The sequence below is a fragment of the Pleurodeles waltl genome, chromosome 11 (assembly GCF_031143425.1).
Source record: "Pleurodeles waltl isolate 20211129_DDA chromosome 11, aPleWal1.hap1.20221129, whole genome shotgun sequence".
Taxonomy (NCBI): Eukaryota; Metazoa; Chordata; class Amphibia; order Caudata; family Salamandridae; genus Pleurodeles; species Pleurodeles waltl.
The window spans coordinates 558,365,229-558,437,317 of NC_090450.1; positions in this window are offsets into that span (position 1 = coordinate 558,365,229).

Consider the following 72,089-nt stretch of genomic DNA (forward strand, 5'->3'; position numbering starts at 1 on the left):
GGCCGACCACCATAGACATCAGTGGAGTGGTCCAGAAGTTGGGGATACAGGCAAAAGATGATCAAAGGATCTCCGGTTGAGTTGCAGTCAACAGGGATGTTTTTGTGGTTGTCCCTTTATCAGTCAGTAATGTGGGGCAACTTTGACCACAAATCTCAGGGTCCCTTGAAGTCCTCTACGTTGCAGTAGCAGGCCAGCTGATGCTGGGCTACCGGTCTCTTTGCACCGGGGTTGGAACAAAATTCTTAGGTGGAGGTTTGTGTTCCTTTTAGTCTGATAAATCCAAACTCCGATAGCACTCTTTGGTCTGGCAAATGTGGGTGCAACTTTTTGCTATCTTTGATTTGTCCTTTTGTGTACCTAGCGACTGGTAGCAGCAAAATGTCTGCGGGGTCTGCCAACTTGTTAGTTTGGGCTTCGTCACCTCTGGTGTCCCTGGAGCTGGTCCCAGCGGATCAGCTGACTGATCCTAGGAGTCACAGCTTTGAGATGAGGCTGGGAATCATCTTTTTCCCAAGCCAGAAGGGGCAGGCACCCTCCAAATTTTACTAGCCCAAAGTGTAGCAGGTGCAGACTTTAACACAGTGCGGCTTCTCTTCATGCAGTTTCAAGGACAGGAAGGCAGTTCTTCTTTGGTCCTCTTCCAAATTCAGCGTGATCTGAGGGGCATGGTGCCAAGGGTGCTATATTTATTCCAGGAAAGAGCCGCGAGGGGACCATTCAGTCAGTAGCCACTGGGCTACTGGGTCTCCTCCCTCCTAGTGATGTGTTTCCTACAATGTGTGGTAGCTGGCTATACAAAACACAAGCTGGAAAGGGGGAGGTAAAAAGCCACAGTACCTTCTCTCTAGCTAAATTGCATGAACACACAAGGGTATGGTCACATCCATGCTACAAAAGCTTACATCCCGTACATTGAGGTATGTGTATCAGTCCTACTTGGGTAATCTAGTATTCATGTGAGGTCAGGTGAGAAAAGAAATACTTTTGGGAAAAGAAGCCTCACACACTAATCATGTCACGCTTCATCCTCAGCAACCTCTTCCCACCCTGGTAGGACAATGCTACCAGAGTGGGCTCAACCTCCCGTAAGATGGAAAGGACAGAGTTGTTATATAACGTTGTACTGGACAAATGGCGGGATCCATAAAAAAAATTAAAAAATACCTTGTGAAATTTAAAAGTATATATTTTAAAAATAATTATAACGTGGCAACAGAGACTATAGAAAGTGTATGAATGTTTATGGGAGGTGTGCACTGTCTGCTGGAGCAGGTGAGAAAGGAAGACTGAGCCTTCCTAGTAAATCCACAGAAAAAAAGATGAATTGCTGCACTCCAGGGAAGTAGAATTGCAAGTTTTATTTTCTTTGTAACAGCTTCATCAATGTGTTTTGACCTCCTTGGTCTTTATCACGGTATTGGGCTCTTTCATTATATCCAAATATTCCCATGTTGCCTCAAAAGTGGCATAATGGGAGTTGTAGTTCATCCTAAAACAATGTCAAGTACAGTGAAACATAATATTGTGTGATTTGAGAAGAATGGAAGAAAGCATGAGAGACCTATGCATCAATTGTACATTTCCATAAAACATTGATTTGCCAATCATCAATTCATTAACCAGATTGATGGCAGTCAATTTGTTCATATGGATAAATAAAAGTATTGAGTTGTTTTGCGTGCCATTGTGTCCTCATTTTATAAAGAGTCTCATGTTCAATCAGTATGTCAATCGTAGAACGCAATCTGGGCCTCAGTGGCCATATTTCCAAATAGACTGTCTCAAAACTTTAAATAGTTGTCTCATCAGTTGTCTGATCAGAATTTATAATCTTATAAACTACTTATAAGAATATCATCAAGTTATTATCAATTTCTTTTCCTAAATGTACAAATAATTTCTCATCGTTGTTCAGTCCCATGAGTTGTTTAGTTCTCAGTCTAATAATTTAACATGGTTCCAACTCTCTGAGGTTTTTGATTCCATTTCAACCTCTTTTGTGTTCGGTCACTTTATCAATTGCATAATATGCCAATGTTTTCTAATTACTTTCATGATTGGCCAATTAATGCTTTGCCACAACATAACTTGCATCCTTTGTCTGTACTGCTCTGATGTGTTCCAAAATATGCTTCTTAAGTGCACAAGTGCTATTGCTAATATATGTGAGCCCACATTCAATTATGTAAACTACATATTTTGATTGGAGGGTTATCTAATGCTTTATAGGTATCGGTTAATGTTATCTGCTAACATTTGGAGTATTTTTTTTCCAATCTTGCAGGCTTTGCAGCTATGGCATTGAACACATCTTTTTTGAGAGTCATCTAGCCAATGTTTTTTGGTGTTTTTGAAAAGTGACTTTTTACTAACATGTCTTTTAAAGAAGATGCTCTCTTATAGATTACTTCTGGTTTGTCACCAATAGTATCTCCTACGTCAGGATCCTCTTTGTTTAGAGGCCCATGTTTCTTGAAGATTCTTATGAAATCAGACCTTTCTCTGCTACAACCTATTACCAATCAAGTGGGACTATTATCTGTTTCTGTAGGGTCGGATTGCTATTTTGTAACTAAAGTTTGATCCGTGTTTTTTGTTTTCCAACCTATCTAGTGCCTTGTTAACATCATTCCATTTGTAACCTCTTTTGGCAAATCAATTTTATCATATTCTCTAGCTTGGAGAGTATACCTGCCACAGATTCTTCTCATTCTCAGTAATACCATATATCAAATTATTTTTATTAGTGGTTTTGGATGAAAACTATCTCTGCGTAAGATACTGCTGGTAGAAATAAGTCTTCTGAATACAGTTGTTTCAATCATATTGTCTTGTATATACACAGTGACATTTAGAAAGTACTTTTTCTCTACTATCTCAAACCTAAATTGTTATTGTTTAAGATGATGTAATAATCCGTGAATTCTTGATGTGTTCCATGCCATATAATGAATACATTCTCAATATACCTTGACCATAAAATAAACTTATTAAGATGTCCTTCATTATGTTGTCCCCATGCAATTTCCTTCTCCCACCAGCTCATCATGAGGTTCACATAGCTTGAGGAAAAGGAAATGCCCATGGCAGTTCCTCACTTTCGTCGGAATAATGTTTTATTTAACAGAAAAATGTTATTGTTTCAAAATGTTTTTATCATCTGCAACAGTGTTTAAGAGTGTTCAAGTTCACCCATATCTCTGTTTGAAGAAATTGGCCCAGGCATAGGTTTGAGATAGATTAACCTGTACCACCAGCAGAGAAAAAAACAGACTTTCTAAATGTCATTGTGATGATGTAATATTTCACTTGGTTAAAAAAAATAAAAAATATATATATATATATATATATATATATATATATATATATATATATATATATATATATATATATATGTTAGAAATGGGTTTTTTGGTTGGCAGTCAGGTTACCCTCTGTCCAAGCAAGAACCCTCACTCTGGTCAGGGTAAGTCACACACAATCCAAATTATCCTGTGCCCACCCTCTGGTAGCTTGGCACGAGCAGTCAGGCTTAACTTAGAAGGCAATGTGTAAAGCATTTGTGCAATAAATCATACAATAACATAATATAGCACCACAAAAAAATACACCACACAGTGTTTAGAAAAATATATAATATTTATCTGGGTATTTGCAGGTCAAAACGATCAAAGATGCAATATGAATTTGTAAAGATATCACTGAAAAGTGATATGAAGTGTCTTAAGTCTTTAAAAAGTGAACAAAGTCTCTTTCAAGTGAAAAAGTACCTGGTTTGGAGTGGAAAATCTCCGCAGAGGGCCGCTGAAGAGGAGATGCGTGGAAAAATGGTGTGTGCGTCGGTTACGCCCCTTCACACACGGACGTGCGTCGTTATTTTTCACGCGGGGAGACGTGTGTCGTTCTATGGGAGGAAAAATGGTGTGTGAGTCGGTTGTGCCCCTTCACACACAGACTTGCTTCGTTATTTTTCACTCAGGGAAGACGTGCGTTGTTTTCTGGCACGCGGACCGCCTCCTTCTATGGATCGCGGGATTACCAGATGTCCCAGGGTCTGTGCGTGGATTCCTTGGCTTGTTATCCGGCTGCGTGTCGTTCCAGGAGGCTGTGCGTGGAATTTTCTTTCTCACGGCAGGCGTCGTGTCGATTTCCCCTCTGGAAGTCAGGCGGCATTGTCCATGCGCGGCCGTGCGTCGAAGTTCCAGTCGCACCGCAGGCGTCGCGTCAAGCGGCGTCTTTCTGGATTGGCGTACAGTGAATTTTTCACTGCGGAACAAGCTGTGCGTCGAAAATTTCGGCGCACGAAGAGTCCAAATTAAAAAGAGAAGTCTTTTTGGTCCTGAGACTTCAGGGAACAGGAGGCAAGCTCTATCCAAGCCCTTGGAGAGCACTTTTACAGCCAGACAAGAGTTCAGCAAGGCAGCAGGCCAACAGCAAGGCAGCAATCCTTGTTAGAAAGCAGACAGGTGAGTCCTTTGAGCAGCCAGGCAGTTCTTCTTGGCAGGATGTAGGTTCTGGTTCAGGTTTCTTCTCCAGCAAGTGGCTGATGAGGTAGGGCAGAGGCCCTGCTTTATACTAAATTGTGCCTTTGAAGTGGGGGTGACTTCAAAGAGTGGCTAAGAAATGCACCAGGTCCCCTTTCAGTTCAATCCTGTCTGCCAGGGTCCCAGTAGGGGGTGTGGCAGTCCTTTGTGTGAGGGCAGACCCTCCACCCTCCCAGCCCAGGAAGACCCATTCAAAATGCAGATGTATGCAAGTGAGGCTGAGTACCCTGTGTTTGGGGTGTGTCTGAGTGAATGCACAAGGAGCTGTCAACTAAACCTAGCCAGACGTGGATTGTAAGGCACAGAAAGATTTAAGTGCAAAGAAATGCTCACTTTCTAAAAGTGCCATTTCTAGAATAGTAATATTAAATCCTACTTCACCAGTCAGCAGGATTTTGTATTACCATTCTGGCCATACTAAATATGACCTTCCTGCTCCTTTCAGATCAGCAGCTGCCACTTCAACAATGTATGAGGGCAGCCCCAATGTTAGCCTATGGAGGGAGCAGGCCCCACAGTAGTGTAAAAACGAATTTAGGAGTTTTACACTACCAGGACATATAAACTACACAGGTACATGTCCTGCCTTTTACCCACACAGCACCCTGCTCTAGGGGTTACCTAGGGCACACATTAGGGGTGACTTATATGTAGAAAAAGGGGAGTTTTAGGTTTGGCAAGTACTTTTAAATGCCAAGTCGAAGTGGCAGTGAAACTGCACACACAGGCCTTGCAACGGCAGGCCTGAGACAAGGTTAAGGGGCAACTGAAGTGGTTGGCACAACCAGTGCTGCAGGCCCACTAGTAGCATTTAATCTACAGGCCCTAGGCACATATAGTGCACTCTACTAGGGTGTTACAAGTAAATCAAATAGCCAATCATGGATAAACTAATCAACAGTACAATTTACACAGAGAGCATATGCACTTTAGCACTGGTTAGCAGTGCCCAGAGTTCGAAAAGCCAACAACAACAGGTCAGAAATAATAGGAAAGTTTAGGGATGACCCTGTCAAAAAGCCAGGTCCAACAAGATATATATATATATATATATATATATATATATATATATATATATTTATATATATATATAATGTAATTACATAATTTCAAGCTTTTTTTGCAAATGCAAAACCTTTTTTTGAAATACACCTAACTGTATAAAAACATTTATAATGAATTGAAAAATTAACTTTTAATATTAAATCCTTAATTGACAATAAGGGGCAGATTTAAGAGCCTCTAGTGACTCCTTGTGCCACATTAGCGTAATTTTTGTAGCCCGATTAGGCCAACATCTTGCATTGCGCCACTTTGTAACCCTTTCCGCTACATTACACATGCACAAGGCATAATGTATGCAAAGGGTATGTTCTCCCAATATGGGGGCCAAAAAAATTACATAAAGAAAAGACATTTATTTTCCTCATTTTTATTGCCACTTTTTTTTTTTTTTTTAAATCTGTTTATTAGTTTAACAACATTTACATTTTGCTGAATATGTTTCCGCTTTTTTCGACATTTTATCTTTACATTTAACGTTTTGTTGTCATTTACATTTAATGTCGACATAGCGTTCAGTATAGCTGTCACTACCAAGTGATGTAGCAGCATTTAAAGACAATTGCAGACTGAAATAAGAAAAAAACAGAAAGAAATCTAACCAGCAAGTGGAACATACTACTAAACTTAGTAGTCGGTGATGTCTTATATTAATTGTTATGTTTGTGTTTGTTACCTGTTTGTGTGCCATGTTACTTTAGGAAGGGGGGAGAGGAGTATTGTTTAGAGGGTGGAAGGAGTAGGTGTGTAATCCAAAGTAGCTATATTTTGAGGCTATTATTTGCCTGTTGATTGACCTCCACTTGTAGATGATGTGTAAGCATATTTATCTCTAGGTTTGTCATTTATCCATCTCAGGGAGGTCGGGTGTCGTTTTTTTGTTCCAGCTGCTCTATAATAGAGTCCCATATATCTGTGCCTTTGATTTCCACCCCATATTCACGTAGTGTCTGTAGCACTTGCTTTTCAGCTTTGGACCAGTGTAGCATCTCTTGTGTCCAGCGTTGTATGCTAGGTGTACTAGGTGATTTCCATTGTATTGCAATTAGGTGCTTATATAGGATAAACGCAAGGTCTGCACTTCGATGTTTTTGTTTATCTGTTCCTGTACGTGTGCGTATTCCCAACAGACAAGACTCTGGAGTGGGGGTAAGAGGTAGTCTCGCCCATGTGGCTGTTTGTGTTGTTACTTCTTGCCACATGTGATGCAACGGTGAGCAGCTCCATGTCATGTGTAAAAAGTACACTTCCGGTGTCCCACATCTTGGGCATTCTAGGTTGGATTGTGGAAACATGCGTTTGATTCTTGCTGGGGTAAGGTAGGTCTGATGCAGGTAGTTGAGCTGTGTATATCGGAAGCAGGCATTGCGTGATATGTCTTTTGTAGTTAGTAGTGCCATGTTCCATTGTTTTGTTTGTATAGGTATGTTTAATGCTGTCTCCCATTTATGTTTTGCTTGTGTTTGGGGTATTTCCGGTAGACCCTGTAGGGTATTGTATATCCAGGATATATCCGCTGTCGTGTGCCTAGTCCTGTTAATAATTTGTGTAAGATTGGGGTTGTGATAGGTTCATTGCTGCCATTTCCCCATGTATTGCTCACCACGTGTTGTAGTGTTTTATATGTGAGAAATTCGCCTTTACCCAGGTTGTGTCTGTTCGTTAGTTCTTCATATGTCAGGAAATGTCCTTCTTCGAATATGTTGCCTAGTGTGTTAACCCCTTTTTCTACCCATTTGTTTAGTTTAAATCGTCGTATTATGTTATTCAGTCCCGGGATTGCTAGTAATGGGATTTTGGGTGAATATGGTGGCTTACGTCCTGTTGTCATTACATATCGTTGCCATATCCAGTCTGCCATCTCCAATAATAAGTTATCAGCCTTCATCGATTTGTCGTGACTAATGAGCCAATGCATTATATCTATGTGTCCTGTTAGTGTATTTACCATCTGGCTTTCTGGGCCATTTGGGTTATATGACCAATCCATGATCCATGATCCAGTGTATTTGTGCTGCTGCATAGTACAGTTCAAATTGGGGTGCTCCCATCCCTCCTTTTTCTAATGGTAAATAAGCTTTGGCTAGCGCTATGCGGCGGCTTGTAGCCCATATCAAGTCTGTTATTAAGCTCGTTAAAGGCTCGAAGTAGCTCTTGGGGAGCTTAAGTGGTAGTGCTGTAAAACAATATACGATACGTGGTAGTATGATCATTTTGGCTATGGCTACTCTCCCCATGGGTGAAAGTGGGAGCGAACACCAGAAGGGCATTGAGTTTCTTGTCGCCCTGATCATCCGATCTAGGTTACCTTCTCTTAGGTCTTTTTCACTGTGGTAAATGTTTACCCCTAAGTACTTGAGGGTGGTATGGCACCATTGCAATTTATGTGTGGGGATTGTTTCCCTATGTATCTCTGGTATTGGTTGCATCGGGAACAGGCATTACTTTGCCCAGCTCACTCGTAATCCCGATATGTCACCAAATGTATCTAATAGGTGTGGTATATCTGTTAGGGATTCCGTGTTATTACGCATGTATATCAGTGCGTCGTCTGCGTATAATGAGATAACCTTGTAGTCTCCTCTGTCCGGGATGCCCTATCTTGGGGCCTCTTGTCGTAGGCGCGCTGCTAATGGTTCTATTGCTATTGCAAACAGTAATGGTGACAGTGGGCATCCCTGTCTGGTGCCTCTACATATTTCGAATTTTTCCGATACAGTTTTACCTGTTTTAACTCTCGCTTTCGGGTCTGTATACAGTATTGTTATCCATTTTATAAATGTGTTACCAAAGCCCATGTTTTTAAGGGAACTCAACAGGTGTGTCCAACTCAGTGTGTCGAATGCCTTTTCTATATCCAGTGATATTGCCGTCCTTGCGTAATCTGGCTCTGGTGTTTCGGCTATTAGTCGCGACAGGCATCTAGGCCCATATTTATACTTTTTGACGCAAAACTGCGCTAACGCAGTTTTGCGTCAAAAAAATTTGCGCCGTCTAACGCCATTTGGATGCGCCGTGCGGGCGTCAAATTTATACTTTGACGTACGGCGGCGCAACCAACAGGTGGGCGTCAGGATATTGTGACGCACACAGCGGCGTCAAGTCGTAAGGAAAAACCACGTAAAGGCGACGCACATCACCGTGGGCCGATTTACGACAGCGCAATCGTGAAAGCGCTGGTTTTTCTCACGCAATTGCGTCAAATTCTAGCGCGAAAACTGCAGTGTTACCAGAGAGCCAACATGGATCCCAGTGGACACAACAGAGCCCAGGATGATGACAGCAGACCAGGAACCAGCCAAGAGGTCCCACAAACAAACCAGGATAACCCAAAAAAGAAAAGAAAGTGTCGCTTCAGTGAAGAGGAGCAGGAAATCCTGGTGAGAGAGGTGACGGAACACCAGCACCAACTTTTCATAACATCCAAATTGCCACTCAGTAGGAGAGAGGCCATATGGAAGCAAATAGTGGACAAGATCAACAGTGTGGCTGAAGAACGCCGCACAGTCACTGAGTGTAAGAAACGCTGGCATGACTGTAAATGCAGGACCAAAGAGAAAATGGCCAGGAACAGGAAGGCAGCAATGCAGACTGGAGGTGGGAGTCCAGCACAACAGGAGGCCCTGGACCACATGGAGGAGATGGTTGCAGCCGTCATCCCCGAGGAGATCGTCACAGGGATTCAAGGGCAGGACAGTGCAGACTACCAAGACACAATGCACATGCAGGGTAAGTCGCATGGGGAATTATAATGCACTAATGTTAACTGCAACCAGGGGGGGAATACCTACTACACAATGCATGTAAGTCAGCATATACATAGAGTGGCATGGGTAAAGGAGCACAGTAGGGGGGCATGCCTAACACACACTGAAGCTGGGGCACCACCAAACACAGCAACAAGTACAGCCCCATGGGGACATCCTGTAAGTACAACAATAGAGCCAAGGGAAAGCAGCGACAGGTAGGAAGGCCACTACAGCAAACTCACATCCAGGCACTTGTTTTGTAAAATCTATCCTACAGCAACTAGGTCCCTATCAGTAACCCAGTAGGCAAAGCAACAACTGCAATGTAACTGCCACAACACCTTACAATAACGCCTCTCATCTCTGTGCAGCTACAGTACCAAATGGCAGCAACCTCCCCATGGAATATACATACACAAATTAGGGGGTGACATTGACATCCGCAACAAGTCAGTGTAAAAATACAAACGCTCCAGTACACTCAAATGCCCAATGTCCATACCTGACACATACATAAGCCAAAGTAAACAGCAATAGGACCCACACAGCACCAACCACACACACATGCTGCATACGTCAGGGTCCCTCACATGCCTGGATAACAAGGCTACATCACTAATGTCATACTGCTCAGACAACACCTGAGGAGGAGACATAGGCAACTGGTCACTCCAACACACCTGCAAAGTCTGACAAACAAATCGGACCTTCATACGATAAACAGGCTTATACAATCAAACACACATGACCCACCTTCATCTTCAAACATCAACAATGTTTACATCCACACCACATCCAAACATGAACATGCATAGGAAATGGCACGGAACATGTACACTGCATGCAATGTGAATCAAAAGTGAATGGGGCAGGTCCTGAGAGGCAAGTGTGTTGGCAGGGCACTCACAACACCCACAGTCAGTCAATGTGTATTCTGGCAAGTGTAATGTATACTTTGCGCATTAGCCTCAGGCTGTAGGCCTTTCTGCACCTTACCCTGAATGTACTCTTACGCATATGCTCACATCTAAGAGCCTCTGAGCACTTTGCACTACATGCTTCTCATTGGCCTTCCTATCAGGAAATATACCAAATACCCAGTCCTAGGGTGTTGTTAATAAGTCCAATCACACTGTTTTGCCTACATCTGCACTGGAGTGTGCCAGAACAGATACACTCTGTGCCCCAGTCAAGGATACAGTCTGGTACTTTGCGGATAGATGGGGTAGGGGTTCTGATTTGCCATTCCTGCGTAGGGAAACTATCTCATCACCATGACTTATAAAATCACTTCCTTGTCCCAAGACACACAAGAGGGAGTCTCCAAACAGAGAAACACCAGACGCTGCCTGCCTTGCTGCAGATGCAAAACCAGATCACAGGCCATTGCTCAGATATGACGGATGAAGTCTCCCCAGTGATTCAGACAGGCAGGCTAGAAGCTTAACATGCTGTGCTATAAATAGAACAAGCAGAGGGAGAGTACAAACTGTTAGGCACCATGATAGCTTTCGACCAATGTCTTACTCTCCTGCTGACTATTTCAAGTCTACCATGTTGAAGTATTTGGGTTATTGTGGCTCACACCTAAATATAGACAAGTCAGTTGTTCAAAGAGATCATCATATGAAACAAATACTGTCTTTGACTTTTGTGTATGAGTTCATACTGGAAAAGAGTGAAGATGTTGGGATCTGAGTGACCACAACTTCCCTGAAAAGTTCCAAAGATGTCATGCGCTCGGATGTATAATCATTCCTTTGCTGTGGGAGACATGAGCCAATGCTAGTTAGCTAGAGCAAAATGAAAGAATCAGGGTGACAGAGTCAATTAAAAGTGGGTCAGACTCAGTCCATCACACCATTAGCTATCCTGCTGCCTCGTAAGCAAGTCAGCTCAGGTCGGATAATGAGAACACACCCTCGAAAATGTCTCTACATAAGAATAGTTAATCACGGAGGGACTAGTAGGACACAAAGATGCCTATTCACAAAATGTTACAAAGCAACACCTAGCGGCAATTAGGCAGACAAGTCTGGTAGCTCCACATCACACATGTGACACACAGGTGGGCCATAGGCCTACAACAATGCCCATATGAAGGACAGCAGATACCCAGAAAAAAACAGACACCAAAGATAAGGCATCCAAACGCCTGTAACTGTTTGCAAACTTGTTACAACACAGACACACTAATTGTACCCTGTTTCATTGCAGAGGAACATGGATCTCCTGCCGATATGCCTGACCCTGATTTCCCTGATGACATCGATGACGACCCCATCAACCTCTCCCCACAAACCCTCAACATGGTCTTAGGAAGCCTCCAAACCCCACCTTCAGTCCCAAGGAGGAGCCCAGAAGAAGCAGCCACCCCAGTAGACCCACCTGCCACCCCAAATGTAATACCTGCCAGCTCCAACACAGCTGAGGACTCCGACGACACTGGAACCAGCTTTGAAAGAACCGTCGTTGGGGTCCAGCGGGAGCTGGCCAAGGAGGTGCGGGTGGGGATGCAAACTATGGCAGCCAGCCTTGAGAGGGTGCGTTCGTGCATGATCCCTCCTGCTGATCAGACAGCTGTGATGCAAGCACTAACATCGCACATGCAGGAACTTGTCGAAACTCAAAAGCAAATCGCCACAGCTGTCATCCAGTTGACGGAACAACTAAGAATGCAAGCCAGTCAACGGGTGCACGAATGCAACATCGAACCCCTCAGGGCTGACCTGGCTGCCTACCATCGGGATGTGGCTGCCATTCTGAGAAACCAGCAGGCCCTCCTTGCTGCAGTATTGCCCTTCCTAAGTCCACAGGGACTAGCCCCCGGGATGTCTGCCTCCATGTCTTCTAACACTGAGGTGTGTGTTGCCCCTTCACAACCAACAACAACAAGGACAGAGGAGGCAACACACACATCAGAAGAAGAAGACGTGGAACAGATAACCTTCACACGGAGGAGTACCCGGAAGCCCTAGTCCCTGCACCATGGCCTACTCTGACCAAGGTCCTGCGTTTAGTCAAAGCCCAGTTTCTGAACACCTACACTCAATGACTGTTTGGCAATCCACTGTTTGACTTGTCCACATTGCCAGTGAATGTCTCTCTCCTACAATTTGGTAATCCTGTCCCTCTGCACTGACACCTTCTATAGGCTCACCAAGAAATGATGCCCCAGAACGGACTCTGCCAAAATGTTGAATGGACAATTTGCACTACAACATCTGTAAATAAATCGCACTTGCTCACCTATTGTGTCTCTGTGTCATTTCACACTTCAACTGTGCAGTACCTAACTCCAAAGTGGCTGTGTGGCACCCCTGTTGAATCTCTATACTACTGTCCTGATGTCATATATTCAGATCCATCTGTGCATTGGCCAGGATTGCATCATAGCCCTACCATACTGAGGGAAATAACTGAGGAAGGAACTAAGCACACACAATCATGCTGTGTTGGTCAGAATGATGCACCATCTATCGCTATTCCAGAGAGCAAATGGTGTCTGGGAAATGTAGGCTCCATGCAAGACTTAAATAAGAATGGATGCCGCTTAATGTAATGAATCGTGTACAAATCACACTGCATTAACTTCCCTTACAGAGTAGGCTTCCATGAAGGAAATTCATGCTGCTTCAGTACACACATGATGTAGCTCAGCAATGAAAGCAGCAATACATGAGTGTGAACAACTCCTCATCTACAAAGATCTCCCTGAGCTTCACACTGCTGTCCGACCTAACAATTAACCCACATTGACATGTAATGAAGCACTCTTTGTGAAGTTGGACACATATCATAACAAAAGCTTGGTGTACAATGCACACTACCAATGGGGAGTCTCCCAATTTGAGGATACTTAACAAGTGAGCACACGGGTAGATGGGATGTTAAACATCCATTCCCAGGGGATGCTGAGCATAGGACACAAATGTCACACTAAATCATTCTGCAACATGGATGTCAAGGCCATGATAAAGTAGCACCTAACGCATCAAGTAAAGGGTTAACAAAATATTTATTTATATCTAGTACTACAAGAGGCAACTAAGGGAAAGGTACACCTACACTAATCTAACCTGACTACTAATAACCCACAACTGTCCCTATCTAACCTAAGCTAAACTTACTCTACACATGTAACGAAACGATCTAAACATCAACCCCCCACCCACCATTATGAGACAGGACACATGCAGGACAAAACATACTAACCTACACACATACTACACTATCCTAAACAAGCAGATAATATTTTTTTTTATTTTTTTTACATTTTTTTTGTTTTTTTGTTTTATTAAACATGAATCCCAACATTGCCCCCCACCCACCCACCCACACACAAATATTTGAGAAAAATAACAAGGACCCCCCACCCTCTTCCCTAACACTAACTAAGCTACATACCTATCCTAATCCTAATACTAATCCCCAAAGCCCAACTAACAGGAGAAAAAAAGGAAAGAGGTGAGAGGGGAGGGATAAAAGTTTAAGAGGGCAAACGAACTAGACGTTTGCACTCCTTAGTGTGCGCCTGATGTCGCGGACCCGGGTCTTTACATAGTTCATGTCATCAGTCAGGTTGTCCACCTTCCTCAAAAGTTTGTCCACTTTCTGGGACAATGCCTGGAAGGCTGCAGGGTCCACGGGAGGGTCTGTGGGGAGGGTTTGTGTGCCAGCAGAGGTCGAGCTAGTGGCAGCTGTTGGTGGGACATGTGACTGTCCTGCTGCCAGCACACGGCTGGGTCCAGGTCGTGCTGCATGCGGCGGGTCCATGGCAGCCGAAGTAGATGGGACCACTGGGCCAGACCTGGTGGCTGTGTCGTTGGTGGCTGTAGGTGGCACACTTGTTGGAGGCTGTGGTGTGGCCCACCACGCCCCGGAGGCCCTTTCGGAGTGATACCTGCGGCCCATCCGCCGATACCCAGACTGCACCTGCAGGATGTGCCTGTAACGGATGGCACGCCGCTCAAAATGGATGCGATCGGCCGCCCTCATGTTAGCAGCTGTGAAGAGAAAAGGCAGATATTTACCTTTGGCTTTGCATTGGGTGGGATAGCACAATGGGTTATTTGTACATTACTAGAAATGTATAGGTTGCAGCAATTGTCACAACATAGTTCACAGAAGGGCTCAGAGGAAGTACATGTGAAGCATGCATACATAAGGGCATATCACACCTAGAATATCCAGGTCTCTACATGATGGATGACATCACCCTACACTACTCATCCTAATCATCCCTACGGTTTTGTACATCATGGCTGCACCTCTTCCGCATACTTACTTCACTACATATGTCACTATATGTGATAACTATCACACTCCTCACTCTAAGCCATCTGGAATTGGTTGTGTGCTAAGATTGAACCAATGGGCTATAACCCAATGTCTACACTAGGGACCAGATGTAGGAAGATGGGAAATGGGACGAACAATCTGCAATGCAGAATGGGGTATCTGACACCGTCTGTGAGTTGCTATGGGGTTGCTAAGAGCCACCTCATTTACATCAATGATGTGGGTTGCAAGTTGCTCCACCTTTGCAACTATGGGCACTCACGGGGATGGAGGCCTGCTGGGAACAGCAGACCTCCATGTCCGTGACCGCTTGGAAATAACGCAGAACATGTTCCCCAAGTGTAGGCCGTTTACCTCAACGGGAAATGAGCAGCACTTAGAAATAAATTACGACAATTTCAATATTGAATAATTTAAGGCACTTAGGCCCGTATTTATATTTGTTGTTGCGCCGCATTTGCGTCACTTGTTGACGCAAAAGCCGCGCAAAATTGCAAATTCCAATTGTAATTTGTAAGTTTGCGCCGTTTTGGCGTCAAAAAGCTGGGCAAATGTGGTGCAAAAAAATTATAAATACGGGCCGCAGTGGTCCCAAGGACCACTGCCTGTTTTGTACAGGATTATTTTGGTACACTCGGAAAGGTGATGGGTTACAATGGGGACCCCTTACTGCTAGCAAGTGGGTTACCATCCACTTAAAGTGGATGATAACTGCGACTCACTTAGCAACCACAAACTCCATTGCAAATGGACTTGCATACCACTGTCAGTTGCAAATAGGACTGGAAAAAGCCTTCATATTTAGGATTAGGAATAAAATCTCCCATATATTTTCATGATCACCTAATACATTTCGCAATAGGAAACAGATGTTTGCAACTCACACACAATAATTATGAGTTTATCAACTTGTACACAGTTTGGCACATCTGGCCCTAGGTTCTGACTCACGACACAAAAGGTGTCAAGTAAGTGTGAGATACTGGTTGCTACAGTCCAAGGTAGCCTGTTTCACATTAACATCCCAGTCGTTGAGGGTGGTGTGGGAAGAACAACCACCAATCCCATGTGAAATGCACACCCAGGAGTGTATTGAACGTTCACCAAGTATGTGCCTTCACACACAAGACCTATGAATGGCTAGCAACACGTTGGACTTAGGCAAACATTGTGACATCCATGGACCACACATGTCACAATGATATGACTTTTGCCAACATGACATACTATCAGTGAGGCATGTTTTACTACACACACAGAGGAGGTGGAACACCCATTCTCATGATTCAACAGAACACATAGGCCATTGCACTCAAGTCACACACACTCCTAGTTCAGCTTGTGTAAGTACATGCCCCCGGAAGATCCAACCTACAGTGTGCACAGTCCATCCTCAACTAGGAAGATGCACTTTTCATCACAGCCATGTGCCTAAGCTATATGGGAGAATGTCAGTCTGATATGCAGACTCAGTTCATGTCAAGTCCCCGACCAAGTCTTACTTTGACCAGTGTATTCTAAGTAACTCATCCCATTCCCCATTGCGGCCCAACTGTAATGTCCTACAGCCCCTCAATCTCAGAGATGGCTAGGTGTTGCTTAACAGAAACATAAGTCCAATTTGATATCACACTAACACGACAATGGCAATGAACGGCCAGCGCATCACATCATGATTTCTCTTGAACACACAGTAGTCCATTTTGCGTCATTGCCAAATAAATATATCAAATAGCACTCAGGCAACACTCACTGTAGGTATCGGGGTCGTCGAAGTGTGCCACCTCTCCCACGGTGTAAGGCTCTGGTCCACCTGTAAAGCATGACAGGAAGAATGTACTCAGACTGGGTGGACTGACAAAATAATTCTGTTACAATGACACTGTGAGAATATGACATGGTAATGATACACTTTCACACATGCTCATACTGCATGGATGAGTTTGTATTCAACATTAACATTGGATGATTCTCCTGCTACAGTTACACACCCTACTACACACATGCAGTGGCCAGGACAGTCAGGTGTCGTCCAAGTTTACTCACAATAATTATGCCCCGCCAATATTGTTATCCAAACATCTCAGCATGTGCATTCCAGAGAGACATCCAGACACTTGTTCCATGAGGACTGCATGACCACTCACAGTCAAACAGCCTATGTGGACATGTTCAACACACAGCAACCACACACACATGTGACATATCTGTGGAAAACATATCTGACTTCATGTGACGTGTATAAAACACACATGTATATCATCATCATGGGATTCAAATCAGATTTCGAGCGATGGGGTCTACATATGTAGGTATGTTGTTTCGACATGACTTACTCATTGCCCATTATGACATGTAGAGTACAAATAGAGCCATTAACGTGTTGCTTGTCTGACACAAATGCTACACTACATTACATACAGCTACAGCCATCTGGTATGTGTAGAACAACTGAGCCATCTGACTGCTAGCATAGGTCTTCATACACATTGTGCAACACGTACACATTAGGGCACATATGTAAACATTAGTAAGGCAGCATTTGCATCATTGCATCACGCAGAGATGGGCCACACCTGCCAAATACAGATATATGTATTAAGTTTCTGCTGTTTGAGGGAGAAAAAGTGTAGCCAATTTGGGGATATCAATATATATTGACAAGGGCCTAGGTTTCCCTAGCATTACACATAGGCAGCTCCTTATCTAGCAGATTGGGTAACATTCATCACATGTTCACACACAGATTACTATCATGTCCATGTAATTGATTGCTACTCACCAACAGGGCCACCAATCCTGACTCCCAGGTGGTCCAGCAGGTCCTGTTCCCTCGTGATCAGATCGGCCCAGCGGTGTTTCAACTGATGGACATTCCGCATGGTCCCATGGACCCGGACCATGTGATGGCGCACCTTCTCCCAGCGAATTTTCCGGGCCTCCGTGTGATACCCCTGTATCACACGGCCCCCAGCCTCCAGCATCAGCGGGAGGAAATGGCACACTAGCCAGATAAATCCCCCCAATTCATCTTCGCCCATCCTGGACAGGCGAGGCCTCCCTGACATTATGACTGATGACTAACAGAAAAAATAAAGTAGGAAATGGGGAAAGGTAGAGGTGTGAAGTTAAGAAAAGGAGAAAATAGCCCAACTAACCCCAATAACTACCCTAGCCACAACAGACTCCCACAGACAATACAAACAAATACAGGAATGGACAAAACTAGACTTAACAGACTGAGACAATGATACACAACAATATTAGACTGAACAAAGTACAAAAGACAAGCTACACAGGACAACAAAGCAGTAATTCACAGGACAACACTCTTCACTGAACCACACAGTCTAGAAAAATCTGAGACTGAAAAGTGAAAGTGAAAGTCAACTTCCAATACAGCTTTGGCAAACAGGATATCCTATTACATCACTTCCTGCATAAAATGGCCGCCGTTTTTTAATCGCGGTTTGCGTCGTATTTTCACGCATACATAATTTCGCGTCATTTTTTATGACGCATAATATTGCACATGCTGCTGAGTGTAAAAATTATATGAATATTACTATTTATTTACTGTACGAGATGTCCAAAAATATGTGCATGTTGCGTCATTTTTTCCGACGCATGCATGATGGGCGTCATATTTTATCCACCTACAGGAGTGCTAATGCTGCTGAGTGAAAAAATATGATATGAATATTAATATTCATTTACTGTACGAGATGTCCGAAAATATGTGCATGTTGCGTCATTTTTTCCGACGCATGCATGATGGGCGTCATATTTTATCCACCTACAGGAGTGCTAATGCTGCTGAGTGAAAAAATATGATATGAATATTATTATTCATTTACTGTACGAGATGTCCGAAAATATGTGCATGTTGCGTCATTTTTTCCGACGCATACATGATGGGCGTCATATTTTATCCACCTACAGGAGTGCTAATGCTGCTGAGTGAAAAAATATGATATGAATATTGTGAGAAGGTAGCCTCTTTCTAGCCTTGTTACCCCCACTTTTGGCCTGTTTGTGAGTGTATGTCAGGGTGTTTGTCACTGTTTTCACTGTCTCACTGGGATCCTGATAGCCAGGCCTCAGTGCTTATAGTGAAAACACCATGTTTTCAGTATGGTTGTTATGTGTCACTGGGATCCTGCTAGTCAGGACCCCAGTGCTCATAGGTTTGTGGCCTATATGTATGTGTCACTGGGACCCTGTCACACAGGGCCCCAGTGCTCATAGGTGTGCATGTATATGTTCCCTGTGTGGTGCCTAACTGTCTCACTGAGGCTCTGCTAACCAGAACCTCAGTGGTTATGCTCTCTCATTACTTTTAAATTGTCACTAACAGGCTAGTGACCATTTTTACCAATTTACATTGGCTTACTGGAACACCCTTATAATTCCCTAGTATATGGTACTGAGGTACCCAGGGTATTGGGGTTCCAGGAGATCCCTATGGGCTGCAGCATTTCTTTTGCCACCCATAGGGAGCTCTGACAATTCTTACACAGGCCTGCCACTGCAGCCTGAGTGAAATAACGTCTACGTTATTTCACAGCCATTTTACACTGCACTTAAGTAACTTATAAGTCACCTATATGTCTAACCTTTACCTGGTAAAGGTTAGGTGCCAAGTTACTTAGTGTGAGGGCACCCTGGCACTAGCCAAGGTGCCCCCACATTGTTCAGAGCCAATTCACTGAACTTTGTGAGTGCGGGGACACCATTACACGCGTGCACTACATATAGGTCACTACCTATATGTAGCTTCACCATGGTAACTCCGAATATGGCCATGTAACATGTCTATGATCATGGAATTGCCCCCTCTATACCATCCTGGCATAGTTGGCACAATCCCATGATCCCTGTGGTCTGTAGCACAGACCCTGGTACTGACAAACTGCCCTTCCTGGGGTTTCACTGCAGCTGCTGCTGCTGCCAACCCCTCAGACAGGCAGCTGCCCTCCTGGGGTCCAGCCAGGCCTTGCCCAGGATGGCAGAACAAAGAACTTCCTCTGAGAGAGGGTGTGATACCCTCTCCCTTTGGAAAATGGTGTGAAGGCAGGGGAGGAGTAGCCTCCCCCAGCCTCTGGAAATGCTTTGTTGGGCACAGATGTCCCCAATTCTGCATAAGCCAGTCTACACCGGTTCAGGGACCCCTTAGCCCCTGCTCTGGCGCGAAACTGGACAAATGAAAGGGGAGTGACCACTCCCCTGACCTGCACCTCCCCTGGGAGGTGTCCAGAGCTCCTCCAGTGTGCTCCAGACCTCTGCCATCTTGGAAACAGAGGTGCTGCTGGCACACTGGACTGCTCTGAGTGGCCAGTGCCACCAGGTGACGTCAGAGACTCCTTGTGATAGGCTCCTTCAGGTGTTAGTAGCCTTTCCTCTCTCCTAGGTAGCCAAACCCTCTTTTCTGGCTATTTAGGGTCTCTGTCTCTGGGGAAACTTTAGATAACGAATGCATGAGCTCAGCCGAGTTCCTCTGCATCTCCCTCTTCACCTTCTGATAAGGAATCGACCGCTGACCGCGCTGGAAGCCTGCAAACCTGCAACATAGTAGCAAAGACGACTACTGCAACTCTGTAACGCTGATCCTGCCGCCTTCTCGACTGTTTTCCTGCTTGTGCATGCTGTGGGGGTAGTCTGCCTCCTCTCTGCACCAGAAGCTCCGAAGAAATCTCCCGTGGGTCGACGGAATCTTCCCCCTGCAACCGCAGGCACCAAAAAGCTGCATCTCCGGTCCCTTGGGTCTCCTCTCAGCACGACGAGCGAGGTCCCTCGAATCCAGCGACACCTTCCAAGTGACCCCCACAGTCCAGTGACTCTTCAGCCCAAGTTTGGTGGAGGTAAGTCCTTGCCTCACCTCGCTGGGCTGCATTGCTGGGAACCGCGACTTTGCAAGCTTCTCCGGCCCCTGTGCACTTCCGGCGGAAATCCTGTGTGCACAGCCAAGCATGGGTCCACGGCACTCTAACCTGCATTGCACGACTTTCTAAGTTGGTCTCCGGCGACGTGGGACTCCTTTGTGCAACTTCGGCGAGCACTGTTTCACGCATCCTCGTAGTGCCTGTTTCTGGCACTTCTCCGGGTGCTACCTGCTTCAGTGAGGGCTCTTTGTCTTGCTCGACGTCCCCTCTCTCTGCAGGTCCAATTTGCGACCTCCTGGTCCCTCCTGGGCCCCAGCAGCGTCCAAAAACGCCAAACGCACGATTTGCGTGTAGCAAGGCTTGTTGGCATCCATCCGGCGGGAAAACACTTCTGCACGACTCTCCAAGGCGTGGGGGATCCATCCTCCAAAGGGGAAGTCTCTAGCCCTTGTCGTTCCTGCAGTATTCACAGTTCTTCAGCCTAGTAAGAGCTTCTTTGCACCAACCGCTGGCATTTCTTGGGCATCTGCCCATCTCCGAGCTGCTTGTGACTTTTGGACTTGGTCCCCTTGCTCCACAGGTACCTTCAGACAGGAATCCATCGTTGTTGCATTGCTGATTTGTGTTTTCCTTGCATTCTCCCTCTAACACGACTATTTTGTCCTTAGGGGAACTTTGGTGCACTTTGCACTCACTTTTCAGGGTCTTGGGGAGGGTTATTTTTCTAACTCTCACTATTTTCTAATAGTCCCAGCGACCCTCTACAAGGTCACATAGGTTTGGGGTCCATTCGTGGTTCGCATTCCACTTCTGGAGTATATGGTTTGTGTTGCCCCTATTCCTATGTTTCCCCATTGCATCCTATTGTAACTATACATTGTTTGCACTGTTTTCTAAGACGATACTGCATATTTTTGCTATTGTGTATATATATCTTGTGTATATTTCCTATCCTCTCACTGAGGGTACACTCTAAGATACTTTGGCATATTGTCATAAAAATAAAGTACCTTTATTTTTAGTATAACTGTGTATGGTGTTTTCTTATGATATTGTGCATATGACACTAAGTGGTACTGTAGTAGCTTCACACGTCTCCTAGTTCAGCCTAAGCTGCTCTGCTAAGCTACCATTATCTATCAGCCTAAGCTGCTAGACACCCTATACACTAATAAGGGATAACTGGGCCTGGTGCAAGGTGCAAGTACCCCTTGGTACTCACTACAAGCCAGTCCAGCCTCCTACAAATATTAATATTCATTTACTGTACGAGATGTACGAAAATATGTGCATGTTGCGTCATTTTTTCCGACGCATACATGATGGGCGTCATATTTTTGAAACGTACAGGAATGCACATGCTGCTGAGTCAAATCTGAAATATGATGTAACTTATATTTTGCTGTCTAAATCTGTGAAATTTTTGTATACATTCAGATTTGACTCTGCATTCTGTGCACTCATGTACGTGACCAAAATATGACACCCATGCTGTATGCGTAGAATTATGATCAAATCTTTTTGTTACGTCTTCATGTTTTTAACTTGGGGAAGGTGATTTGTCAGGGTCAAACGGGGCAATGTGATACACATTTGTGTTTGGATATGCCACATGTCCATTGTTGTATGTATGGCAGGCATTCACACAGTAATGGTGTGGATACGTTACATAATGTCTTTTCCATATTTGTCAACATATTTGTGGCAATTGCTGATGGCTGTTTGGAAATGATGGATGGGATACCATGATGTATTCCTTCTCCAAATTTGGTCCACACTTATGATGGTGATGCTTTTATCTGGAGTCCTAACAGGGAGTGCAATGGTCACTTACAGTTATTATGGGGCTAACCATGTCCTAGCCTCATTTTGTGTTTGTGCTTTGTGTTCTACTCTTGACATGTAGGCCACACATGTACCTTATGCATGTGTTTGGCTCACAAGTACAGGATTTGTGTATGTTTGTGGGACCGTAGAAGTGGACTTAGGCCCCCAGCACCCTAGGATTTGACCATCCTGATTAGTTACAGTATCCATGGCTTGGCTTAATATTTTATGGGAAACCTGCAGCAGCAGGCTAATGTAAGGCCATATGGTATGTATGACTGTTGACCATTCATTCATCTCATTAGCCCATTAGAAGTTTGCAGTAATGATGATTTTGAGCTGACATGCCTACCATTTCCCAATGACTATGTTTGGAAGACTCTGAGCGTTCCTGATGTTCTGGGGAATATTCTTTAGTGGGTGTCTGTGTCCCTTTCTGCATTAACTGGTTAAGTGGCATGTCACATTCTTCCTGCTAGGTTCAAACTGGGACCCGACTGTGATGGTCTACTTTCAATAATTTGGTTGATTGTATGACATATGTGTACATGTGTGTTGGTATGTGGATCCACTATCACCTGTCTGGGTGTATGTTGTCACTGTGACATCCAGGTCTCCTCCTGAGTTAGTGGCAGCTAATGTTGTCCCAATTGTGTTTTGCTCATATCACCCACTGGAGAGAAGCCATTGATGACATGGTGACGTACACATGGATGGTCCCACCCTGTCTCTGACCACATGTGATGTGACTTTCACATGATCTACTTTTTTTGTCTAGGTGCAAGACTGTCTCAGGTGTTTTGATGTAGCATGTGGATTTGCCACATTTGTACTCATGTGGGCCTCTGTGTATGGCAATGTATCATGTCACATCCTACCCTCTGTGCATACAATTGAAATGTTCTTTTTTGTTGTGATGATTGTTATGGCATTGTTGGTCAAGGAGACCACATTCTTCGTCAGCATTTTATAAGTAAAGGTGCTCAGTAATGCATGGACCAAAGCATGATGTGGTGTTTGATATCTGTGTTTATTTACAATAGTGTAATACAGGTGATTATTATACATTAAGCAAAAAAATTATTTACAAGCTGCTGGCGCCTACGCTGTCCTGCTGCCGTGTTGGGTTGTCCCCCCTCCTGTTGCGGCCCAGCATCCTCCTCTTCGTCATCCTCAGGCATGCCTGGGTCCAGTTCAAGGAGGGGAATGTTCCTCTGGACACATATATTGTGCAATATGGCACAAGTGAGGATGATTTTGCACACCATCTCTGGGGAATAGAGTAGGCTCCCGCCAGTGATGTCAAGGCAGCGGAACCTAGACTTTAGGATCCCAAAGGTCCTCTCCACAATGCTGCGGGTCCTCTTGTGGGCGTCATTGTATGCCCGCTCTGCAGCAGTGATTGGGTTCCCAAATGGTGTCATCACCCAAGGCTGGATGCCATACCCCTGATCAGCTGAAAGAGAAAGAGAATGGATTGAATTAGATGTAGGAGGCAGTGTTGTACGGATCTTTGATGGCTGTAGTTGTCTTGTGTTGTCTGTGACTCTTTTGTGTACTAATGTTCCAACCTATGGTTGTTATTGAAAACTTTGCTTTGATATATTTTCCCTTGGCTGAGCAAGTGTTTGTTGGCTAACCGTTTGTCAGAAGGACTGTTTTTGTTGTTGCAGTAGAGTGTTCCCTCCCTAGCATTGTGACTAGTGATACAGTTGTCTGTGTGTCCTCACTGGGGGTGTGATGTTAGTTCCATGCCGAGTTAAAACGTGAAAGTGTATTTGACACCTTCATGTGTATGAGCCCAGGCCATCCCATACCTTTTGACTTATGCATTGTATTAGTGTACAGGTTATTTTGAGACTTCCAATCTGTAAAGTGACATTTGGCCAACCACACTCATTGATGTCTTCACATTAGGCTGTGGATTAAATTCCAATGTGTGACAGGTTAAATGTTGACTTCTGACACATGGCTAGTGATGTGAGTACCTCAGTGTGTTCCTGGCTAGGTGTTGCTATTGTGGTGTATGTGTTGTTTGTCCTAGAGGGTTTGTGTGCGGTGTGTGTATGGGTTTGTTTTTTGTCCTTACCAACAAGTAGTCCATTGCCATAGCGTCCATCCTGGAAGTGTTGGTTGATGGTGGAGTGACGGAAGATGAATGCGTCATGTACACTCCCAGGATATTTGGCCACGATGTTGGTGATCAGTCCTTGGTGATCGACTATGGCCTGCACGTTGATTGAATGTGTGTGCTTCCTGTTGCGGTAGAGGTGTTCTGAATCAGCAGGTGGCACAAGGCGTACGTGTGTGCAGTCGATTGCACCAAGGACGTGCGGGAAGCCACTGATGGCGTAGAACCCCTGTTTAATTTCCTGCTGCTTCTGCAGTGTGTTAGGGAAGCAGATATGGCGGGGTGTCAGGCGAATGATGGCATCCAGGACTTTAGGCAGGAATGCAGAGAATGATGGTTGGGATATTCCACCAACCAGGGCACCAGTTGTCTGAAAGGAGCCACTTGCCAGCAGGTGTAGTACGGCAAGCAGCTTTGTTTCAGTTGGGATAGTGCGGGGTGTCACTAAAGTTGGGGCCAACTGTTGTTCGATATTTGCCAGCAGCTGCTGAATGGCCTGCCAGTTCAACCGGTACCTCTGGATGATGTCCCGTTCCCTGAGGCCATGCAGGGTTGTTCTTGGGCGGAATATCCTGTCCTGCCTTCTGCGCTGTCTTTGGGGTCCCTGCTGTTGTTGTTGTAGCTGCTGTTGTTGCTGCAGGGCTCTGCGTCTACGTGCACGTTGAAGAAAAAGCACCTCCATAGCTCCCTGTTGCTGCTCTGCTGCTCTGTTGTTTGTTCTGTGTGTTCTGCTTAAGTACAGGTGTGTTTGCCCCATTTTAACGCCTGCCCTGACCCAGGCGTTAAAATTTAACGCTATTCGTGCTTTGCGTCATTTTTTTGCGCCGCCTACGGCCGGGAGACATTTTTGCCCGGAAGCATAAATACGACGCACCGCTGTATGCGTGGGTTTTTGGACGGGAACGCCTACCCTGCATGTCATTAACGCAGGGCGGGGTGCCGCTTCCAAAAACTCACGCACATAGCGCCATTCCCCTTGTGCGCCGCATCGGGCGTCAGGGTATAAATATGGGGCATCGTTTGCGCTGAATGTGCGTCAAAATTTTTGACGCACATTCGGCGCAACCGGAGTATAAATATGGCCCCTAATGTTTGCGTGTTTGCTGCTTCCTGGTATAAACCCTGATTGATCTGGGTGAATCAAGGTAGACATCAATGGGAGTAATCGGTTTGCCAGTACTTTCCCTAGCAGTTTATAGTCAGAATTTAACAGTGATAACGGCCTATATGACCAGACATCTAGTGGTTCGCGCCCTTTCTTGAGAAGGACCACTATAGTTGCTTCACGTTGCGATTCTGGGAGGTGCCCCTATCAAATGCCTCTTTCAACATTTCTAGATATGGTGCCATTGTTTGTTTTGCAAAGGTCTGGTAGTACTCTGCTGGGAGCCCATCCCCTCCTGGTGTTTTATTATGTGCCGTTTGCTTTAGCGCCTGATGAATCTCATTTAAGTCAATGGGTTTTTCCAGTTCTGTCTGTTGCTCAGCTGTCAATTTAGTTAGATGGAGCGTCCGATAAAATTCACATGTTTGGATCTCGGTCGGGGGAGGGTTTGCTTTGTATAGTGTTGCATAGTATTTTTTAAAGGTCTCATTGATTTCTATCTGTGTATTGACTATATTGCCCTCCTCTGTGCGGATGGCGTTTATAGTAGCATGTTGTTGTTCACCTTTTAGTAGCCAAGACAACAGTCTACTAGATCGGTCGCCTTCGGCGTGAATGCGTGCTGTATAGTGGCGGTAATCATATTTCCGTAAACGCGCGTCCGTGTCGACCCATTTCTTTTTCAGTTCAATCATGTTGTCTGTTCCCTCCCTGTTTTGCTCCATTGTGTTTTGTACATCCCTCATTTCTTTTTCTATTTCACATAATTCTTTATGTAATGTCTTGCGGACTCCTCCTGATGTAGACATACATATGCCTCTTATCACCACTTTGTGACTGTCCCATTCTATGGCTCGTGACAATGTGGTTTTTGTGTTCATTCTAAAGTATGAGTCTATACTTTCTTCTAGTTCCTCTCGGAAGGGGGGGTCGCGTAGTAGCGGTAGTTGCAGTCGCCAAGTAGGTGCATTCGTATGTGTCCTAACCCAGCGTATCGTTGACACTAGGGGGCAGTGGTCTGATAATGTTTTAGCCAGGTAGTTTGCCTTGACTTGTAGTACTGTAAGCTTGTGTGTGTATAGTTGCAAGTCAATGCGAGTATGTAGTTGGTGTACTGGGGAGAAGTATGAATACTCTCTGTCCTCGGGGTGTAGGCTCCTCCATACGTCATGTAATCTTCTATCTGACATCCAATTCTGCAGCGCTTGTGAGAGTCTTCTGCTTGAGGCGCTCACTAGTGGGGGGTGTGATCTATCCATGTTGATGTCTGGAGTGCATTTAAAGTCTCCCCCCCATATATTAGGGGTCAATCGGTCCCCTGTCAGAACTATATAAGTAGATTGTAAGAAATCTATCTGTTTAGTGTTAGGTGCATATATACCTGTGATGTTTAGTGGTTTGCTGTCCAGTTTCTCTCTTAAGTGGACAAATCTGCCATCTTTATCTATCTGTGTGTGTTCCACTGCATAAGGGACATCAGGGGCTATCCATATCAATACTCCCTTCGTGTATGTCGACGTATTGGTGCCATATATTTTTCCTGTCCATTTCCTGGCCAACGTATTTAGCTCTTCATTTGCTAGGTGTGTCTCCTGTAATGTTGCTATGTGGATTTTATGGCGTTTTATGTAGTTATAAATTCTATTGCATTTATTTATGTTGACCATCCCCCTTACGTTCCAAGTTAATGCACTGTATGTTGCCATTGTGTTCGTGTTATATCACTATGTGTTTGCATCGTAATAGTTGTAAGATTTTTAAAATTTAGTGTCTCTATCTTGGGTGCCCTCTCCCTTGTGTTTGCCCTTTGTGGCCACAGTTGGTCTATACTTGCTGGTATATTACCATTAACAAAAACCAAAACTTTAACCATACCGAACTGTGCGGCACAACCGGTGCCTCGACTAACATTTCTGAATTTCAGGTCCATCCGGTAACGCCGTGGGTGTGGAGATGTGGTCAACGAGTGGTTCCCAGGCCAGTAGTCATCCGTGGCCCATGTGTATGGTTATGTGTCCCTGTACGTCAGAGCGATCAGCTTTCCAGCTTTTCCTTGCGCTTGGAGTTAATTCGCGCATGTCATCTTTTCTTCATATTCAGCTACTGTGCGCGTTTGCCGATGCATATGTTCTGTCTTGTGTGTGTTGGTTTATATATTATTTCTGGTCTATTCCGAGACAATTATACTTGCCATTATTTGGTATATAGCTTATCTAGTCCATGTCCTGGTTTGTCTTGCTTTTTTGTGCAGCTTCATATATCATCTGCTGTGAGTGGGGTCAGTGTAGGTCCTTGCATGAGTGGTGAAGGAGGGGGGCTCATGTTATCACGTGAGGAGTTTGAGTCTGTCTCTATTTCCAGATCTGGGTGTTGGTTGTGCAGATGTGAGCGTAGTCGCTACTTTAAGAACTTGTGCTTGTGCATCTGCAGCTTGCAATCTTGTTGGTCTGGTTTGACTCTTGTTGGTGGGTTTCCTTTTCCTTCTAGGGCGCTGTACCAGCCACTCGTTACTTCCGTCCTGTTCCGTTACTGGGTCCACAAGCCCCTTAGCGTGGAGCCATGTCCACGTATCTTCAGCTGTTTGAAAGAATAGAGTCCTGTCACCGTCTATTACTCTCAGCCGTACCGGAAAGAGGAGAGAGTAAGCAATATTTTTGTCACAGAGGGTGTGTTTCATTCTGGTGAAGGTGGCACGTTTGCGTTGGACCTCCATTGTGTAGTCGGGGTACGCTGTTATTTCGGCATTCTCCATTCTTATCGGGTTTTTATTACGGAAGCTTTGCAGTACTTGATCTCTGTCCCTGAAATTTAAGAACCTTGCTATCAGCGGTCGGGGCGGGGCGCCCGGGCGGGGCGGGCGGACCGCCCAGGATTCTGTGCGCTCGCTCTATCATTAATGTTTGTGTGGCGATTTGAGGTAGTACTGTGTCTTTAAGCCATTGCTCTAGATATTGCTCAGCATTCGGGAGCTCTAGTCACTCCGGTACCCCCATAAACCTTACATTATTTCTTTGTGAACGGCTTTCAGCGTCCTCTGCTCTGCATTGTAATGATATTATGTAGTTTTCCATTCGTTGGAACTGAGCTTTCATCTCAGTTATTGCTGGTTGGGCTGTTTCTAGTACCGCCTCGGTAGTAGCGACTCTTTCCGCTAGTTTCCGTTGATCTGTGCGGAGTAGGTTGACTTCCAGTACCACTGAGTCTATTTTACCCTCTAGTGAGGACTTCATGTCTAATACCGCCTGCAGTACTTTGGTGAATTGTGCTGAGTGAGCTGCCAGGGTTTCAGACATCTTTCGCAGTGCATCTTTTTGAGTGTCCATTTCTCCCTCTGGGGGGGTTGTCTCAGTTTCTGTATTGGGGTGGGTCTTGGGTGGTTTTGGTTTGCCCATGTTGTGTTTGCCGTTTTTATGTTCTTTAGTGCTTTAGGCAGTATTTTCCTTCTTGTCCTGTGTTGTTTTGATTTGGAATATAACACGCCGATTGTTTCAGGTTCTGAGGTCTCATGTGGGGACCCTTCCCTGCTGGCTTCTCTGGGTAGTTTATTCAACAAGTCCTTTTAGCAGTTTACGGTCATCTTCCTTTTATTACCCTGTTTGCTCTTCCTTTTGTTGTTACTTCCTCCGTTCTGTGCTTTTAGTGTTTTTGTTTTATATATGCTTGTCTTGCGCGCTCACCGCCTTGCCCCGTTCCCCTTCAGGCTATAGTTCATACCTGTTTCTTGTGGGGGGTTGGTGCCGTTCCGTTCCACCTCCTCTTGAAAGCGGCGCAGGCCCCCGGGGGTCCGACACCGCTCGCGTTGCTGCCCCAACCGGGGGAAGGTAAAGTTTCACAGCGTCCGCTCGGGTCCTCACGCAGGGGCGTCTTCCGACATCGGGCGCTCCGTACTCGAGCTTATCTCGCCCACAGGTTTTTGCCGCGTCAGGGCCCAGCCCATGCCACGGCGCGCGCCTCTCGTCCGTTCGGGAGGGCTGCTGCTGTTCCTTTTTAGACCGCTCCGGGGGCGAACTCGTTTCCGTCCCCGAGCGGGAGTCTCCGGTTCCGCTCGCTCCGATCGCGATTCAGCATGGCTCCCCCGGCGTCCAGCTCCGCCTCCGCGGCTGTGTCAGGGCGGGCGTAGGCGGCGTCCTTCCTCGCTCCTCCACCGTTTCTTCTCAGCCAGTTTTTGCAGCGACAATCGCTGCTATAAACCCACTCTATCCCGCGCAGCCTTTTGCAAGCTGTCAACGATCTCAAGGACATATTAATTTGACGATTAGTGGTGGGCCGTGAGCGGAGCTTCTTTTACATGTCCACTCCGGTCGCCATGTTGACCACGCCACCTTATTGCCACTTTTAATGCCTGCTCAGAGCAGAGTCGTTTACAATCGGCTTCTATGGGCTTTGCAGGATTAGCGTCAACATTTTTTACTCTAATCCTACAAAGCTCAGAACTAGCATCAAAAATGTTGATCCTAGTTTCCCTAACTACCGCCATGGTGCACCGTATCTTAGATATCATGCACACATGGTGGCTTTAGGGGGCCTCAAGGGGCGAAAGAAAAATGGCACCCCCACGCCACTTGTGCGGCTAGCAAACAAGAACCCCCTTCCCTAACATGCGATCTCACCAGGGAGCAGTGCACCTGGTGGGCAAGCCATCTCCTTACTCAGGCCGCTGCCACCATGCAACTCTCCGTCGAGTGGGATCCTCAGTCCCTGGAGACCACGCATTTCTGTTCCAGGGAAGGGCACTCCGGCGGAACGAGCCTCTTGGCCCGGGAAACCACTGTGATCCCACGTGGGCGTTCTGGTCCTGGTAGAGCCCTTCATGATCCTCTGGAGAGTGGGGCGCTCGCAGTGGAAATACCATAGCTGCTGTGTGGCTACTGGTGCTGTCCCGTCTTCTCCTGGGGGCTGCGGTGGTGAAGCACCAAAAGTTGGTGCCTGCCTGTGCTCCGGGGGGGGCACTGTCCTCAGTGCTCCTCGTACCATGGGCATCACAAGGAGCGCACTATCTCTAGGATGATTCCTTGTGACCCACCCTGGTCACAGCAGTGATTTCTCACGAGAAGAAGGAATTTCCACGCATCGCTCTTCACGCTCTTCACACAGGTCAAGAGCGCCGCAGTTGGGGCGCTCATCTTGCACTACGCTCCAGACTATGAGCAGTCAAATATAGTACTAACTCTGCTATTTCAGGCAAATAATACACCACACTTCCCTCATGCTGGGGAAGAAGAGGATGTCATGCTCGGCCAGCGCTATGAAGCAGGGAACAGCGGCCTGTGCACTCAGCCCCTGGAGATAGCAAGAGGGAACACAGGACGGCAGGGCCCAACAACCGGGCCAGCCCAAAGAGTTGCAGTCAGTGGCAGTTCTTCTAAGTGACACAGCAGGTCACAGGTCAGCACAACAGCAGCAGGCCAAGGCGGTCCCTGGTGAGTCCCTCCAGCAGCATTCTGTGTCCAGTTCAGTAGTAAATCAGTGTCTCTCCAACATGGAGGAAACTCTCTGTACTTATACTCAGTTTTGCACAAGCTTTGCAAAAGGGGGGGAGGAGGTTCCAATCAGTACTAAATGGTTCCAGGGGTGTTCCCTCTCTCCTCCAACACTGGCCCCAGACATCAGTGGGGACAAACAAGCCCTTTGTGTGAGGCCAGGGCATAGCCTTTACAACTGCAGGCGCACCCCACCTCTCCTTCCCCCAGCCCATGCAGACCATTCAATATGCAGATGCACCTCTGTGACACCTCCATCCTTCCTGTGTATAGGCTGTCTGAAAAGTATGCACAAAGCCCAGCTGTAACTCTGCCCCAGTTGTGGATTGGAGGCAGGCTGCAACACACCAGAGTCACGAGCACAGAGAATTGCTCACTTTCTAAAAGTGGCATTTCTATAATGGTAATAAAAATCCACCTACGCCAGTAAGCAGCGTTCCTCACTACCATTACAACCATACTAAACATGCCTATGCTACCCCTCATAGATCATACAGTCCTCCCTGGACATAAGTGTCGATGCCTCTTCCGTTCACGCTCCTCTTCTGATTCAACGCTTTCACCGTTTATTTCCTCTTAAACCTGGGCCTTCGGGAGGGGGACCTACTGTCGCGCCGCGCGGTGCGGCGCGAGCCGAGAGCTCGACTTCGGCCGGGCGTTCGGCTCGGGCCGCGCACCGCGTTATTAAGACGCGGCGCGCCCCCAGCCTCTCCTGCGCGTTTCGAGGCCCCAGATTTGCTTGGGGCCTCGTTCTTCCTTCTGCCTTTCACTGTCCCAGGGGTCTCTGAACCCTCTTACCTGTTTTTCTTCGTTTCTTTGTCCTTTCTTCTTTTTTGCAGTCTGTTGTGTGCCTTTCTTTATGTTTTTTCCTCCTTCCCAGATTCCTGTGCTTTCCCAGTATTCCTTGTTCCCTATTCTCTATGGTTCCTCTACTATTCTGTTCTATGTATTGTTTCCCTATCTAAGATGGTGTCCTTTTACTTCCTGTGGGTCACTTCCTGTTTTTTGGTATATAAGGGCTGTGTTTTTCCTCCTTCTTTGCGCTGCAACACTTTCTGCTCAGTTAGTGTCTTCGCTCCTGATTTCCTTGCCTTTTGGTTTTGGATTCAGCATTCTGTGTTTTCTGATTTTTGCTCCTTTTGGATTCCTGTTTGTTTGTTCTTGTTTTTCTCCAGGAGTCTTCCTGTTTGGAGGTTTTTTCCCCTTTTTAAGGGGTTTTTTCCCTCTGGCGCTACTTTCTGAAGGGCATGGTCTGTTCTTGGTGTCTCCATTGCCTACAGCACCGTGGCTACCAGAAAGAGTCGCCCCTTTTTGGGCCAAAGCCGAACATTGAAGATTCACGCCACCAGATCTGCAAATTCCAGGCGCAAGCAGCACGTGAGTCGTGACAATAAGGCAGGACATTTCCAATGTAATCCAATGAGCAAGGCAGCAATCACAGCAGTGAGAAATCAAATAGTCTGTTTGTCACTACCAGGACAGATCACACAACCAGGCACATGTTCTGTCTTCTACATACATAGCACCCTGCCTATAAGGCTAGCTATGGCCTACCTTAGGGGTGACTTACATGTAGCAAAAGGGGAGTTCTAGGCCTGGCAAGTAAATTTAGATGCCAAGTCCCTGTGGCAGTAAACTGTGCAAGCAGGCCCTGCGCTAATAGGCCTGAGACAGGTTTGAAAGGCTACTTCTGTGGGTGGCACAAGCAGCGCTGCAGGCCCACTAGTAGCATTTAATTTACAGGCCCTGGGTATAGAGATACCACTGTACAAGGGACTTATAGGTAAATTAAATGTGCCTGTTAGATGTAAGCCAATCATACCAACTTTAGAAGGGAAAGCACCTGCACTTTAGCACTGGTCAGCAGTGATAAAGTGCTCAGAATTCTAGAGCCAACAAAAAGCGGTCAGAAAAATAGTAGGAGGGAGGCAAACTGTTTCAAGATGATCCTGAAATAAGGGCCAGGTCCAACAATGAGGCAGAAAAGCTGTCCCCTATCACACTTTCATATCACAAAGGCTCTGCCTTAGCACACTCACAAAGAGTTTGGCACTAGCCAATTGTGTCCTGGGACAATCTGGGGCCGGGGCAGGGAGGCAGGAAATTCCAAGCACCTCTGTGGGTGGACAACCTCAGAACCTTCTTGCACTTCAAAGTGGGTATGAAGTATAAATATGGACCCCATAAACAACTCTTCAATACAACTTTGGACCTGTGGAAGAGTCAGAAGTACTGCTGTGCTGCTCTGAAACAAGGTCTGCTACTCTGTTGCCTTACTATCCTTCTGCCTGCTGTCCTGCTGACTGAGTCAAAGGATTGGACCTACATCTTCAATGCAGGACTACCAGAGTGATTCCAAGGGCCACTTCCCTGGACTCTTGACCAAGGCCTCAGGGGCAGAAGGCTCCTACCACTATGATCCTAGCCCCTGGACTCTGTCTGATAAGAATACTACCCTCCAAAATAGTGCCTCCCAAGTCTTGGAACCTTGGAAGGGGGCCTGAATGTGCTCTGCTACCACAGCTGTGGTCCCAGCAGAACCAACCCAGAGCAATGCATCACCTTCCAAAGCTCTGCATTGGAGCCACAGCGTGACGCATCGCCTCACAGAACTCTACATCGGCATCACTGTGCAATGCATCCCTGACACAGGGCTTCACATCACAAGCCCCTCATCAACAGCATCCTTAACAACAAAGGAGGATTCTACATCACAAATCCCATGACTTCTTCACAACCAGCCAGTGTGTTACACATCTTTGACTCAGGGTTCGTATCACAAGCCCCTCATCCACGCCATCCTCAACCACAATGTAGAACATCGCATTGTACCGTCACAGCTTCCCAGAACTGATGCTGTGAGATGCATCTAAATACCAGGACCTCGCATCGCCTAGCCTATGTGATGCATCCTCAACATGAGATCTTGCAATGCTCTGCAACTAGGATGTAGGGTACTCTTGTTCAGCGGGCCTCATGTGGTCCCTGTAGTTGGCCCATGCTACATCCCCATTGGCCTAAACTAGTGACTTTGTCCTGCTCGGGTGCAACCAGATAACCACAGTTGCTGCTTTGTGCTTTTTGGTGCTATTTTCACTTAAATCTTTAAAATTGCATATCTCTGTTTTTACTGATTACTTTGCACATTGCCTCTAAGTTAAGCTTGACTGCTCTTTGCCAAGTTACCAAAGTGTCCAGCACAGGTTAATTTAGGATTCAATTGTGACTTTACCCTGACAAGGATTGTGGTTGCTGCTTGAGTAGGGTTCCCTCCCCCCAACTAATAATCCAATTTCTTAGAAGTACAACAAAAGTTTGACTACTTTATTATTGTCAAAGGGTATTTTGAGTTGATATTTAGGGTGAAAAACCTCTACGTCGATTTCTCAGGAAGCTTTGTCTCCATCATTGGTGCTGGAGACGAGAAGCACAGCAAATGTTCACAAAATTCAGAGTCTGGTAGTTTGAATTCTTCGCTGCCTGCCTCTATCTACCAGTGTAGTCCAACCTTCTAATAACAAAGTTGTCCAGTTAGAAGATGCCCAGATTTTAAATAGGAGTAACTGCATTCTTCCAAGTTCGTTAGTTGATCTGTCTGGAGTCAACTTTCACTTCTCAACGGGAGGTCTGAGAAACCATGTTTTTTCTGCCTATGTGCAGGGATTCCAGGCCAGCCTTACTGGGGCACCTTTGCACTTTTGTTTAAAAGTTGCGTTGATTCCTTCCAGATTATCTGTACAAAAAGTAGACAGAAGGAAGATTCCGGAGTTGGGATAGATGATTCAAGATATAAACCAGGGATTGTGAAACAGAAACATCTACATTCAGGAACCTGTTACCTAATAAAGTTTACTTTACAAACTTTTGAAATATTTATCAGTTATTATTTGTCACTAAAAGGTAAAAATGAATATTGTGTCCATAGTGAAGAATTTGCATCCAATAGTTTAAAATTACTTTTAACCAAGGTGGGCTGTATATGTTAGACGGGAAGCACGGTGGGTTGATCACTAGAGACTTTTAAGGGGAGTAGAGGGTGGCCTTATGTGTTTTTCTCTGATCTGAACTTTTGTAGGTGATTGTCTTATTTGCATAAGGCAATTGGCTACCATGCAAATTACTGCTGGCAGGTCAAAAAACAATATGCTGCTATGTTGTCATCATCTGTAAAGGAAAGTCCACTACCCTAGTTGGAGAGTAACTCTGTGGCAGTGTCAAAACCTTGAAAACAACCTATTTGCATATAAACTATTATTTTCTATAGGTAGGAAAGGAGCTCACCAACCACACTATTCTGGGAGATTAGCTAAAAGTGGTTGACTCTTCGCTTCTCTGGAAAACCTAGTAGTGTGTGATAAGGAGATAGATAAACAGATAGATAGATAGATAGATAGATAGATAGATAGATAGATAGATAGATAGATAGATAGATAGACAGATAGATAGAACTAGAACCGCTACGAGAAACACATTTAATACAAAAACAAAAAAAACATTAAAGGAAGGTTGACATTTATGATAAGAAGTTTCCGTCAAAATAATATACTATGTAAAATACGTTGTTCAGAAGTAATTTTGCGAAAGAAGTTTTGTAAAATGTTGTTACTACATGGATATGTGTTTGGGTTGATTGACTCATTTCCACATATTTGCTTAAGTTTATTGAGAAAATACACTGCATCGAAACAAACTTGTGTGACTAGCCTCGAGATTGTGGTCTCCCAGAACTATAACTATTTCTGTGGTTAATATTTGTCGCAAGTTGCAGTAACGGAGAAGCAGTCAATATCTGAAGAAGGGATAGTTTCTTAGGACCACTCTTGTATGTGCTGGAACATGCGCGAGTGATACTGTTTTGTGCATAATTTTCATTACATATTTGGAATCTGATCGAATTTCCGACTTTAGATTGTTCAAGATGTTCGAAATTTTCGCCATTGAACACAAAGTGACATTTTGACAGATTTGACTGCTTTGAACATAAATGGAAGACATTTTGATCTTGAACCAGTCCCCTTCAGTCATGAAAGATAATGGGCTAAAATCTTTATGCACCTGTACATAACTTCCTCTCATTTTCACCAAATGTGCAATTGACTATTGAGGATTTTACCACCACTAAAACTTCGTAAAGCTACGTCCCCATATGACTGAAGAGTTCTAAACTCTGGAAGCTTTCCAAAGTGAATTGTTCAAAGTTAACCGAAGAAATGAGCTGCAGCATCAGCACCCCTTTGTGGCAGTGGAAAATGGTTCTTGTTTTTGGAAGCGCCACTCAAGACTATGGAGTAGCCACTACCTTTTGCCAAGGCCAGCATTGAGCAGTGTGGCAACGTGGCACGGTTTAATGGGTACCAAGTGGCCAAGAAGGAAAACAAAAAGGTCATGGGTGAAATGCTTGAATTCATATGAATTACTTTTTGTCCACTGTGCCACTTTGAAAGGAGATTGTCCATATGTAAATCAGTCTTGGTCTTGCTTCAGTAAGAACAGTCAGTCCAAAGTGCCAGGCCAGGTCCACTCCAGATGGGAACACGTGCAACCAAAGACCGGTATTTAACAGTGAAGTGATGATTTACTTTTTCAGCCATTTTTGCATGTTGAACTATAGAAAAATAAATTTAAATATAGATATTAGCTATGTTAATGATATGCATTTTTTTCAATTGTACTTTAATGAAACTGACGATGTAAATGTGGATTTGAGTCATAAACATTCAATTAGGGCACCCGAGGCTTGGATTTGCAGAAAATAACCAAAGTACTGAAAAAGATACCATAATATGATATTGCAGATAAAACTCTGAATTGTAGATTGGGACAGTACTCTAACCTGTTGAATTTACAGTTCAGGGATTGCATGAAGAGTAGATTGTTTAACTTGGGTTATTTATATGTGAATATTTGGCTGTGTTCATAGAAAGATGCACTGAGGCGGATCACAACTTTTATAGTGCAATAATGCAGAGGTGGGGGCATCTCATGACTGTATAGTGAAGTTGGTGGCATGGCACAGCACTAGAAAATGACCTTTGGAAAAGCTAGTAGGTTTGGTGTTGGCAGCCAGGCTTTCGGCTTGGCAATTCTTGATTCGTTCTATCATGGATTTAGAAAACCTTTATTGCTGGAGAAGATGCTAGGCCCTCGTCAATCTAAAAAAAAACTTTGGCTAAAGGCAAATATATGTTTTTGGTCTCAAAAATGGACACATTACCATAGTAGCCTCTTGCATTCTATGAAATACGTTGTGTGGGATGTGTTCCTTGTGGAAGGGCAGCATGCTTTAACTCACAGTGAAGTCAGCTATTGGCTGAAGTGGGATGACGCATGGCCCCAGAAAACATACTGGAGTGAATGGAAACAAACGTAAATGACACACCAACAGACTAATGGATGATGTACGGTTGAAACCTCTTTAACTAAATATATTATAAACATATTTTAATAAAATCAAAGGGTCTTGGCTACCACCAGGCCTAAAAAAAAGCCAATTGGTTTGGTCTGGCTGTCAGCCTCTTGATTTTGCAAGGCTTTCTTTGTAATATTTTTGTAAAGCTTTATTATATATAGCTAGAGGGGATTGAAAACAATGGATACACGGAGTCACTTACATACACAGATAGGTTTTTTTGTATAGATAGTGTATTATAGCAAGATAGAAAAATAACTAGGTAGCTAATTAGACTATTGCATGGATAGGGGTGCCTGTACATAAAGAGATGGGTGCATATATAGATACCTAGCTAGAGAAGGATGCATACATAAAGAAGATTGGATAGATAGGTAGAGAGATTGCTAAATAGACAGATAGATAGATAGATAGATAGATAGATAGATAGATAGATAGATAGATAGATTGATTAAGCAGTACAGCTTCAATTAGTAATATAATAGTTAAATGTCAATTCACTTCAATTCAATTAATCTTTATTCATTTTAGCTGAAATAACCATAAACATCAGTACACGCTGGGAACTCCGTTTTGCTGCCTGACTTGCCTGACCTTGCCTGCCTGGAAGAAGGGGCGGCTCTGAGCCCCTTTAAAACAGCTATCGCGCTCCCGCCCTGCGTGACACGCTGGGAACTCCGTTTTGCTGCCTGACTTGCCTGACCTTGCCTGCCTGGAGGAAGGTGCGGGATCTAAGCCCCTTTAAAACAGCTATCGCGCTCCGGCCCTGCCGGACGCGCTGGGAACTCCGTTTTGCTCCCTGACTTGCCTAACCTTGCCTGCCTGGAGGAAGGGGTGGGCTCTGAGCCACTTTAAAACAGCTATCGTGCTCCCGCCCCACGGGACGCATGCGGGTGAAGCCCGGGCCACGGGCGGGTCTGTCCTTCACCCGTCATCGACAGGAAGAGGCTGGGCTGGGCCCACCCTCTATCATCTTATTTTTCATCTGGAGGTAAAAAAACTCTGGGAGCTATTAAAGGAGACGTGTGTGATTACTATTGTGATTACTATTTAAAATGGGAAAAAAAAGATCAGTCTCCAAAAAGGGGAAGGTGGGTCCAGCCTCTTAGCCCAGTCTTCTATCACCAGTTATTTATCCTCTGTAATGGGGGCTATTGAATCCGAACTGGAGCAAGTTGAAGAAAGGATTGGGGCTGTCCAAAAAACTGTTCAGCAGCCCCCATTGGAACCTATTGTTCATATAATTACTAATTCAAAGGAGGGGTCACCTTCTTTGGCCCCGCTTATTAATACCACTCATCGTGATGTGTCTTCACATATCCCACCTAAACCTCCTGCTCAAAGTGTTAATTCATCCTTGGAACGTTCCCCGGCACTTCCCCCCCACTGAAGAAGAGGAGAGCGAGTAGAAGGTCTAAGAATTTAAAAAAGATGTCGGGCCCCATAAAGAGAACTCCTACTTCACCGATAATTAGCCCCAATGAATCACTCGTTTTGTTTACACCAAATAAACCCCTTAAAAGCACTGATGCTTAGAGTGACCCCTCTGGTGTAATAGACCCTATACTCAAATCTTTTTGTGCTACACTTGAGGAGAAACGTATTACCCTGATTACCAAAAAACTTGACTGTTTCTGTAATTATGTGCTTAGCACTCTTGTCCAGTTACCTAATTCAGGAGTATTAAGAGAGGGAAATGTACCTACCCGGGATGTGGCATCAAATGAAAATGTATCTCAAGACTCCGGTATACTGATGGCCAAATCTTTGATTATATCTGGCCAAGGTAATGCTGTGACCAAGCAGCCGCAAGTAACCCCCAAGGAAGTTATTTCACAAGGCCCAAATCCTCCATCATCAAACAAATCTATTTATCAAGCAGATGTATTGCATTTACCTCCTGGTTGTATTCCTTATGTTTTGGTGTTAACAAACGTGCCTCCTTTGGGTAGAAACCAAAAAGAAGACACCCAAGCTCTGATAAGGAAATCTGTACACTGATTGAAATCTAAATTTAAGGTTAAATATCATGCAAATAATAAGATCCTTAGGCGCGTAGAGTGAAGCAGGTTGGCCATCGAAGAAATATGGATGATGGAGGTTGCGTTTTAATCAATTTTGCCAACCTGTATTTAGTTGATCACCTTTTGGCAAATTGAGACTATTTTAATTTTTTAGATAATGGGATCCAACTACACTCCCTGTGCCATTTTTATGACTGCTCCCTTTTTCCACAACACTCTAATGTTGTTCCTAGTGCTCACAGCTCATTTCCAGCTAGGCCATCTGTGCAGGTGAATGTTCCTTCTAGCAACTGCCCCTTGGCCTTTAATTCTCTTGATGTGAATGATTGATCCACGGCTATCGCCAGCCTGTGTCCAAAAGATCTGTTGAAATTAACGCCTGATGACGACCATATGAACTTATACAGGAAAAAAGAGAGATCATTTATGATACCTTCCATTTAAACTATACTGACAAATTGGCGTTACCCTTAGGATCAAAGCCCCTATCTCTGATTAGTTGGAATATTGCAGGGCTTCGATCTAAAATAAACGACCAAGAATGGACGAGTTTTATATCATCCTATGACACAATTTGTCTACAGGAAACATGGTCAAAAGATACGTTCCTTTTGAATGGGTATACAACTCTTTACCAGCCGGCATTAACTCCCTCTATGGGAAGAGCACGAGGAGGGCTTTTAGTGCTTGTATCCTTAAATTTACCATCATTGAAGGCTTCCTTAATTTGGTCTTCACCTTATTTTATGATTGTTCTTTTATCCATTAGGGGGTATAAAGGCATTCTGATTTTAAATTTCTATAATAATGTCCCACGTGGTCTCCTTAAAGGAATGTTAGAGGACGCTGTGGATTTTATTGATTCTTCCACCAAATTACAGAATGAAGATTTAGATGTCTTATGGGTTGGTGATTTTAATACTCTCCTATGTTGTCAGGAAAATTTAGAATTGTGTGCAATTCCCAATGAAGGTAGAGAGTTGTTAATCCACTTTACTCATTCACCTGAAGGAGAAGCTCTGAACTCCTTTCTATGTAATTTTGACCTGGTCCATGTTAGAGAGAAAGCGGCACCAGACTCTTTAAATGTTCCAACTTTCATAGGGAATGCAAAAGGGAGTACTATTGATTTTATTCTTATTGGCTCCCCAGATTATCTTTTAATCTGTGATTTTAAAATAATTCCTCACTGTGCCAGTGACCACAATCCCCTGTGTATTAACCTAGACTTAAATATAGATCAGGTATCTAGGGATAAGGGATTGAGAAGAAATACAACCTTTCATACAAACTCTGGTCTACGTCTGAAGTGGGACAAAATAAATCCAACGACTTTCAATCAAGAAATTATGAGATCTAGGCTTGACTCCATTAACATATGTTTATCTCAGCAGTCTAATCATGACCATATAGTTCATGAATTTGAACTATTAAGTAATGCTATTTCGCACGCCCTTGTGGTGGACAGGCCTACTATGGGTTTGCCCGCACAGAGATGGTTTGATTTTACGTGTTCAACTGCTCACATAAAACTAAAAGATGCCCTTAAATTGGTTCCTACTTCCCGTATTTAATTAAATTAGCTAGTGCTGAGTATTAGGCCACCTTGGAAAAAAGGAAATCAGAGATAAAGTCTAAGGCGTGGGAAGAGCTACAGGCTGCGTCTGATCTGAAGGACACTTCAAAATTTTGGAAGGTGGTGAATCATTCTTATTTCTCGAACAGTAACACTAAGGTTGACGATTGCCTTATCACAGAAGAAGCTTGGTTGAACCACTTTAGGAAAGTTTTTGACCCAGAAAACGACTTTCTGACTAATGAAGAAAATAATACCAACCCCAACATAAATGCCCTTGATATTTCTTTTGATTTACATGAGATCCTTGGAGCCATTAATCGTTCAAAACAAGGGAAGGCTCCTGGCCCTGATGGTGTTCCCATCAATATTTTTAAACCTATGCCTAATCTTTGGGGTCCCTTACTTACAAATGTCCTAAGAAGTGTTGTTAAAGGAAGCATACCTCCTTCCTGGAAACTGGCAATTATTATTCCTATTTTTAAAAAGGGTGATAGACAAGATCCTTTCTGTTACAGACCAATATCTTTGATCGATTCCACGGCCAAGATCCTGGGCAGTGTGATTTTGTCCCGCCTGGAGGATTGGGTGCTACAGACACAGATTTTATCTCCAATTCAATTTGGTTTCAGACCCGGTATGGGCACAGTTGAGCAAGTATTAAACTTGAATCTTATTCTTAGCAAATATGTAACTGCCAAAAGGGAGTCAATTCATATGGCTTTTATTGACTTATCCAGCGCATTTGACTTGGTAAACAGGGAGAAGTTATGGCAAATCATGGAAACCCTGGAGTGTGACATGACTCTACTGGAACTTATAAAGCGCCTTCATATGGACTTAAAGGTTTCAGTTCAGTTTGGCCCATTGGGGCAGAGAACTGCCCCATCCCCTCTTTTAGGGGAGTAAGACAGGGATGTATTTTGGCCCCCTTTCTTTTTCTAATATATATAAATGGGCTTTATGACTTTTTGATAAAGAATGGGAAGGATATGCCAAAGATGGCCCAGAGATTGCTCCCAGTTTTGTTATATGCAGATGATGCTGTACTTATTGCACGCACTGCTAACAGTTTACAAGGCTTGTTGGACCTTTTTCTGAACTTTATGATGGACCTCGATTTGAAAGTCAATTACTCCAAGACATTTGTTATGATATGTGGCCCCCGAAATACAAAATCTAAACAATTTATTATGGGGGGCAATAATATTAATAAGGTGAGTGATTTCTGTTACCTAGGTATGCATTTAAGTTCTTCTATGCTTTGGAATACCCACCTTAACTTTTAGACCCAACAAATGGCAAGGAATATGGAAGCGATTTTTCGATTTGCTCGTAAACTGGGTCATAGACCATCTCCTCAGATTATGACGCTATATAATTCTAAGTGTGCCTCAGCAGCTCTATATGGGGCTGGTGTCTGGGGCCACATCAAAGTACCTACTCTCCAACGTATCGCGAATAAATATATGCGCAGACAGTTGATGGTACCTAAGTGTATAGCAAACATCATTATCCACGAGGAGTTTGGCCAATGTTTTTTAGAGGACACAGTTTCTATTGCCCCTCTTTTGTTGTGGATTATATGTTGGACGAATCCAGCGGCGAGTCTTGTACAGTAATGTATTACTGAGTGTATACAGCTGGCCAATTCAAACAGGATTCCCTGGCTTTCATATTTGCGATCGTCTTTTGATAAGCTGGGGCTTAAGTATATGTATGATGAACCACAACTGCTAACCACAACTGCTAGGTTTTTGCTGAAATCACAATACATAAGACTTCATAGCTGTCTGAAATTGAAATCTTTAGATTCTTATACCCAGATTGTTACGGCCTTATATATAGAACCCTACCTGACCTGGTTTTCATGTCCAAAAATGTATTCTCTGTTAACCTTTTTTAGACTGAATTTGATCCATTTTAAGGTGGCCTTTCCGAATCAGTGTATTTGGCAAAAAGATTTACCACCCTGTCCCTGTGATGCTAGTTCAAAGCAAAGTACTTCCCACTTTTTTCTTGTTTGTTCTCTTTATTCAACCCAGAGGAATGCTTTTATCCTACCTATTTAACATACATTAAGACCGATCCATTATCAGGAGGCTTTGATACATCTTCAGAAATTATCAAATGACAAAATTTGTTTTCAGGTATTACATTTTATCAGATCATCTATTGTTATTAGGATTCGTTACTAATAATTTTTGTGATTTATTAATCTATTTATGCTGACTCTTAGAACTTATTTCTGTTTTAAAATCTTAGATTTTATATTTGGTATGGTATAGACTCTCCCACAGGGAGAAAGATTTTTTTGTATATTTTAGGATAGCTAAAAAGTTTTTTTGGTTTTATCTCATATGATCTTAGTTAATGTTCTGATAAGAATACTGGAATATTCTGCGAATTAGGAACTTGGTCTAGATCACTTTGCTCTTTTTTTGTATATTATTTGTAATATATGATGTTATGGGCTGTTGTCTTAATCCCTTTTGTTTGTTTGTTTACTTGGATATGTGATTTTAATTTGTACTTGTATGGCAAATGCCAAATAAAGATCTTTGACTGACTGACTGACTGAAATAAACATAAACATCAGTACAATATAATCACATGAAAAACAGAACACAAACATCAGACTTCATAAATAAATAAAGAAGAATCCAGATTTTTATTGCTGTCAGTCAAAAATAACCATGAATCAACCCTAGATCCGCAGAGAAACATGTAATTACACTAGACAAAACAGCAGAAAAATAATAGCAATAAAATAACTCCTAAAAATCACATGGCTTGTAAAATCCAAGCTGCACAAACCCCACACTCCAATCAGGGGAGAGGCCCATTGGTCAGCTCACCATTGATTTGCACAATGCTGTCAATCAGAGAGAAGTTAGCCAATGGCTGAAGTATGCTGAACCACTACCCTAAGCTATATGCTGCAGTAGGCCAAAGCAAAATGCAAATGACACAAGAAATGTATGAATGAAGAGAGCTGGGTGAATCCCCTTTTAAGAAAGTAAATTAGACATATATGTTTAGTAAAATCAAAAGGCCTTGGCTAAGGGCCTAAAACCAAACTCTAAATAAGATTAACTGATTAATTGCCCTATTTATTACACATTCAAATCGAGAATATATACGTTTGTCCTCACTGCCTGCAAATCTGTGAATCCCAAGTAGCGAGTGACATTGTCTAAAGATCTATGCAATGTGTGCAATATGATCCGAATTATATAGATACATGTGTTGTCTCTAGAGCAAGCAAGATACAATCTATACTACAAGCACATTTTCAGACATTTATCAGATCTCAACAGTAAAATGAGGCAACAAAATATTTGTGAAATGTAACTAGTGGAATACCGAGAAATTATCCCTCTCCTTGTAAGTGTTTGGCTGAGAAATCCCACAGCCTAAACAATATACAACATAATTTGAGCAAGTGGTGAGTTTATGCACTTCACATGGTTACTTAAGCAAATCTGGAGTTAAGGAATTTGGCTTTTATTAATAGTGCCACTATTTTACTACTGGTGCGGGAAAGTTTAAACAATCTATTCACCATACAGCAGCATGGATTTTACTTTATTCACCATGAACCGGACCTTGAAAAACAGCAAATCCCATCATATAGAACACGGTGACCTGTACGAGAGTGGCACTGCTACATGCTTTTTGAATTATATAAAATTACCAAAGGTTATAGGTGTATATATATATTAATGCAATACGCACATGGAGCCTATAAAGAATCAGTAAGTGGGATTGATCGTGAGAAGCTGGAAGAGTGCTAATCTCTTGACGAGTTGCATATTAGAATATGAGCAAAGTACTATTGTGCTACAAAAATATTATAGCTAAGATATCAGCTATCCACATTATTATGAAGTTAGGTATTTATAGGTAAGAATAGATTTACAGTGACAGCTCCTCCGCTAAGGCGGAGGAGCGTCAGCCCATTGCTTGCAGCACAAGGAAAAATAAAATTACAATAATGGAACGTTATTATCATTTTATTTTCAGTTGAGCCAGGTCAGAGTGGGGCATGTCAGGGCTGGAGGGTTCTGGAGGAGGAGTGGTGAGTGCACCATAAGTGCGCATGTCTGTTTGGCCGGCCGTGTTTAGCCAGCCAAACAGACATGCACACTTTGCATTTCTCTTTCCGGCTGTATTACACAGCCAGGAGGAGAATGTGCATAGGGTCGAAGCAGGCCTCTCACTGCAATCACAATGTTTTTGTCATGCTGGTGACAGCAGCATTGTGATTAGCCGAGGGCAGTCTTGGAGCCTGTATGCTTTTGGACGAGGACGGAGGAGACTAACCCGTCTCTGCTCAGAGCAGGTAAGTGTTTTTTATCATTTTTTTTTTTTTTTTATTCCCCTCGCCCCGCCACCCCGTTCAGTGGCAGTCGTTACTGTATATTTACTGTTCTGATCTCCAGAGCTACATACCTTGAAACCTTAAAAATAAGAATGCTGGCAAATTAAATACAATAGATCTAAATTTAAGTATTCACACTTTTTCACAGTATTTTGGTAGTCGATAATTTGGCTACAATAAGTTTTTTGCATAATGCCTACAATGCAATTTTCTGGTGGAGTACTCCTTCTATGGATAGATCTACTTCAAATTTAAGCTTTTGATTTCCTTTGAGAACTGTTGCAGAGAGGAATTGTTTGTTTTACACTGCACATCCACAAACAATAGCTAAAATTGTAGCTAATTAACAGAGTTTTTGTAAATTTGTGTTGTAGGAAAGTTACAGAAAATAAAGTAAGAAATGCTGAAAGGGAGACTAGGAAGTGCTATTATCTTAATGAGCTTTGAAGCATTGTCTTGATTTTGAAAATGGCCAAAGCTCTAGCCATAATTAGGTGTACACAAAATTGCATAAGTGGTGCCACGCATAATATATGTAATTTGTGCTAAAATGATGCCGATTATGTGTATTACACTCAGTGGTTGTTTGAATGAAAACTGTATGCAAGATAAGCACTCACATTCCTAGGTCATGCAAAATGCATTCTCAACATATTGGATGGTCATCTGTGTGATAATTACACTCGTGGTACGCTTTCAAATACACAAATCTCATGAGAAAAATGGTTAATGTCCTGGGCAGACGTCTGCGCGACCTTTTCTACTCAAACCAGTCTCATGTCTGAGAGAATTATTTAAATAGGTTAAGCATAAAAAACCTAGAAATTATGATTAGTACGAAAAAATCAATAGAGCAAATTTGAGCATAAATGACTCTTTTGGATAAACAAAATCTCACTGGGCCTAGGCAGTTCTGCCTAAAGCACGCTAGACGCACCTCACTAAGTACAAAAATAACAGCTACGTAATCTGATAATAAACCGAAAAGTGATACAACCATGTCGCAAAATGTTAATAAATCTGGCCCTCGGCGCCTTTTAAGTTGTTTTCTTCGCTGTTTCCTTTTATTTTCTGCCTTTCTAGCCATCTTACATATTGCCTTTCTGCCTCTTCCACTGTTTGTCTCATTTACCTTTCTTTCTTCCTCTGTCACATGTCTTTGCTGTTCCTTTCTATTTTACTCTGTTTCCTGACCTCGTTTTATCATCCTTTCCTTTCCTTTCACTCGTCTCCCTCGCTCCCTCGCTCCCCAGTTCCTATTGCTTTCTCGCGGTTTCAAAGAATATCTGCAAGGTTAACTCACAGTGACACACAGATCAATTATTTGTGACAGATATATATCTCTTCCTCTCTAACTTAAGATGTGAGAGGGTCCTGATGTAGGAGACGGGAAACCGTACAATCAGAACTCTTAATCGCGACCAGCAAAGCACCATTGGATGTAATATGTGGATTGTTACTGTAAAGTCACACAAGAGCATCCATGTGCCGGCATCAAAGCACCTCCACCCGAAGGTGCTTATCATCAGCCAGGCAAAATAAAGATTTAGATCCTCACCCTGACAGCTTCAGTAATCCTGACACAGGTGTGCAAAATTCACTAATCTGCTTTTGAGTAATTAAGTGAAATTTTGGTAAATTTAAGCATAGTTATGCAAAATGGAAATCCATCATGTTGCACTATATTTTAGAGTGAAATCTGTCCTCGCATCGATTTTTGACGTGATGAAATACTAACAAAAACTGCCGCTTGTGTTGTTTTGTTGCTGTGTTTGCTTTACATTTTTATAGCGATAGCCACATTTTGTGGTATTTTTTTAATATGCATAATTACGCCAAATGGCCTGGTTTCAGAAATTTTGCTTAAAACATTTAACACAAAATTCCTGAAATACACAGGAGCTTTCAGACAGCTTCATTCATTCACTAGTCTCTTCAAGTGCCATTCACATATTGTTTCCACCCACCTCTGACTACAGAATGGGGCAATGGTCCAGCCTACTTCATCCATTGTCTGTCATGTAGTGTCAGTGATTCCATTCACTTAATTACATGTGCATGTCAGCCTGAAAAAAGTACGTCACTGCAATGGCTGATGTTCCTAGACTGCTGGGCTACTCAGGGATGGCCCCTCCGCAATGGAGGAGCAGCGTCACCCGCTGCTGAAAGCAGAAAAAGAAAGGGCTAATAAAAATATTTTATTATCCCTTTATTTTTCTGCTTTTGTAGGGCTGGGCTGGGCTGGGCCTGCCTCCTCCACGTCAGCAAGTGGAGGAGGAGTAGCAGTGCTCTTCTAAGTGCGCATGTCAGTTTGGCTAGCTGTCTGAGGCTGGCCAAACTGCCACGACACTTAGAAACTCTCCACCTGGCTGTATTTTACAGTCAGGTGGAGACCAAGCGCAGTTCCCCACTTCCACCCTGAGTGGCATTTCTTCCCATTCAGGCCAATTGTGGCACTTTTTTCATGCTGTGTACAGCATGAGAGAAGCGTTGGCATTTGTTGGGGAGAAGAAAAGAAGAGGCGGCTGGAGCAGGAGTGGTGGATCATGGTGGGGCAGGTCAGTATATTATTATTATTTTTTTTTTACTGCCCCCCATGCCCTCTGCACCGCATGCTGACCCCACCTCTTCCTGGCAGCAGCCGCAACTGGGGCTACTCACTTATTTTTCTATATTTACCATTTCTTTTTTGTTCACATATGCTAACAAAAAATATGTATTCGCATAAAAAAATGCAAGCTTGCAAAGGCCAAACCTTTTGGCTTTGCCAGTCCTTGTTACATTTGTAACTGGTTTGTCATCCTATTTTTGGCACTCATCTGAAAATACATGAAAATATAAAAAATAGCATTGAATACCAACAGTGCAATTTTATACCCATTGCCTACATTATGCATCTAGCATCGTCTTTGCTGTGCATTTTCTGCTCAGGCTCCTTTCACAGACTGATTGATTGGTAATTACGGAAGTATATCAGAGCTAGATGTCAATATGATCGGGCTCATGCCTGCCAGCTTATACGGGTAACACCTTTTTCTTGCAAACCAACTTGCAAAGCGCAGAAACAGAACATTTTACCACAAGTCAAAACATTTAATACCCCACCACTCTAATCAAACCCAATGTAAGTAACACATTAGGTGAATTTGAAGTAAACACAGATAGACTCCAAAAAAGAAAAATCTTTAATCGCATCCCTACTTCGGTTGCAGCCTGGCTGTTTCTGTGCAGTGGTGGGCTGAGAGGTAAGGAACGCATGTAAATTACTGGAAGACCAATAACTCTATGACAGCAATGCCCTTGACGCCGGCAATCCCATCTAGGAATTTGTGCCCAAAACGTGATTACAATTTGTGCACAAATCACAGATAAATGATCCTGCAATTTGTGACAGGTGAAGCCCCCTCTTCGTGCACGTCGGAATGGGGAATGGCATCTGCCAATGCTGCTTTATCCCTTAAACTGAGGAATGAAACTGTGAATTTTGTGCAAATTGCTTGCCTGCTAGTTTACTCATAACACCCGCTAATACAAATTAGCATGTGCACAATTTGTGCGCACAATGTGCAACCCATCTGCAATCAGGCCTCACAAAACAGTGGTCCTGTTGACAAAGTGCCAAGACCCAGCAGCTATAAATTTGGGCCAGAAAGCTTCTGCTGCAACATTTTCTAAATCCATACGGGGACAGTGTGAGTTTCATTTTTAATCCAAGTCAGTCACTTTGGCCCAGTGCCTTTGAAAAGTTACAAACACCTTCCTGTCTAGAATTTCGCTTTTGATTAGATTTTCACAGTTAATTTCCTCTTTTCATAATGAGGATACCTTCATGTTCCTTAGGTGCCCCTCCCAAGGCATTAATCTTTCTTTTAAGACGAGTTAGGACAAATACAATTAAACATGGAGGGCACATTTTTGGAAGCCTGCTCTCTCGAATGATTTTGGCAACTTGCCCCTTTCCATTCTTTCATGATTTCTGAAGACTTTAACAAGTTTATTACGTTTACCCAAGTAGTTGCTGTCACGTCTGAGAACATTTAGAGCCTGCTTTATAGTGGTAATGCACAAATGCAGTGGTAATGTCATTTCTTCCAAAAATTAATATTCACAGGTTGATTCGGTGGAGGAGGGAATACCATTGAAATTATACAGCAAGGCAGTGATAATTCTGATGCGGAGATTCCTCTGAGAAAATTACAGTTATGAAGGAAATTAGATTTCTGTTTTTTTGGAGAACTATATGCATAACAGTGATAATTCTGGGGTGAAGATTCCTCTCAGAAAATTACTGTTAAGAAGGAAATTATATTTCTATTTTTTGGAGAACTATATGCATGGCTCTCAGTTTTCAGTAGAAAAAAAACATGAAATATGTCTTATGATCCGCAATGCTGTCAGACCAAACTACCAGGCCAATAGCTGAGTAGACTGACAGGCAATCCTGTTTAAAGTAGGGACAATTTTCCTAATAATGCTTTAAACAGCTGCAGGTGTGCATGTGTTTGTTCTACAGTGCTTATGGTTTCTTAAGAGTGTATTGCATGTGAGTGTTGACATTTGTATGTCTTTTTATAGCAGGTAAGCCCTTAAGGCATCCTAATACGAGTGTATCCCGATCTGTTAAATAAATGCAGCTTATTGTTTTACAAACTACATAATGTTGATGGCTAAGTACAGGTGAAATGAAAAACAAATGAAAATGGATACATTCAGAGCAAGATGTTTTAAAAAATAAATGTAAACAAGGGACACTGGATATTGTATCACTCCTTTTCTAATTTAGGGCTTTATTGTCCTTGGCATATGTCTGTCTGCATTATTAAGCCTTAAAGTGCCTATAAAGGGTGCTTGAGATACGTTTCTGCTTGCACCACAACATGTTTTCCGGCTTCATGAGAAATGTTAAGCCATAGTGTGGGCAACTAAAATGTCATTCAATAGAAGTCACTTTCACTGTGACTCTTCCAGACTGTATGATTTTTGTAATGTGGGCTCACAACTAAATGTGAAGGTTGTAGGACGTATTTAGCATACCGGTTCGTACAAGAATACATGGCAATAAAGGACATAACATTTCTCCTAAAATGTTTAACTCATTGCCAATCATCAACAAGATTCATTCCATTAGTAGGAGAATCAGTACTAGGAAATCTTGGGTCTAAGTACCGGCATTGACATGCATGCGGATCCTCAATTTCTCCCACAGGCTGTGTCACACAAATATCCACTACCACTATCAGGGGTCGGTGGACATTAACTTTGTACGGCCCAATAAGTCATTGGTGATCCCCGAGGTTTCAGACAGGATATCAGAAAGACCAATAAGGTCTGCACAGATCTCTTTGGCTACTAATCCAAGCCTTGGAGACATATCATATCACAATGCTCCTCCTAGGATAGTCTTCAATAAATTATATGAAAGTTTATTAAGGACACACAGTTATCACTGGTTACCATTTGTAATGACTAGACTGATGAAAATGGACAAAATCACCAAATCAGTGTTTCTATTGCTCTTCCATTATTGATAAAGTATTAGGTTAATGCCTTCACCAGACCAAGCACATTTCCTATGAAAAGGACTCAGCAAGACTGTGAGCGATAGCAATTCTCTTCTGTTGGTGTTTGTGGTTAGTGCCAAAGAGAACAAAAGAGCATTACTGACATTGATACCAATACTCTATCATTCGTAGTGGTGGCCAGTGCAAATGAGAATAAAAGCTCCTGACTGAAAATAGTATCATTCCTTCGGCATGGGGACCATGACCAATGTCAATGTGCCCAACTCACTATTGCTGTCTGTGATAGGAGAGAGACCTCTGGCATCTTTCACAAATCGTCTAACCGAAAAACCCAGTAAAAGAACTCCTGTTCAGTTGCATGACAGAATATTGAGAAAATAAATATTGTGGAACCAGAATGTCATCTCAAAAATATTATCTAAAAATATTGTGTTTACATATTATGTATTTAAATATTTTTAAAATATTGATTTCAAAATATTGTGGAAGAAAATATCATCAAAATTAGGTGAAGATATCGAAAAAATCATATATACACCATTTTAAGTAATTTCTTTGAAATAATAAGATACAAAATAATAATGTGATTAAAAATAATTTTAATTAGTAATTTATTTATATATTATATGTGTATTTTCCATAAAAGTATAAAAACAATATTTAAACATTTTTTTAAAACATTACATAAAAAATGCTCATAATTTAAAAATAAATATTAACTTTTATATAAGAACAATATTTATAAAAATGTAATAAAAAAATGGACATTATTATGAAAAACTAAAATATCATTCAAATTAAAAAAATAAAATTATTTTTAGAAATAATAAAAACATTAAAGAAAAAACGAATTTAAAAAACTTGAGTCAAAAATAAATAACACTAGGAAAATTGTTGGATTTCACGAGAATCAGATTTACTATTTTAACTTAAGCAATTTTAACTGAAGCAAAAGTTGGGAGAATATTGGTCTTTGCAAAGGTTGGATTTATTATTCCCACTATAATGTATGCAAAAACAGGGAAAGTGTTGGACTTTAGAAGTGTTAGATTTACTATTTCCACTCCAATTTAGGTAGTAGATGGGAAAAGGTTGGACTTAAGAGTGGCTAGATTCCCCCCTTGCCAACGTAAGCAAGATCAGGGAAAGTGTTCGAATTTGGAGGGTTATATTTACTTTTCCCACTCCAATCTAAGCAACAGTGGTGAAAGTGAAGGACTTTGGAGGGATCTGATTTACTATTCACATTCCAAGTAAAGGAAAAGCAGGGGAAATGCTGTCCATATATGATTTTAATTTCTAAAACGATACTTACATATCGAACAACAAATACTTTGAAAATATTATAAAGCAATGTATGAATTAAAAATAAATTAAATGTAATTTTTAGAACAACTACAATTTAATAACACAAATATAATTTAGAAAACATAAAACCAAATAAGTACATTTAAAATAAACCCACATTCCTCTCTACTACCCACAAAACGCAAAAAATATTAAAATAAAATAACTTATAAGTAACATTGCAAATACATAATTAAAACAATTAAATAGAATGCAATATAGACAAATAATGAAGTTCCTTATAGAAAGTGTATTGTTAAATACAGTTCAGCACACTAGCAAATCATTAAAATAATTAAAATACAACAAAATCATTAAAATGCAACAAATAATAAAAATAACAATTTTGCGGTCAGTTAAGTAATGTATGCATTAAATTACCAGTTAAATATTTAATAAACAAAAAATAAAAAAATATATATAATTTAAAAACTTTCCCACCTATTCCCCGACAAACCCAACAACCCACTACTAATTTATATATTACTAATTACTTGAAAACTCATTTTAATTATGTATTTAAACATCAAAACGATATGAAAGATAAAGCAATTTTCATAATACCACTAATAAATACAATGCTATATTAACTAATATATAATCAATTTAGGAAACAAAATTTAATTCTGACATATTAAGTTGAACAATACTATATGCAATGTTTTTTCAAAAATAAAATAGAAGGTATTTTTACCTTCTATATTCTGATTCTTTAATCTTTGACTTCACCGTATTTTTGATATGATATTATTGAACCAGATTCTGTTCATGGCAATGGCACAGTGAGAACCCTGTGGATTTATTTTCCTTTTATCAGGATGGTTTGTATAGTAAGTATATAGGGGTTATATTAGGATTGCTATAGCTAACTTAACATATGTATATGGTACAGGTCCCATCGCACAGATATAGAGTTAAGAATAGTAAATCTATATTTACAAATATGTACTTGTTTAGACAATGCCCAGCCACTTGACTCAAGCAATTCTGCAATCATTTGAGGGTAACATGAACAATAAGCTTCAAATATGCATACTTTTTATGCAGGTTTGACACAAACCTAACTCCATATTTATATGTTGACGTTAGGCACATCTAACGTCAAAATACAGTAGTTTGCACAATTTTTTGGATGCGTGCACCTATCTTGTGTCAATGAGATGTAAGGTTGGCGTTCCCATCTGTAAAATAGTGCTATCCCTGTAGCCCCATATTTATTACTCTGGTGCTAAAATGACAAATGGATGGGAGGAGGGTCTAAATAATGATGCAAAGCTTGGTTTGCACCATTATTTAATGCCTGGGTCAGACAAGGCATTAGGGGGCCTGTGGACCCATTTCCATGGTTAAACACCATTGAATGGTCCACAGGTGCCCTCTCCAAGCACTAGGAACACCCCCACCCACACCAGAGGGACACCAGAGGATGGGGGACCCCACCCCAGGTAAGTAGGGTAAGTATTGGTAAGTATTTTTTAATTCCTCTTTAAAGTGCCACCGGGTGCGCTAATTGGGGCCCCCTGCATGGCACTTGTCCCCTGTCCTGGCCATTGGGGTGGTGGGCATGACTCCTGCCTTTCCTAAGACAGGAGTCATGTTTTAGGTGGTTGTGAGCCAGGAAATGGCATTAGTCTGGTTAGAGGCTTTTTTTTTGCCTCTAACCAGCCTAGCGTCATTTTCTGATGAGCAACCCCTCCTTCTCTACCGCCACACCCACACAGCTAGTGTCTTTCTTTAAGACGCTAGTCCAAGTTTAGCGCAGGCTTGCACCATTCCTTTAATATGGCACCCGTGGAATGGCACCAGATGGTGCTTTCCTTGCTAGTAAAGTATAAATCTGGGCCCAAGTGTCTTTCTTTTAAAGGAATTAGTTCATGGCCCTTTGAAATATGACACAATTATCCCACTCCTGTTACAACTATTAACTGACAGGAAGGCCCGGGCATGCTTTAAGTCTTTCAATATTTTTTCCTACTACAGAAATATCAAAGCAAGGGATGTTACAAGACTGCTTCACGAACATATGGAACAAAGTCATCTTCTTGATTAATAACATTTTAAATTTAGGCATGCAAGAGGCACAGAAACCACTGGAGTCACATTAAGAAAGCTCTACTTCTCATCATAGACAAAGACAGAAAATAAGCCTTGATGCTTCTGAGATATGGTGGCCCTAAGAAGCCTTTTGGAAAAGCTGTAACACTAGTCCTTCTGGAGCTGCTTTGGTTTGATTTATTCCACTCTGTTCAACTGTACACAAAACATATGTCTTAGTTCAGATGAATATCTTCACAATCAATGTCATACAGTCACGAAAACGAATGTCTCCATTTTGCTAGTGCTTTACGAGTCATGTACGCACTCTGCGGCAACGTCTCAAGCACTATGTGGTGAATTTCCAAACATATGCTGATGCCCCCAATACAATTTCCATCTTTAAAACACATCTAGTACACTAGGCTAGCATCATCCAATGCCTGGATCGCAAATTAAGATGGTTGAATGCCAGCCTCCTTTGCTTGAATGTAGCCAAAAACGAAATTGTGGTGGTGATGGGACTAGCATAAGGGGACTGGGAGATATACATAATTTGAATTCTAATAATTTTGTGAAATTTTTGAAATATTATACATTATTATGCAATATGCAAATCTAAATTTTTGTGTTATATTTTAGATTGAAATGCGGACTTGTGTTAGGTTTTGATGCAGGGGCTCATTTTGCGCTAAAAAGGTGTAAAAAACAAAAGCAACACAAGACAACAGCCACTCACTGCTGTTCCTATGAGTTTGCAGTATATTTTTATCATGAACGGTGCATAGTTACACTAAGAGGCATCAAGGCATCATTTTGGAAATTGTATGTAACAAACATAGGCCCTCATTCTGACCCTGGCGGTCTTTGACCGCCAGGGCGGAGGACCGCGGGAGCACCGGCGACAAGCCGGCGGTGCTTCAATGGGGATTCCGACCGCGGCGGTAAAGCCGCGGTCGGACCGGCACCACTGGCGGGGTCCCGCCAGTGTACCGCGGCCCCATTGAATCCTCCGCGGCGGCGCAGCTTGCTGCACCGCCGCGGGGATTCTGACCCCCCCTACCGCCATCCAGATCCCGGCGGTCGGACCGCCGAGATCCGGATGGCGGTAGGGGGGGTCGCGGGGCCCCTGGGGGCCCCTGCAGTGCCCATGCCACTGGCATGGGCATTGCAGGGGCCCCCGTAAGAGGGCCCCTACATGTATTTCACTGTCTGCTGCGCAGACAGTGAAATACGCGACGGGTGCAACTGCACCCGTCGCACAGCTTCCACTCCGCCGGCTCGATTCCGAGCCGGCTTCATCGTGGAGGCCTCTTTCCCGCTGGGCTGGCTGGCGGTCTGAACGAGACCGCCCGCCAGCCCAGCGGGAAAGTCAGAATTACCGCCGCGGTCTTTCGACCGCGGAACGGTAACCTGACGGCGGGACTTTGGCGGGCGGCCTCCGCCGCCCGCCAAGGTCAGAATGAGGGCCATAATGTGTAATTCCCAAAATTATTAAAGTGCATCAGTGTAATTTACATTTCAAACTGGCTTAAGTAGTACCAGACTTTCTGCCTTACATCTTGCTCTGTTGCATCGAAACACACTTATCTTCTTCATCAAGAGTAAGAAACTTGAGTGTTTTCTTCGAAACTGAGTTTTTGTTTGCCTTAATGCAGGCGACACAGTGGTTAAAAGTGTCAAAAGGTAGCTCTCCTTCCTCTGAAAAATGACCTCCCTTCTCCAAACTGGGTAATGGCATGTCTTGACTTCTCCAATGTCATCTACACAGGACTCCTAATATAATTCATCGCTAGGCTCTGAATGATGCTTGAACTTGAGCAAAGCCGGCTACACCACCGCTAAAAGGGCTTTCTTGGTTTCAACCAAAAAGCTTACGGTCCTTACTGCTGCCCATAACGCTTATTGAGAGAAATAACTTAAATATGTATCCTGTTTAGCTCTGATTATGAACCGAACACGGTTTTCACTCAGTCACAGCACAACATCACACAACAAATATTCACATAGTTTGAAGGAAGAGGAGTCAAGGGCCCTCGACTGTGGTATGCCCTAAATCTAATCCAGAGAAATCTGCATGAAGGCTAGAAAAAAATAAAAACGGAACTCTTCAAACTTAGCTGCAACTGATTTACAACCAGCAAATGGGTTTTTAGAACATTAACAAAGATTTCACCTCATCTATCAGATTCTACCGCCGGCCAAATATGATTTTTCTCCTTCAAAGCTTTACCACTTTTATTTAAACAAGGGGACATGCAGAACTCAAAAGAAATACATAATATTGGCTTAATGGAAGAATTTGGGCTGTGCCAAACAACAACAGAGCAAGGTTGACAATAGTCACTTTGATTTGACCTCTAGAATCAGAAGGAATGCAATTGGGAAAAAAACACTATAGATGGTAATGCCCTAATTCGCCTCCATCACCGACAATATTTTCGACCATTAAACTCTGAGCTGAGAGCATTGGTATGCAGTTTTTTATTGCACAAATAAAGTCTCACTTAAATCACAATTACTGGCATTTCTGTAGTTTGCACTGTTCCCTTTATCCAAGCACTCAAGCAGTGATTCCCTGGAAGCTAAGGGGCAAATTTATTATATTTATTAAACGATGATGCAGCACAGTAAGTCACCTTGCGGCGCAGCGTGATAGAGAAAGAGCAGGAATACGCTGTACTTAACAGTGTACGCCACATTCCTATCATTTCCCAGTGCTGGCGAACAATGTGTTGCCTAGCACCAATGCAGGCAGTTTTGCACCATGGTCCAAGGGTGCCTGCGTTGTAAGAAGGATTGTTTTTGTGCATGAAGGGACACCTTTCTGCACAAAAACAATCCCCTGGGGCATAGTCCTCTTTCTATGTGTCCTGAATAATTTAGCACCCATTGGAAGAGGAAGTAACAAGGAGAAATAGAGAAATTTCTCCTTGTTGCGCCTCACCTGGAGAGGTGTAGATTTTTGACACATTCTCAGGTTTACCAGTAATGGTAAATCTGGGAATGCGTCAAAAACATGAGTGGTTGTGTGGAAACGCTCACGCTTTTCGGACTTTTTTGCTTATGCAGGGTCATCCCCAATCTTTTTGCCTCCCATCTCCTATTTTTTCTGACCTGTTGCTGTTGGCTTTTGAACTCTGAGCACTTTACCACTGCTAACCAGTGCCAAAGTGCATATGCTCTCTGTATAAATTATATGTAATTGGTTCATCCATGATTGGCATATTTGAGTTACTAGTAAGTCCCTATTAAAGTGCACCAGAGGTGCCTAGGGCCTGTAAACCAAATGGTACCAGTGGGCCTGCAGCATCGGTTGTGCCACCCACATAAGTAGCTCTGTAATCATGTCTCAGACCTGCCACTGCAGTGTGTGTGTGTGCAGTTCTAACTGTAAATTCGACTTGGCAAGTGTACCCACTTGCCAAGCCTAAACTTTCCCTTTTCTTACATGCAAGGCACCCCTAAGGTAGGCCCTAGGTAGCCTCAAGGGCAGGGTGCAGTGTATGGTTAAGGTAGGGCACATAGTAATGTGTTTTATATGTCCTGACAGTGAAATATTGCTAAATTTGTTTTTCACTGTTGCAAGGCTATTCCCTCTCATAGGTTAACATGGGGGATACCTTTAAATATGATTAAAGTGTATATTCCCATTTGAGTGGATAGACAGGTGGGGCTTTGGGTCTCTGAACTCACAATTTAAAAATACATCTTTTAGTAAAGTTGATTTTAAGATTGTATGTTTGAAAATGCCACTTTTAGAAAGTGAGCATTTTCTTGCTTAAACCATTTCTGTGACTCTGCCTGTTTATGGAGTCCCTGTCTGGGTCAGTTTGACAGTTGGGCTGGTTGCACCTCACACTAGACAGTGACACAAAGGGAGTTGGGGTGTAGTCTGCATTTCCTGATGAGCCATCTGTGCGAGGAGAGAGGAGAGGAGTGGTCACTCACACCTGAAAGGGCTGTGCCTGCCCTCATACAATGCAGTCTCCAACTCCCTGGTGTGTGTCTGGGACCTGGTCTAAGCGAGGCAGGATTTCGCCAAGTTAATTTTCAACTTTCAACTCGCTTGACTTCGGACTTAGGTTGACTAAATTATTAGTAGGGCCAAGCCTCATGACATATGAACAGCTGCTTTGATGCCAGACGCTGACCGCACCAAGAGGCTTGGCATACATGCCAGACTCAAGAGCCATGGACACACCATTCATCTATTAATTTTGCACCATGCTAACCGACTAGAGGTGTGCACCCAATATGCCATGTCTTGAAACAAGTCCTAAGAAAATAAGCAAAGGCTAATTTGCATTGGTAATGACACCATTCCGCCATAGGAAGAGCTTTCACTATGAGAACTGGGAAATGTAAATTTTAAAGTGATTTTACTTTCACACATAATAATGGATAATTGAGCAAATACATTACTCACAGTAATATGGTTCTAAAGCCAATGAGACTGGGGAAATGTGGTTGGTACATTAAAAGAGGATTCATTTTCAGTTAGTAAAAGAAGTGTTAAAAGTTTAAAGTGATAATGCTTTGGTACCAACGCTCCAATATTAGGGTGAGATGGCTTGGAAGTGCAACCTCCCTTCCATTCCCAAGCAGTTTTCAGCCATGCTAATAATTCTGTTAAACACCTTTCGACTGTCTTTCATAAAGCAGATGTTTGTGAATGCATCAACATAGAAATTAAAGGATTTCCTTGTGTCTTATTCTGCTTTCCACATGGTAGCCGTGTCGGTAGAAAGGACAGACATGAACAAACAATGTGAAAAGAGATAGATTGCAAATCCACCCCTAAGAAGGATTATTTTTCTGGGACCCATGCCTTACGAACAGTGCTTAATTTGTAAATAAAAACGTGCCGGTGCCTAAAGCCTTCCTCTTAAATACACTGTGGCTGCAATTAAATGTGAATCCACGGAAAACTGAGGTAGAGTAATTCTGAAGCCATCACAGGCCTCTTTAATCAATTTACAGCCACTCCCTGTCCCTTCAGCTCTCTCTTGCAGCTTTCTGTTTTCTCTCATTGTGACGCTGTTATGTTTTTCTCTCCCTCCGTCTTTCCCATATGTGTCTTTTGCTCGCAGTAAATGCTTGAGACAGAAAAATAAGTGCCGGCCCTGAAAAATAAGTGCCGGTGCCCCGCACCGGAAACAACAAGCACAAATTAAGCACTGCCTACTGAAGACTATGCCCCCGTCGGCCCTCCTTCTTAAGGCTCACCCTCCGCTTCCTAAAATCTAGCATGCATGACCGTGACTTTGACCAAACATTTGACCAGTGTAAATTCTAAGGTATTGTTCTATGTGAAGGACGTATGTCGATTGTACTTCTGAATATCGAGGATGTGAATATCTTGATACAAAATATTGCGGACAAAATATTGAAGACCAAACTATTGAAAGGTATTCAAGTGCATGTTGAGGAAGCATAGATCTTTTAGTCCTAACTCCACATCTACGAACCTTCACGATATACACATTGTCAAAGTAAATATATGTGGAGTTAGGTATATGCAATATATACCTACCAATTAACATTTTGGCTATGACAATTTGTCATCGATATTACTAAACCTCAATACTTCACTTAAATATTCAGGGGGCACACCCTTATTTTGGATTAAGAAGTGCTTGGGTTTTCAGAGTTCTTTGCACACTATTTTCAGGCAGGTTTCTTACCTGTGCCAATACTTGAAGCTGTGAAATCAGGATATGGCCTGGTCTGCAAACGCTTTTTTTTCCTTAATAAAATTACTCACAAAGCCACCTACTTTTCATCTTGTGTTGGACCGCACTACTGCATTGCTCCAGTCACATAGTGCTAGAAGACTATGAGGCCTTGTTCCAATGTCCCTGCTAATTCCAGTATGGGAGGTGAATTAAGTATGTGGAGTCTTTGTGTGAAATACAAGAGGAAAATGAGGAATTATCAAAAGAATGGCAACCAGAATTATCACTTACTTATGTAATACCTCATTTTGAAGTGGACCCTCAGGGTCCCATTTGTAATCCCGGGAAATCTGTACCAACGTTTTCTATTCCCACTGCGCCAATAACTGCAGGGACAGTGTTACCGGGGATTACCCTGGGCCTCTTGTAATGGACCCCTTAAGGTTTAACATTTAGAGGGCCAGATTTACAAGGCCATAGCTCCACTGGAGCATCACTTTTGGTGACGCTTTTATGGCACTTTTCACTGCACCATATTTACAAGGAGGTGTTAAGCCACGTTTTGTGGCTTAACGCCTCCTTGTCAATATGGAGCACTCCGATGCTCACCTTCCTGCACATAAACAATCTATCCCCTCAACACAGACACTCTTCAATCACTCAATCACTCATGGATTTGTAAAGTGCGGCTCATCACCCATAGGGTCTCAAGACGCTGAATGTAGGCGTGCTGCTCAGTCGAGAGGCCAGGTCTTGACATCCTTCCTGAACTGCTTCAGTGAAGTGCTCTGTCTGAGCTTGAGAGAAGTGTTTTCCATGTCCGGGCTGCTAGGTTGGAGAAAGATCTTCCTCCTGCTGTACTTTTCCAAATCTTGGGGATGGCTGCAAGGGCAAGCTGGGAGGAATGAAAACGTCTGATGGGTACGTAGGAGGTGAAGCGGTGGTTGAGGCATGCTGGTCCTATATTGTGCAGTGCCTTGAAGGTGTGGATCAGAAGTTTGTATGTGATGCGCTTGTTGACTGGGATCCAGTGTAGGCCTGTGAGGTGGTAGGAGATTCGACTGTGTCGGGGAATGTTCAGGATGAGTCTGGCTGCTGCATTCTGGACTCTTGGTTGTCTTGAATGAAGTTTCTTGGGGATGCTGGCACTATGGTGCAAGGATGCCTGCATTGGCAGCTTAGTTCAGCGCCAGTGCAGGGGGAAACACAGGGGTGTGCTGTATTCCTGTAAATACAGCGCAACACCGCACTGCGCCACTTTGTTGTAAATCTGGGCCAGACTATTTTTTGCCATCCCTTTTTAGTATCTTCTCTGCTGTTAGTGGTCCTTATTTTATATATATATATTTTTGCTTGGTTCACTATGTAGAGGTATCACATGGCTCTTTGTGATTAACAAAGGTATTTTTTTCTCCAGGGCCAGTTTAGAGAAGCTAGTTTCATCTGTTCAACAAACAAAGCTCGGCTCTCTTATCCTGACCTTGCACTGAATGGCCATTGTTCGCATTATCCTTTACAGCTGCCGCTTCCGATGTTGTCGGTATAATTAATTATGAATATGTTCTCATGCATTGCCATAGATTTTAAAACTGCATTAGAAACATTAGAGAGTTAAGGGAATAGGATGACAGCACATTGAAACTGATGCTGATGCTCTAGAAATGGAGCCTGGTTTACATAAATGTAACTTTTTTATCACCACCACCTCTGTTTTCGTAGCAAACCCATTTGTCATAAGTTTTGGTTTGTAGTTCTGCTCTAACAATCTCACTGTCCTCTGTGTATATTTTCCATTATTAATACTGCATAGGTAAAAGGCTGAACACCGGTATTGTACTCTATAAATGATAGCCATTGACAAAGCCAATGGGTTTAGCTTTTATATCAAATATATGTAACCTCACATAAAATAGCCTAATCCAAAACAACATAAAAAATGTGGAAACACACAGACGTAAAGCCCCCGAGAGAGCACACACACACAGGCTGTCAGAACAATACACCAGCTAGCATCCATGTTCACGCAGACTAATACACAGGAAGGCTCACTTGTAGGCAAATATACCGCAACCATCTATTTACACCAACGACGGGATGGACTGGTTCTTCTGCACGTACTCCCTGTTCTGTCTGTGAGTTCAGCCTGACTGTTGCTGTGCATGATCCATTTGATCTGTGTGTGAAAGTAGCTTGCACAGCAGCTTTCTGTTTTTTGTTTGTTGTAAGCCTCAGCCTGCGTAGCCCCCGGCCATGTTTTACTTATTTTCTGCAGGGGGCACCCGCTGCTGCTTGAGCCACAACGGCCCTGAAGTGCACTGTATCGTCCGAGGGAGCCTTGCTTTGATGTTACCTACACGGTGTGTGTAAGGAGTAGAACGCTGCACCTGTCGCAGGTCTGCGTGCTTTGAAAAGACCATCTTGCTGCTATCGATTCTCTACATGTTCTGTCTTTTGGAGAAACATGCACGACTGCCCGTGCTGTACCTGTTCTGCGTGTGAGGGATGTTTGCACTGCAGCAGGCTATACGATCCCGTTCAATGTAGTTAGTGACTCGTTTGATGACGTTTGCATTCTACAAAGACAGAAGCTGTTAGCTTTGTGAAAGCTTGTTTAAGAATAGGGAGCGCTTTTGGGTAGTGATATAATGCATCTTTCATTCAGGCAAAAGACAAACCTACTGATGGCAAACCTAAAGGATTTTGGACTTCACATATTTATAGAAATGTATCAATTTTATGATGAAAAGTGGGCCTGCAATGTAAGATGCCCAGAGGGTCTTTCTGACTTGAACTGATGAGAAGAAAGAGATTGTAATTGTGGAATGATAGGTTTATTGACTGTTTTAAAAGATGAATATAGCTTAAATGGAAGGCAGAGGTAACTATCTATTTCAGAATGGAATCAATCTTCTTGATAGAAATCGAAGCGAGTCAATGCTATTTTAATTGCCGTTCTTCAAAATGCTACAATATATCTTTTTTATTGCACAGTGTGCACATCTCCAGCTAATTTTTACTGCCTTGCTTCTTATATACATCTACATTTCTATATACTTCTAAAAATATATTCAATTAGTAATGTAAAATAATAATACTCATAACATTATTCATACTTCCTATAATCTGATTAGTAATACTACTACTACTACTACTACTACTACTACTACTACTACTACTAATAATAATAATAATAATAATAATGTCTTGTCACACGATTTCAGGATCATAGGCCCTGATTGTGAGTTTGCCGAGGAGTGACTTCTTTTTATCACACCCTGTATAATCGGACTAGCATTTTATTGGGTGTTATAGAAAGTACCTATTCCGAGCTTTTGAAGAATACCATAGAGATTTTCGTGCTTACCACATACACATTGCATGTTACTGTAAGTACCGTACTTTTTTCCCCTGTTAAATTCCTACAAGCGTAACCTGCCGAAATGTAACAAAGGATGGGATATTTAAAACACCAAGTGGGGTACATAGCACACAACATAGAATTCCAACCCGTGCAGGGTTCGGAAAAAAAACACCAACACATAATAAAAGCAACAGACCTAAAAAAATAGGTGTGTTGTTCTACAGCTTAGTTGGACTATTTTTTATCAGCCTTTGGGGAAATGAAAGTTGAGTGTGCTTGACTTAATTCTTCTCATTTACTTTAAATTCACAAAGAGATCAAAGCAGCGGGTGCTTAACTCATGAACCACGTTTTATCAGTTACATATCCACAGCTTGCTTGTTCCAGTGGTACCTGGCGACCTTTAAAAGTGGATGGGCATAGACCTTTGCTTGAATTCCAGTGAGCAAGCCTGATTTCTTCTTGGAAGGTTCAGGGGGCGTCTCTCACACTCGCTTACACTCAGTCTTACACTCTCAGGTATTCTCTTTCAGCCTCTTTCACTCACACTCCCTTACTTCCATTGCACTTGCACTTGAACTTTTATTTACTCTGACTCACTCAGTCTTGTTTGGTCTAACTGACTCACATGGTCTCATTCCTTCTCATTCATTCTCAATTTGACCTACTAATTCGCTTTCGGTCCCAATCATTCTCCCTTATTGTGATTCATTCACTCCCACTCAGACATACTCATTCTCCTTCAGTACCACTCTGACTCACTCATTCTGACTCACTCAGTTTCACTCTGATTCACTCAGTCCACTCATTCCAGTTCACTCATTCTCACTCTGACTTACTCCATCTCACTCATTCTCACTTCCACGCTAATTTAGACTGACTAAATCTCTCTATAGTTTACTCAGTCTCATTCTGAGTCACTGTGACTCATTTGATCTCCCTTTTGCTCACTTAGTCTCACCAAGTCTCACTGAGTCACTGAGTCTCACTCAGCTTTAGTCAGTCTCCTATTCTCATTCAGTCTCACTCATTCTCAGTCAGTAACACTCATTCTAAATCAATCACTCTGACTCACCTAGCCTCAGTCTCTCCTATTCTCACTCAGTCTCACTCAGTCCCACTCCATATAACTTGGACTCACCTAGTCTGACTCAGTATCACTCATTCTCACTTTCACTCAATCAGTCTCCTCAATTCTCATTCATTCTGACTCACTCATTCTCACACTGACTTCCTCAGGCTCACTCATTCTCCTTCCGTCCCACTCATTCCCACTCAAATATGACTCATTCAATCTCCTAGTGGTTCAGGATTGTTTTTGTGAAGAAAGGGATAGCTTTTTTCACCAAAAGAATCCTTAGCAGCATATCCCTCTTTGTATGTGTGCTGCAGAATGAAGCAAGCATGAAAGACGAAATAACAAGGAAAAGTAAACATATTACTTCTTGTTACACTTCACCTGGGAAGGAGTAGCATTTTGACGCATTCCCAGGTTTACTAGTCTTAGTAAATCAGGGAATGTGCCCAAAATCATTAGTGGATGCGTGGGTACAACCATACTCCATCCATGGAACACCATCCCATTGCAGAGTAATGCAAGGCAGCAACTTGAGCTGCCTTTGGTGATTCCATATTTACTAAGCCATGCAGAGCCAAACAAAGTGGCTCTGCGTGGGTTAGTAAATCTGATTTAAGGACTTGCGTTGTCTTGCATGATGGAAGTGCAACACACGTCCTTGATCAATTTAGGCCTATATATGTGAGAAATTGCAATATTGTCCACAACATTTTATGACAGTAAAAATCTTCGTCTTTTGTGAAGTTTTCAGTGTTTCTGAGAGCGGAACTTTTCACCCAAAATACATTTTTTGAGGAAATTGTTCGTTGAAATGAGTTGTGCACAATGCACGAGAAATCTCTCACTGCTAGTGTGGTGTGCGATTTTATCCGCAAACCTACTTCCATATAATTTTTTTCTCGCACTTATTGAAAAAAATGATGTTTTTTGGAGGCAAACCTCAGAACTTTGCTTTCACCTTTTGAGAATATCCTACTTTTATGTTTGTTGTATTCTGGGTCCCGCTGTTGTGTTTTTTTTTAGATTATTATGCAGGTTCTTATAAACAAGAAAATAGTCGAAATGTGGTTTCTGCTGTCTGCTGCAGTTTCCCCAAAGGTGGATGCTCGAAGTCACGACAATGCCTCAGGTGGGCTCCGCGCTCTGGCACAGCTCACTGCTCATGCCACCAGAGCCCCCAAAGGCCCAGCACAGAGGCTGTGAGTATGGGCTACTCTGACAGCGAGACCTGAGATAACAAAGCCCAGCTCCCTGGGAGCTCTTCTGGACTTTGTGTGTCCTTGTGCTCACTCGCTAAACCACCGTGTATGTCTATTAATAATTACTGATCGTGTTTAATAATTTATCGCTAGAGCTCGGGTGAAATTGGCAAGAAGCAAAAGGGGGAAAGCTACCTTTCTCTTAGTATGATCTGGAGGAGATCACAGAGCGCCAGTAAGTGTACCGCAGAGGAGCTTTGCAGAGAGCTCGGCTATTGTGTTTTTATTGTAATTGCATTTTTATAGTGCTTGCTGTCACTGACGAGGCATTGAAGCGCTCTAAGGGGTCACCAGGCTATTCCAGAACCCGACTGCAGTAGCATTGGAGTACACGGAGGCATCAAATGTTTTTATAGTGCTTAGTCTGTAGAACATGTATTTCTATTTCTTCATTTTTCAGATAAGGGAAATTCGTTTATAAAGGGCAGCGATATGCATAGGATCACACAGTTCGAGCAAATGGTGAAGATGTGACGGGAATTTGGACATTCATCCTTCAAAGCTAGAAATGTAGCCAGTTATCCAACATCTTCTCCCTTAGATGCATAGTTCAGATGTGCCACTGAGACAAGGAAACACACTCGATCTGCTTTGTACACCACAGAAAAATAAATGTAAGGATGTGCTCTGGTGTAAGAGAGAGGGCACTGTAATACAAAGTGTGGTCCCTGATTTACTCAATTCAAATCGTACTTACGTCCGTAGTGCTTAGAAGTGGTGCCCAGTGATGCAAAATAAAGCAAAGAGACTCATTGATATTTGCTTGCCAGTACACTGTGAAGGTACGTTTTTACAAATCAAAAATAGCTTTGCTATGCTTTGAGTCACTTTAGGTCAATGGGCGTAACTGAGGCCTTGCAGTGCAACAAATAGACTTTAACACAAATCCCAATCTACTGAGATAGACAGACCAGGCTTTTTAGGGGAAGGCTTTCATTTCATAAAATGCCCACACATTGCATGAGCGCTGAAGTTTACAGAATGCATCCAACCCTAGGATGTTTCCCTGCTTGTTTAGATATAGGAATTCGTATGGGAAGGGTATATTTTCAGTACAAATTCTGTGCTAAGAAGCACACAATCACCTCTGTGAGGCTGTGCATCATGCATGGCAGCCTTTATGAGCATCAGCGCAGGGCACAACAGCAGCAGAAGGCCATTGTTATTAGACTGTGCCATGCACAACCCCCCCCCCCCCAACCCCTTCCACCTTGTAGCGCAAAACTTGGGCTGCTGCGCAGCATTGGGTTAAAATTAGTAAATTTGCCCCATAGTTTCTCTTCCCCACAATCTTCAAAGCAACTTTGATGTAGCAGACCCAAACAATATATCCACTTCTGCGTGTTCCCAAATGCTGTACTTGCCCATCCACCTTTCCAAGTAACTGGCCAGCATGAAAATGATTTGATCACAACGATCTCATCAATCAGAAAATCGCATAATGGTAAAATAAATTAAATAAATAAAGATATGCTCACAATTTTTACCAGGTGCTTTCTTGTTTACTATTTGTTCCCCAGTATAAGGGATGTTCAGTGCCTCTTGACTAAGGCCCTCATTCCAATGTTGGTGGGCGGCGGAGGCCGCCCGCCAGAATTCCCCCCACCGAAATACCGCGCCGCGGTCAAAAGACCGCGGCGGGTATTACAAGTTTTCCCCTGGGCTGGCGGGCGGTTGCTGAAAAACCGCCCGCCAGCCCAGGGGAAAACGACCTTCCCACGAGGATGCCGGCTCGTAATCGAGCCGGCGGAGTGGGAAGGTGCGACGGGTGCAGTGGCACCCGTCGCGTATTTCAGTGTCTGCAAGGCAGACACTGAAATACTTTGCGGGGCCCTCTTACGGGGGCCCCTGCCGTGCCCATGCCATTGGCATGGGCACGGCAGGGGCCCCCAGGGGCCCCGCGACCCCCCCTACCGCCATCCTGTTCATGGTGGCTTTCCCGCCCTGAACAGGATGGCGGTAGGGGGGGTCGGAATCCTCATGGCTGCGGAGCGCGCTCCGCAACCATGGAGGATTCACACGAGCAGCGGAAAGTCGGCGGGAGACCGCTGACTTTCCGCTTCTGACCGCGGCTGAACCGCCGCGGTCAGAATGCTCGTTGGAGCACCGCCAGCCTGTTGGCGGTGCTCCCGTTGTCGGTGGCCCTGGCGGCCACCGGCCGCCAGGGTCAGAATGACCCTCTAAATCTTGGTACTTTCTGTTTCCACATCATCACTTCAACTGTGCACCTATCGCCATTGGATATCTTGCAGTACAATGCCTTGTAAATAAGGAAATGTTCCTGGTGGCACATACATTAATCTGGAATACTGAGCTAGTAAAGAAGGACCTTAGACTGAAAGGTTATGAATAAAGTCCCCTCATTTAAGATAGAGATTAGTCGAAGAATCAAAAGGCACTGGGGTTTCCTACAAAGTTGGACTGGCCTGTCAGATGCTGCTAAATGGGCCTGCTTGAAAGGGCCAGTGAGTGGCGCAGTTTTTTTTGGCGCTGTCACAGTTTGAAGGACCAAACAAATTGACCTACACTGAGCCTTTCATGCCCACCCATCTGGCAGTGCCAGAGAGCCCAATGGGCCAGCCAAACACTGACCGAACATTTCATTTGGGGCTGATGGTGGGAAAACATATTTTATTATAAAATATTATACCCAGCATATGAATGAAGAATAATAATCATATGCAGTGCATTCATAAATATAGTGCAAGAAAATAAATTCCACTACTTTGTGTGTGTGGTGTTTGCAACAGGAAAACAAGTGTTTCATTCTGATTTAAAGCTTTATACTGTATTGTGTTCACTTTGCTAGACAATGCTTGGGCCAGGAGCCATTATGTCTATTGAAGTACATCGCACATTTTAGCAAACATGACCTTATTTTCAAACTTGGCAAGGGAAGCAGGTTTTGTGAGAAGAATAGAGTCATTATTTGTCAATATGAATGCTATCTTCCTTCCACAGCCATTCAAGTGCTTCATCAGAAGAAAAATACCTGCATTTTAGATATGTTTCTGCTGAAACTAATTAATTGCTGCCCCATGACCGTCTCACCTTGACTTGCATTGGGTGAAACTATAATTATATATACTGGAACAAAATTTGCATGTTTGAGCGCATTGCGGGTACTGCCTAATATTCTAGAGTGAGCCCTGGTCTGTGGAAAAGACAATTGTTTTTGACATTTTGCCTCGCTGCTGGCTATTTTATATTAAATATTGTTCTCCCCATGTATTGTGTTTAATTTTTAACACTGACAGAGAAAGAGGAATGTTTACAAGCCAGATCCTCCACGCGTTAGTAAGTAGAGTATGAATTCATCACAAAATTGCTTCTATCCTGTCACATATCTTCACACTGCCTAACAAATGTTTTCAATACAATAAATGGAAAGAAGAGGACCCACATGCACATCTGAGGATGCTTTGATCCATGCAGTGCAAAAGGCTTTCACAATCTTCCAGTAATGTTGGGAGCATTGCCCTTAATGGAAAGGTGGGACTTGCTCTTACCAGAAGAGATAATGACAGCATCCCTGGAATCAATCACGTTCACATCCACAGAGTATAGGTATGCTGGAGCCTTGTGAAACTCTGTTCTCTCTCCCTGCCATCTTACTGTATCCTGATCTGCCCTCTCGGCTCCCTCTTCCGGCCTCCCACAGCCCTTTCATTGAACCCATCACGCCCTTGTAAGCATCACTGATAGAGCTTTGCCTCAGGAGGACACAGTGGCACTTGAGTCGAGTTGCTTCTTGCTTTGTAGGCTGGTTAGCTGCTTCTTTTGTGCCTCCTTGACGTTCACCAGCTATCCTCTTCTCCTCAGCCCTTGCCTGGAGGAAGGCACCCCTCACCAAGTCTGTCCAATGACCATTAGCAGACTCAGGTGCTTCAATTTTCCTAAACATTCTGCCATCAGTGACCAGAACGGGATGTTCCCCATGCTGCCCTGCACGCTTTCATCATGAGCTGTCCATGTTGGTAGCTACGTTTGGGCTATATAAGTCCCAAACACTGGCCAGAATTGCAGGTCTATCAGTACTTAATTTGTGAATGAATAAGTGCCAGGTCACAAAGTTCTGCTCAAATGCAAGAAATATTGAACATTGGCATGCCGAATACCGAGTGTGGCTAGATGTCATTCCAAATTGTGCTTTTTCAATCCACCACCAGGCATTCCCTTCTTCTTTAGCTCACTCTTGCAGGTTCCTGCTACTCCATTTGTCTCACTTTGTCCATCTTTCTTTACCTCCTTCTTTTCCCATTGTGTGTTATTCTCTATCTTGCTGTAGGTCAATGTCTGATGGGAAAAACTAAGGGTTGGTCCCAAAAATGAGTGCCGTAGGTCTCCTCCAGCAACCACTCGCACAAATTAAACACTCCCAGCACAGGACAAAAATGTTGCAACAGTCGGAAAATGAAAATAAAACAAATTTGATATGCTTCAGATGAATGATTTCATCTTTGTGAGGCCAAAGACAAAGAGTAGGTGAAGTCTGTCTCAAATCAAGCAAAAAAAAAGACCCAAAAGGAATTATTGTGGTAGATGAGACTCCAACTGACACATGTCCAAAGTGGATGGTCATTTCTACAATCCGCTCCAACCAAGCCCTTCGTGAGTGTCATATGAAATGAAGATGTCCGCTCAAGTCTCTGTGATTGGATGCCAATGTGTCGTTCTGATGGCCTAAATCACGATAATGCCAGCAAAGTCATACCTGTCAACTCACTTTAATTTTGCAGGTTTCATCTTCTTTTCAGTGATTCTCACCGTCCTAAAAAGTAACCAGTCTCCAGTGACTTCCTCATGGGCACCCTCTTTGACAACCTGTACCCTCCCTCTCCCCAATAAAAAGTATATTTCTTCATTTACTCCAGTGAACGAAAGTTCTGGCCTGGCCCTCACTAAAGTTCCAGCAGGTTGCCAGGCAATGAAAGCTCCTTAAATACAACATACTGGGACTAAGAGAAAGATGATTAGGTCGATACTTTGCACAAATCAGATAATAATAATTCTTTTGAAGATCCCTGCAAGTCAGCTGCTAAGGCTTGTACCTGAACAACACAAACCCCCTTGAAAAGTCACATACCCTAGGACTTCCACCCACACTAACAGCACAGATTAATTACCAACTCGCATTGTAAATAACACTACGAATATGCAATCTACCTATTGTTTCATGAATGTCTCTTATAAATAGGCCAAAATATATCTCTATACCATGCGATATTCATTTCAAAACGCGGCTTTTCAAAAGGTCAGAAAAAGAGACGAACAGGCGAATAAATGCATTCTTTTCTCATAAACGAGATTTGCTTAAATCCTTCCAAATTCATGTTTTGCATGGCTGGTTCCCTTAATAGCTTCCTGGTCGCCTCAAGAAAGTGGAGGTATAGCGTGGAAGGTGCGAGGAGCCATGTCCGGAGAAAACTTACTAACCATAAATAGGCGCCAGCGCCACCTGCTGGAAACAGCCTTACTTCTGAAGCTGTGAACTTCAACGCATGGGGAAGATTAGCCTGAGCAGGAGGAGGTACCATTTTGAAGGAGTTCTAAGATCCGCATGGCTCATTATTATGCCTCGTGCATTTAGGTATTCGTGAATTGCCCTTAAACCTCTCTACTTCCGTCATTGCCTATATGCTTAGGATCTGCCAGTGTGAGATGGGGCATCTCACACTGGCAGATCCTAGGCAGGGATAAAAGACCCCAGTGGTTCAAAGCCCATGGTCTCCAAGTACAGGATGGTCGTTTGTTAAATATAAAATTTGTAGACTGTCAGTTATTATTATTGCTGTTGTACATTTAAAATCTCAGCAGCCTTCCAAGTGCTCTGAGGCGACTTAATTCAGCTGTAGAGCTTTGTTGAAAAAACAACAACACATGAATATATTGTATCTGAGATAAATTCCCAATTGAGAGGTGTAACCAGTATGCTTTGAGTGGGGTCATCTGGGTAAATGTCTGAGTGTGCCTAAAAGCTTGTGTAGGTTTTGCGCAAGCAAATACCATTGCACAATTGGAAGCATGCCAGGGCAGTAACCCTGAGTAAAACGTTACAGAATTTAAGTGCTACTTTACAGGAGAAGATGGTGGATACTCCTCAAGGAATTATCGGAATGGTGTTTGAAAATAGTTGCAAAAACGTAGCGTGATTGGAAAACTACAGAGGAACAAAAACTCAATGGTCCACTGCTTGCTGATGTAGTTTGCAACTATTTGGATTTAGATCAGCAGCAAACACAATGCTTGTTGAGTGCAGTCTGTAGACAGCCACGTAATGCAAGGTTGTACTAGGGATACCCGTTTTATTTGTTTATTTTATTAGAGTACTTG